Source organism: Semicossyphus pulcher, unplaced genomic scaffold (assembly GCF_022749685.1).
Source record: "Semicossyphus pulcher isolate SPU_LCO1_2020_fin unplaced genomic scaffold, fSemPul1.0.p SCAF_3, whole genome shotgun sequence".
Lineage (NCBI taxonomy): Eukaryota > Metazoa > Chordata > Actinopteri > Labriformes > Labridae > Semicossyphus > Semicossyphus pulcher.
This window is the reverse complement of record NW_027211704.1, coordinates 29,710,586-29,782,674: the sequence shown is the minus strand read 5'-3', so window position 1 is coordinate 29,782,674 and position 72,089 is coordinate 29,710,586. Positions and strand designations below refer to the sequence as shown.

The 72,089-nt window shown below is 40.7% G+C and overlaps 1 protein-coding gene across 1 annotated transcript; it reads left to right on the top strand.

Moving 5' to 3' along the window:
• The first annotated feature begins 25,403 nt into the window (after positions 1-25,403).
• cdk18 (cyclin dependent kinase 18) lies at positions 25,404-71,859 on the top strand. Its single transcript, XM_069677706.1, has 16 exons — positions 25,404-25,714; positions 46,290-46,425; positions 56,326-56,462; positions 58,851-58,982; positions 59,542-59,598; positions 61,403-61,517; positions 62,257-62,351; positions 62,444-62,506; positions 63,642-63,765; positions 64,407-64,527; positions 65,872-65,969; positions 66,054-66,159; positions 67,862-67,904; positions 68,002-68,092; positions 68,827-68,904; positions 71,410-71,859. Exons 2-16 carry the CDS (start codon positions 46,308-46,310, stop codon positions 71,442-71,444), a joined length of 1,413 nt encoding a protein of 470 aa, XP_069533807.1. The 5' UTR covers positions 25,404-25,714; positions 46,290-46,307; the 3' UTR covers positions 71,445-71,859.
• The last annotated feature ends 230 nt before the right edge of the window (positions 71,860-72,089 follow it).

Sequence of the window (72,089 nt, the reverse complement as noted above, 5' to 3'; positions counted from 1 at the left end):
CTAACACAAAGAGCCAAGATGAAAGTCCACACAGGAAACACGAGGAACAAGGTTACTGGACGAAGGACGACAGGTCACGGACAGAGACTCAATGAACTTGCACAGAAGGGTAGGAACACAGAGACTAAATACACACGGGGTAATCAGGGACAGGTGAGACTAATCAACACAGGTGAACACAATGAGGGCAGGGCACACAATCTAAAAGGTGGGAAACAGAAGAAAGGAAGGAAGTAAAACAAGACATGACATACAAGGGGCAAGAACTACAAAATAAAACAGGAAATACAAGAAACCAAACTCAGGACTGACAGGGCTACAAAGTAAAACAGGAAATTCTCCAAATGAAATGCACAACTAAACCAGACTAAATCCAGAGAGTAACACAATAAACACAAAACTAAACAATGACAACTTCAGTTCCTTGATCATTTTTAGTCATTAAAAAGCACAGTGAAATCATCAGTTGTTTCTCTGTGTTTTAATTATGTTCATGGAGAGAATGCTATAAACCAATGAATGTATTTAGTGTTGTTGTTACTCAACTACTCTTAAAAAAACACACCATGCAAGAGCATTCTGTTATTCATGTGTATAACAGTGGATTTTAACAAAAAGTCTTAAAACTGTTCCTTTTGCAAGATCGACTGAGGGCACTTCAATCATGTTTTATCATGTTTTTAGATTTTAATATGGATATCATAGCTCATCACAGCCTCTAATAGTTTTAGAATACTTAAATTTACCTCTTGAGTCCTGTAAGTCACAATCAGAAAAAAAAAAACATTTCTTAAAAAAAAAAGTAGTATATGAAGTAGTATATAAAAGAAAATATATATGATGTTAAAATAATCTGCTTATTGCTCAGTGATGGCGAAGAAAACCCGGTTCAGAACAGGGAAGCAGCTGTGGGCTGCTCTGTAACAGAGATGGAGTGGCTATATTTAGGAGAAAACAAAACAACTACTTAATATTTATTAATAAAGATTTTCATCTTGGATCAACCATAACTTAATAATCACTTAAGTAAACGACCTAAAAAAAGTTTACTGTTACTTTAACAAACAAAATATAGTATGTAGAGAGCAGAATAACAAATACACATTTCAAAGTGAAATATATAAATGATATAAACAAGTACATGAACACTTTGTACAATGTGTTCCCACTGTGACTGGACTGACAGCTGTTGTTAACACTGCCCTCTGCTGGACACATGCAGCATTGTGGACTACTGTACTAAACACTAAATGTGTTTATGTGAAACATGTGAAATATAAATATATTTTATAAATAAGAGTTGGCACAAGGGTGTAGTTTTCTCTTCCACATGGGTAGGGACACACAGAATGTGTGTGTGTGTTTGTGTGTGTCATTTTGTAGCCGAAGTGTCTATTGATATTTAACTGCAGTAACCTACAGTATACACAAATGAAATGACAGAGAGAACATTCGGTTCACTGCTTCACTCACCTTAACTCTATTCTCTCTGTCCCCTGAAGGAATTGTGAATTACCCAGCTAATAACTACAATGAAGTGACCAGACTGAGCTTAATATCTGGATAGTTGACTTGTACCTGTTTGTCTCTCTCTGCCTCAGAATGTGTTGTAGTAACAAAGTTTTTAAATTGTTTTTATCCGTTAACTTTCAATATGTTTTACTCCACAGTATGCTGTGTATATCTTGCCAGGTTTACAAGATATAGATAGTTGTTGCTGTTTGCATTCACCCTTGATCTCATGCCAGAGTTCTGTTGAGTTTGTTGTATCACTCTTACTTTCAAATAAAGGTTAAAGATAATGAGTTTAATTACTTTTCTCACAGTTCTTTTCACTCAACAAAGTAAGAAGAACTTGTTAAAGGTCAATATTGTTTTTGTTATTTTATATAAGGTAGTGACAAAGATTTGACAGTGATGTGTTTTTCCCTCCTCTTCTCCTTTCCCGCTCTCATTAAGAGAGACAAGTACTAGCAAGTGCGGATGAGTGGAGAGCTGGCAGGCGCTGAAGGTGGAGAGAGAGGTGAAAAACATATCCTCAACATGGTACTGTGGATGGAAGCTGGCTAAACTGTAGATACAGGGTTGCAGGAGCTTTAAAGACTAGCTCCAGTCATGTTTTAAGACACTTTGCTTTAAATTTCCTGCAAAATATGTTTATTACCTTGTAAAAATCCTCCCAAAGCATCTCCTCCTTCTCCCTCATTAATAAGTCCTGAATCTGCATAGTCCCCGCCCACTATGCACATTGCCAACCGCCCCATCCTTCATGAAAACAAAACACGTTTCTGCCATTGTTTAGTGGCAACTTGTTGAAACTTAGCTAGCTTGAAATGTACTAATTAGCAGTAGTAACGTTAATGTCAGTAGTCAGTAGTGAGTTTGATGAAGACATTTTGTCTTCATCTTCCATAAACTCTAACTGATTGCAATTATAACAGCATATTGCTTTCAAAGTGGCAGTACAAAAGTGTACTGGAGAAGAGCGGCGATATGAAGTGACAAATCAATACAGGCTCCGAAAGTGACAAAACAAGGGAGGATAAATGTGTTAGCACTAACAGCTACATAACACATTTTAGATATCTCTCCTGAAAGCCCTGATCCTCGTCCTCAGTCAGGGCCTGACAACTCGTTTTAACTATTGTTTGTGTGAAATGAAGTACATTAATAAGTAATTTACTTTTAAAATACAATCTCCTCCACAATTTTCACATTAAAAGTCTTTTCAGTTTTTATGTGAACAAAAAGGCAAAAAATTCAGGAAGTGTTGAGTGAAGTGAAGAGGTCCTTAACATTAAGTAGGAGTGATTGACTGTGTAAATATTGGACATAACCCATTGGTTTTCAACTGCCGTTTAGAACTCTTGAGTTTTGGCAGTTTGGGTAGCCTATTTTTGTTTTTTTAGCCAGAAGAGACCTCCTGGATTAGAGGGTGGCACTTGAGCTGAGCGAGGGGTTGGCAAAAAAGAAGTTAAATACAGTCTGTGCCCGTGGCTAAGATTAGCTGGTGAATTCCTGGTTTACTGTGTTTTCCACAGTGTGAGATCATAGTTGACTGGAATTGTTTATTATCAGACTTTAAGTTTTATATTTAAATAAATGTCTGTTAAGTCTTTATCTATTGCAGAATGAGGTGACACAATGGTGATTGAGCCTATTGCCCACTTATGAAAGCCTTTGCATTTGCAGTATTACAGACTGGGTGTCTGTGGTGATTTTAGCGTTAAAAATCACAAGCGGCGCCCAGTTAGTGACGGGTTTTCCATCAGCCAGCAATGGTTGGTCTGCCAGAGAGGGTAGGCGGAGCTAAGCGGCTTCTCTTCCGGTCTCTGCAAGTGTTGCGAGTAAACAGTAATCTACTATGGCTGAACAAACAAAGAAGAGAGCAATGACTACAGATACAACTTTAAAAATAAGTGAAAATCCAAAGAAAACGAAACAAATACGACGCTCAGATGAAGGCAAACAGTCTAAAAAGGAAGCCAATCGTAGACGTCACACATGCGACACTGTCTGGATATCTGGGAAGTGTGCTCCCACAATTACAAAATCTTCCAAATTACCACTTTAAGTGTCGTGTTACCTTTGTCTTACTTGTCATGTTTTACGTGTAGTATGTCAGTTTGTTTGTCCACACATTGAGAGTAATGTTTGCACACATACATGGCCCATAAAAGTGATTGAGGCAATGCCTCGCAGACAGCTGGCACTTTTCACTCAAAGCGGCCACGCTCCTAATAATGCACTTTAGGCCTTTCTATAATTTACACAGATGAGTTGAATAAAAATTCACCCAGCTAACATACTATATTTATTATTTGAGCTGTTTTAGTAGACTACATGTATCCTCAACCCAGTGAGGGTTTTCATTCTGCCTTTTTTACCAACCAGCCGTTTTTGGTAATGCTGGTTGACTATAATTAGGGATTTGGTTGTTAGCTGTAAACCAGCTTTTAGATGAAAGTTTACGTCAATCTTTTGTGGAAAACATTGACATCAATTTTTCACTCTTGGCCTTGGATGTAAAGGCCAGTGGTGTGTGAGCACATGCAGCACATGCTACATAAACCAGTCTGAATATGGTCCCGCTCTATAAGTTAGTTCTGCAGAACAATGAGATGCATGTCACAGTTTAATATGTTGATACTGTCAAATGGTATGGGGATTAATTATTAATATTAATAACACAGAGACTTGCGAAAAGTACACGTATTCTCAGTGGTGTCTAGTGAGATGGATGTGGTAATAAGGGTCAACTAATGATGAGTTCATACTTTTTACATGTTTGCTTCAGCCATTTCTCTCAACTTCCTGTTGTGTTTATGTCATGTAAACAACTTTTCCTCTCAGTCCTTCATCCTTCACTATAACTGCCTACCTGCAGGCAAACCGCTGTCTCCCCGGTGTCCTTCAGTTCTCCCTTTCCACCCACGTCTAACAGCAGGCACCTGTCCTTGGAAGGCCTGAGTTTAAAACCGCCTGCTACATGTCCAGAGAACTCCCCTTCCCTGTCAGTGGATGGTAGTAATTAGCATCAGCTAGCCTAATTAATGTCACTTCTCTTCAGGAAAACCACACAGCCTCAACTGCTGGATCGAACAACACACACACTTTAAGCGTTCTGTAGGAAGCAGCAGTTGATAAATATTCTGCTGTGAAACAAAATGTAAAAGAGGGTGCAAATTATAATCAACACATTGTTTCAAGATAGTTACATAACAGCAACACATAGCCAGCTTGTGTTTGCCGGGAGTGGTTATCTGAAAACTGTTAAGTCTCAAAGAGACAGCCTCCAGAGGTTTGTCTCTGTTCACATATTTTCAAATATGTAACCTCTATGTCCTACAATCACTTTCTCTTGAGCATGAACAAAGGAGGTTGATAATGTGTATTTGTGGAAAAAAAACTATAGTTAGCATTCTGCACAGAGTAAAAGAAGCTTCTTCAGACATTTCCGTTCCTTTTTTGTTCTAACATAGGATAAACATTGAGGTCATCTATACCCCTTTCCCACCTAAATTTAGCATGTTGACACAAGTTTTTCGGACCCGGGAAGACCCACTTATAAATGCCAATTGTCTCTGTTCCCATTGACAATGGAGTATACTCCTTTCGGCCTCTTTTCTGATGTGTCACCATCTGACATCACAAACGCGCCCGAAACAAGTTTAGTAAACAGTGAAGATGTTACGGTGGTTAGGTCTTTATCGTATCTATTACTCATTCAGTCTGTTAAACAAACTACGCTGGCAAATTTGAAACGATGTTCGAACGCTGCTCGGACGGAGACGGGCGGAATTTGTAGCTGAGATGACAAGAAGTTACCGACGGAGCATAGCATCGGGCTGGAAAGGGGGAGGAGATTAGCGGGTCAACACGGTTTTTGTGTTGCCATCAATGGTGATCAGAGCCAAGGCGATAATTACCCGGGTCTACTGCGGAGTCATTTGACCTGGGTCTGAATGCGGATTGTAACCTTTCCAATTAAGCAAAAAAGCCGGATGTTAGCATGTGTTAGCGGGTTTTTTGACCAGTCTGAAAGGGGTACTAGAGTCACACCAAAACTTCAGTGTGCTGTCCCAGTAGCACTTTGTAATGATGTAATGATGTGAAACAAACTAAAAGATGTAGTTATTGAACCTAACCCCATTGTATCTTTTGTGGTTTACCCTATCTGGATAAGGACAATAGTTCTTTAAAACAATCTAATATCTTGTATACTTCTGTTTTAGCATCCTTTACTATTAAATTTCCCAAATCTCTAAACATTCACATGTTAAACATAACCAACTCAATGAAGGAGCCAGTCAAATGACCATGGATAGTCCAGCCTCTACTACAGGAAAACAAAGAGGACTGAACAGCATCACCACAGACAACCACTAACATGTTAGCCAGCCTAAATCAGGGCAACAGAGGAAAAGCTGCCGTATGCTGGCCTTGCACCAAACAACTTTTTAAGCAGTTTTGTTGTCACAGACTAGATTCAAATGTGAGGTACAATGAGATAGTTGATCGTGCTATGAACCCTCTACATCCCACTTCTGCAGGACAAACACTAACCTTCCATCCTCGCTGCTCAGCTTCTGCTGCCAAATCTTCATATCTAAGCTTTCACCCTTCATACGCTTCCACCACCGAGTCCTCCCAGGGCACTGCCATTCTATAAAATAAACTCTCCTCTGACTTGCATACCATAACACTATGTCAGGCCTCAAGTTAGATCAAACAATTTCCTCTGGAATAACAAGTTTTCCTCCCAATCTACCTGCATCTCCCAATCATTAGCACCCTTAAGCTGGCCTGGCTCTTGCCTGCTTACACCCCTACCTCCTTTACATTTCTCCCCCTCACGGACAAATTGAATGGCGGAACTCTTTTCCTGATTGCATCCTGAATTCACCTGTCGTCTTCTACTTTCAATTCCTGCTGCTAAACTTTTCTAAAACCTGGTTATGGCGCCCGGTGTACCAACCTTGCGACAGACTCATCTTACAGCCTGACAGAATATGCCTCAGGTGGCTGTCTCTGAACACAATGGGCATGATGGGCCCCCCTCTACCCAACATTCAACAACATAAAATTAAGAAGGTAAAGTCTTGTGACATAGCTGTACGGGATTAATTAACATTTTAAACTTTCCACAAGCCACAGAAACCTTAACACCAGCTTTTAGAGGCTGCTTTAAACGAGCTGCTACAGGATGCTCCATGATCCCAGAGTAATTTAGTGTGTGTGTGCGTGTGTGTGTGTGTCTGTGCATGTGGGGTAGAGTTAATTATCTCCACATCATGTGACGGTGGCGAGGGAAACGTTCTATATTAAACTCACCTGCATCTGTAATTACAGAAGTTGTTCTGAGAGAGAAGCTCTGCTGCCTGACCGCCCTCACCCTGTCTCCCCTCGCTGTCTCTCTGCTTGACCACTGTAGCAGGACCCACCTGCTTGTACGTGTCTGCCCGTCTGTCAGACTTTCCAGCTGGCTTACCACCAACATGTCTGTCTGCTTCATGGAACTGACTGACAACATCCCTGCTGTCAAATTAAGACCCTCAAATAAGATTTTCTATGGCATATTATTATTCCATATAACAGTTTTTTAGCGTCACCATGTTTTAAGAGGTCATTAAACTACTTCAGAACCAAGTGAACACAGTACTTGAGTGCATGGCTGTCACAGGGAAAACACTGATTATCGGTGTTGTGTGCTGTTGTGTCTGCTGGCTGTTTGTCCGGCTTTGCAGCATTCTGTCTTTATCGAACCATCTGTCTTTCTTTCTGCTTATCTGTCAGTCTGTCTGGAATTCACTGAGGCAGACAGCTCTGAAACCAAACAGCTTGTTCGGTATCATCTGCTCACAAATCCCATGTAATGGGACTGTTAACATATTCATTCAGTGTGTACAGCAGTGAACCAAAGCCACTGGCCCTCTCTTAGCTATTTATTAACCGCTCTTTGTTCTTTCTCTCTGTGCAGCCGTCTGTCTGAGTCCCAGCACTCGGTGCTCAGGCCTCTTTCATCTCTGTGTCTTTAAAGCCAGGATTGCATTATTCATTATGAAAATTGACTTGGTATCATGGACGTGGGCTTTCACACACACACATACACACAAAACACACAAGCCCGATTACAAAGTGATTACATTTCCCTTTTAGTCGAAGGAACAAAAGCAAAATCTGAAATATAGAGGATGATGACATTTTGACCAACGGGATGATTCAGGGATTGCAAGACTTTTCAACATGAAGAAACACAATGATTAGTGAATACATATGGAAAAAAGCAGCAAAACTTTACATTTCCATTGTTAACATCTAGGACACCAGCACAAACTAGCGGGCAGTGGTGTAATGTAACAAAGTAACTGTACTGTACTTTGTTACAGTACTTAATTATGTTTCCCCGAAAAATCTCTGTTACTCGTTACTTCGTCAATTGGGAGACATTTGTTGGTCTAATGAGTGTGGATTTTTAACTGAAAAAATGGCTTTAAATGAACAGAAACTGAGAGGTTAAACACTGATGGTGGCAGTAATGCAACATCGTGGACACCAACTGTGCTACTTTTCCTCTGCTCCGCCCGGTGCAGCGTCACTTCACCTGCACTTTGATGATCTCTCTCTCTCGCTTAACCACTCGCTATGCAGCAGACACTACTAATGTATCTGAAAATGTTTGTGATTTTATGAAAACCCCTTTATAATATTACAATAAACTCATGGTAACATAAATGCATTTAACTTATTCTCCAACTGTAATCATGAAATGTTTAATAATAGCAGCTGTGCATCAAATGTGAGGTACACACCTCAAATTATTTTACATGATGAAGACATGTTCTGAATGTAAATAAGGGGCCCAGAGTGCATAAATAGCATCAAAATAGAGGTTGATTATCCAAAAAATGGGATGTTAACTTGTGAAGATCTTGTTTTTCTTCATGTGGATCCATTTTTGAAGGTTTACAGTAAAGAATAAAGTTAATAACTCGAGAAATTCTGACCACTTTATTTTTTATTAACATTATTTACTTGTACTTTTACTTTCAATACTTAAGTACAATTATGAGAAAAGTACATTTGATACTTAAGTACAAAAAAGATCACATACTTTCAGACTTTTACTCAAGTCATTTTCTGGTTTGATATCTCTACTCTTACTCAAGTATGGCTTTCAGGTACTTCATCCACCACTGCTGGGGGGTTCTCACTTTTGGCCTAACCCCTCCAGCTACCGAGCCCGGCCGGTCAAGCTTTAGGTTTATCTTCAAGCAGGAGGAGTTGAGACACTTTCCTAAACACAAATTAAAGAGGTTGTTTGTCAGATTTAATGATACTTCCAAAGACAAGAGATACAATCTAATTCGTTGACTCAGTGATCTACAGGTTATGTCAAAAAGCACTTCTTATGATGGACACATTCACAGCACAATGTAAAAATAGTCCAAGTTAAAATCCACAAGGATTTAAAGCTTTGGAAGGCAGCTTTGAAGTAGAAAAACAAAACCACTCCCCCAAAAGACGTGAGCACGCTCTGTCAAAGGAGAGACTGCTTAGGGGGATGAAGAACAGAGCCTCGTTGTTATTCGATAAATCTATCAAACTACCTTCATCTGCTTTTCTATGTCGGCACATCATCAATCTATACCACTTGTTTAGGGTGCAATTAACCAAATGACAATGTCTTTGAACTGTGGTAGGAAGCTTGAGTAACCGGAGTGGAACCCACACATGCAGTGAAAATATGCAAACTCCGTACAGAAAGGCCCCCTAAGTCCGAACAGGAACCTCCTAGCAGTGAGCTGATAGCGCTGCCGTCTGCACCACCATGCAGCCTTAAGTACACCATGATTCAAATACATTTTTAGAAAATATAACAAGTGCATCCAAAATACACTGATTACTTTAACACGTCAAGGCAATTAAAACAAATTGCCTAAAATGATTCATTAATTAAACAAATATGGCCGACATTAATGAGACACTGCAGTGGGTGAAACATTCCTTTTTAAGCCACATTTATGTCACATCAACTTAAACTCCACAGTGGTTAAAGCTACTATAGCTATGGATTGAGTAATATGTCTTTGTGCTCACCTGTGGTAACATCAGTCTGTCCTCCACAGTCTGCTCCAGGTTCAACTTCTTTGCTCGTTCATTCTTAAAGCAAATTACAGCAAATCCCCTCAGCCTCTCTTTTCTACCGAGCTCCTCAAAGTTTGCAAAGTGACAGTGTCAGAGATCATTTTATAACAGCCAAGAGTTGTCACACTCCTCACAGAAAGTAGTGAATGCAGAACATCCAGCATGAGCAATAATTCCAGAGATTCAGCTCACTGGAGAACGCTCCAACTTCAGACCTCCCTCCTGAAGCCTCAGTTCTGAATCCTGATGCCAAGCAGTAGTCTATAACATGAAGTAAGTAAACTGTACTTCATCTTTGCAGTACACCAAGATCTGTTGTAAACAAATTCTCTGAATCGTCACTTATTAGATCTTCAAGGTGTAAAATAAAAGTGTGTTGCTGTGCTTTAAGCTAGTGGGGGACACTGAAGCAAAGCAGCAGAGCCCCTTAAAAAGCCCCAAAGGATTTGAATTAGTGAAGCAGTGGACATCAGCTTGTACAGTACAGCCTGTGGTAGCTCATTAGCCGCCAGCATCTAGCTTTCCAACAAATGTCATTGTTAAAAAACTAACTTTACTTTCCTGCCTCTTTTCGTATTACTTCCTTTTTTTAAAAAAATATATACGAGTCATGAGCCTGGTGGTTTGACACAGCCTGCTATACATCTTTCAAAGTTGGGAAGACACTGCTTGTTTGGTTTAGCTTGAAACTAGATCCACAGATTTCAGGCTTTTAGTTTGAGCAGCTGTTTCTGAGGTGAAAATTCGCAGGAGCTCTGATGCTAACACCTCATTTATTGGCTGCAGTTATTTACATTACTGGCATTCTTAACAGAGGATCCCTGAAAGAGATGATTTGTTTTTTTATTAATCAATTAATGTAAACTATTAAACCAACTTTGTAATATGTGACACATTAATTATATCATTAATACAGTTTTAATGATCAGGTTAGCACACAATAATAATGGAACACTTAACTGTGTGATAGTAATACGTTTACACGAATTTGCTGTAATAACACGGTTTTGACAGCCACATTCAGGCAACTTCAGTTTGAAAATGTAATGTATCATAAAATTCAAAGGCAGCACACTCTTACCAGACAACATGACTATTACAGCAGTAACCTGACCAGCTGATACCTGCACTGTGCAGGAGAACAGCACATTTATTCTCAGACTGCAGCAGGAGAACGGTCCTCTGACAGTCCTTCACGCTGTACTTCAGATTATAAAACTGGTCACATAGGGAAGATGATCTCAAGCAGCAGATGTCACACTACACAATCCAACACATTTTCACGCCTAACATCTGTGACATCATGTATTTTGCGGCTGCTTGACCTTCTCAATAAGGTCCATTCATTTGAACAAATTCCCTCTCTATTAGCAACACATGCGGCTACCATGATTTAGCATAAATTCCTGTAGGATAAACTCATCTTACTGTCAGGCCTGATTTTAACTCCAGCTGACACACACTCACAGATAGAAGAAAGTCCCATATAAACACAAGGCTATCAGATAAACTCGACATAAAAGGAAGGCTGATGTGATTGCAAGTAACTGCTCCATTGAGTTTGGTAATATCAACAAGTGTAACCTATAACCCATATGACACCATAGGTTCTTTTTCCTACCCTCTAATACAACCCACAGGACAGTTTCCTGCATTAGTGCACCTGCCGATGTCGGGCAACATGTCTTCATACCCACACACAACGATACCTAAAATGTGCTTAAAGTCTGTTCAGGCCAAACTACATGCTTAAATTTAGACAAAAAGATCGAAGTTTTAGTTAAGATAAGAACACTTACTGTATTTAGTTAAATTATGTCGGTGGCTTTTGATACACAGGTAACATAAAGGATGTCCACTGATGTTAACTTTTGGTTTCAAACAGGACTTAAGAATTGCTATGCGTTGCTATGTGTTGCCAGGAAGGCCCAAACAGCAGTAGACAGTGTTTCTTGGTTGCCACACTGACTGACCTCTGACACAACTATCACTTTCAGACAGATGGCCAAACAGTGTTCATCACACTGACTATCTGCTCCGACTATCAGATATTGCAACAGAGAGTAAGTGTATTTATGGACGAACAGTTTTCAAGCCATAACTGTATAAATCACTGTTTTTGTTTAATGTAATTGTCAAAATGAGTTATTTCTTTTTCAATGCCGCAAAAATCATATATAGTTTTTGTGCTTTTTTTGTAGGTGATGACAGGTACCTTTCTGTGCACATTTTTCTCATTTGCTTTTTTCTCTTGTTGTACCTGTTGCAAAGCCATTTATCACCATGATCTTGTATTTGCACCTGTGAGCTCAATCGCCTCCTGCTCAGGTGTTTGCATTTATCTGGCATGTACTGAAGTGGCAGACTGTGAGCTGAAGGCTGCACCCTGAAGAAGGCTGCTTGTGCCGTTATGCATGTGTTGTTGCTCAGCTTGTTTTTTGCCTGTCGGCACCTGCGTCCAATCGGAGTTGAATGTGTTTGTTGACACTTACTGACATTGTTCTCTCCTGTCTAGATCTTCGCTTGTGCTGTATAACCTCGCTTTGGACAATAATCTGCTAAATGAAATTCTAACATTGTAGCTACGATGAATGGGTCGAATGATGCAAGATGTTCACCCGGGAAACCAGGAGTCCTGTCTGAAACAAAAAGTTATCACCCAAGGGTAACAGAGCCTTTGTATTCGACTACAGGGAGATGAGAACTTTTCAGACATTAATGAGATTGCACCAGAGAAACATGTCAAATTGCATAACCAACTTTATAAAGTGAGAATATGTCAATGTTGTGCTTACTGAATAATGTGCTGCCCCTAGTGGCCAAAAAAGCAAACAAAGGCGACCAGAGTGCAGTGGTTAGCACTGTTGCCTCACTTTCTCGCTGCGTCTGTGTGGGTTCCCTCCGGGTTCTCCGGCTTCCTCCAACAGTCCAAAGAGATGCTCGGTAGGTTCATTGGTCACACTAGAATTGCCTGTAGGTGTGAATGTGGGCATGAATTGTTGTCTGTCTCTATTTGTCAGCCCTGTCATTGACTGGCAACCTGTCCAGGGTGTACCCGGCCTCTCGCCCAGTGACAGCTGGGATAAGCTCCAGCCCCCCAGCGACCCTGATGATCACAACCATTGATGTAAACAACATCAACCTACTACCCAGCTCCGGTTCCAGCCGATCAATACAACTTGATGTAGACTACTGAGTGATGATGATTGTTAGACTACTCTACCAGCCTTACTGGCAGCACATAGGTGAGTTTTTACACATTAATGTGACTGATTTAGCTGTTTACTTTATGATACCTAAAAGGGTGTTTTGTAGTGATAGATCAATCAATACATGCGGTTGTACTTCTTTCCCCATTTTAGGTCTTATGAAAGATAATACCATCACTAAATAAGTATGTTGACTTGGCTGCTTGATGCAGCTTCTCTGCTTATGTTTCCTGAAGTTTATGTTTCATAGACGTGCAAAAGATTCATATGATGTTTTCAGAAACATTCTTAATGTTACAAGGTACAGTGCCTCCACTGGTGCAAGCATTCTGCCTACAATGTGTTATCATAGTGTTTGCTCAGTGTGCATGAAGCCTCAGCGCTGATGATCTGCTAGGTATGTATGCATAATTTCTTTAATCTCATCACAAGTCAACTGGAGCTCAGAAATCTATATCATGACCTCTCAGTGGTGGCAGGGTGTTTTTGAGTGGCAGCAGTAAATATAGAAGATGAATGCACAACTGTTCAAATAGTAACCACCTTTGCCATCGCAATTTCACTCTGAGCCAAAGCAAATACGAGAGATGCAAAGGAGAGCCTCTGTTACTGAAAATATCCGTGCTGTCTGTATGAGAGGAGGTGCAGCTGTTGAGAGAGAATAGCGGTCTCAGCAGGAGGAGGTGTATTTATCCTGCAGAGAGCAGAGCTATTCTGCAGCGCTTTATCTCTCACTGCGCCGCTCTATCCGAAGGGGAAACTCCCCCATCTGCTTCCCTGCAGGGAAACTAGCTGAATGAGAGGACTTCAGTGATCCTGTGAGCTTCATGTTATGATGGGTAGCATGTGCATGTCTGTCCATGTGTGTGCTCTCTCTGAAGCCACATAGAGGCGGACAGTTATGTAACCAGCTGCACTGACATCTACAAAATGTACATGAAAGGCGCAGACTGTGCAGTGGGCTGCAGAGAGGTGATGGAAACACTGTTGTACTCTGTTAATTATTGAAAAGCCCTCCGACATCAGCATTACCCCGTGTGTGTGTTTGTGTGTGTGCGTGTGCGTGTCGTGTGTGCGTGTGTGTATGTGTGTGTCTGTGTAAGTGTATGGGCTGTTAGCAGTGGCAAGTCCATAAAGCATACAGCATCTGATCATGATTCATAATCGTTAATCTGTTAAAGACCCCCTCCGGTGAATATTGAGAGTTTAACCTTGTTAACATCTCCATGTGGTGTTCTTCATGTGCTACAAGACATATCAGGGACAACATCAGCAGTCCTCTCCATGGCTGGGCCTGTCTGCTTTTAAACTGCAGTGTACCAAGGACAGGCTGAACAACACGTTTTCAGATTGGCAGGTTTGAGACGTCACAAACCTAAGGAGCCAATCATGTTAATGGACGGGGTGACGCTATGCATATTATTATGTGTAACCTATGGCAACCACTTCAGGGATGTGCGAGCCAGCTGTAACCGTCATCGTAATTTTTGCAAACTCACTACTCTTATTCTACTCATCACCACGAACACACTGTAGTTTATTTTGACTGAATTCTTCATAGAAAATGTGTAAAAACTTTGGCACAGAGTGAGCACCTTATGTGTTTATTAGAGGCAATAAAGGTACTACTCAGAGTTGTGTATACAGTTCATCCATATGATGATATATTGGCTTGATGTACTCTATTTACCAGCCTTTTACACTGTTTAAAACAGCAAGTGGTTGCTGCTTCATTCATCATCTTGTAATGTCACTGTTTTGTATTTTAAATGGATGGCAGATGGTGCAACTCTGCAACTCTACATCCACTCTTACAGCAAGCAGCACCATACACTACAGGCTGCTCATGCTGCTAAATAGAGAGAGTTGTATCTTAAAATAAAGGAAATAATTTTTAATTTGATGTGATTAATGTAGCATGTTTAGCTTCCCAGTGGAGCGATGCCTGCAAACAAATTCAAGCAGTCAACTCCAGCTGCACTGTTGTACACACGCGACCCGCTGTCATCTACACAACCTTCAGTTTGTCAGTCTGTTTAGGCTGCAGAAATATCCAACCTCTCTGTCTGACTTTGAAAGTCACTGCTGCCCTCAAGCAAAGGAGTTTAAGTATCTTCGGGTCTGGGGTAAAATGGATCGTGAGATTGACAGGCAGATCGGTGAAGCATCAGCAGTAATGCGGGTGTTGTACTGGACTGTCGTGTTGAAGAGGGAGCTGAGCCTGAAGGCAAAGCTTTTATTTACCAGTCAATCTACGTTCCAACCCTCACCTGTGGTCATGAGCTTTGGGTCGTGACCGAAGGAATGAGATCGCAGATACAAGCGGCCGAAATGAATTTACTCCGGAAGGTGTCTGGGCTCAGCCTTAGAGATAGGGTAAGGAGCTTGGAGATCAGGAGGGAGCTAGGAGTAGAGCCGCTACATCTTCACATCGAAAGGAGCCAGTTGAGGTGGTTCGGGCATCTGATTAGCATGCTTCCTGGGCGCCTCCCTTTGGAGGTTTTCAGGGCATGTCCAACTGGGAGGAGACCCCGGGGCAGACCCAGAGCTCGCTGGGGGGATTATATATCCCGTCTGGCCTGGGGACGCCTCAGAATCCCCCAGGAGGAACCGGAAAATGTTGCTGGGGAGAGGGATGCCTGGGTCACCTTGCTGAGCCTGCTGCCACCGCGACCTGGTCCCGGATAAGCGGAAGATAATGGATGGATGGATGCTGCTTGCATCAGTGTTGCTGCCTGGGCACACCACTACAGCATGTAAACATATCTTTAGATAGAGATATTAAGATAGATATAACTATAATCACCAGCTTTAATAATCATTTTCAATATGCGTTGTTTTATTAATATTATAAAGCTTGTTTATTTGCACAGAATAGTTTACACTTGCTGGATTTTTTATTTGCTCTTCTTTTTGGACTAAAGTACCGTATGGCCTCACAGCTGGTGAGACGCTGCCATCCTGCCAATGCTGACACCATCAGTCACTTGCTGTTGTATAAATGTACATATGTTTTGATCTTTACCAACACCTGATGGAACCCTGGGGCCTTACCTACGAAGTGAGTTCAACATACCCAGGGCTAACCCTAACCCAACTCGATAAGTCAACCCAGGGTTTCTATGAGTGCGTTCACATTAAAACACATATAATAATATCAGTGCTCAATCATTAGAGCATGTTTAATACGTTGCACAGATTATCTTTGTTGCGTTAATGACAGACTTCGACTTATTCTCTCAACCCAGCCGTATCAAACTATGAAGCAAATACTTATTAAACCACAAATTAGAGCAGTACAAAGACTTACTTTTACATCATATAAGTACAAAAGTACTTCAGGCTTCATTGTTTTTATCAGTCTCTGTTGTAGATGTACATCAGTAAAGCACGATGAATATCTTTCATGAATATATTTCATAAAATCAGACTCAGAATCAGTCTCTCTCTCCCTCTTCCCTTTCACGATCTGCTCACAGAGCTCCTAAATCAAGAGACCTGATTGGTCAGTAGGTGGGGCTTAGTTCAGATTGATCTCTTATCCCCAACATAACCTGCTCCGGAGCGGGTTAGGTGTTCAGTATAAGTTACCATGGTGATCATCCCCGGTAAGAAGTGAACCACCTTTGTAGTACTGAAAAATTGGAGTTAACCCTGAAGCTACCTCGATAACCGCAAATCCTGCTTCGTAGTATACACCCCCGGGCTTTCTTTTGTTGTGCCAGACAGGAAGTGGGGTTCAGTGAAATTATCTGCCTGCCGTGGTGAAAAAAGACCCTGATGAGAGTGGTGAGACTGAACCAAAATAGCAAAGTTGACGGTTCTACAGTGAGAAAAAAAATAAATAAATAATAATAATCCAAAGAAAAAATACAACAGTAAAAGGTGCCATGAGGAAACTAGGCGCAGGGTTGACGAAACAAACAGAAGGGAAGGAACACGGAGGCTGTGTTCAAAATGGCATGCTATATATCACTGTGTTTGGCTGTATAATGGACTGTAGTACAGAGCTGTTCAAATGTGTTTTTTGCAGTAAGCTATGCCAGTCGGCAGTTTCCGGTTTTGGAAAGCGGAAGTAAACAATAACCTTTCTTTAGCTATAGCACCCCCTTCTGCTCTTCAGGAATGCTGCTGCCATCTGCCATTTCAACTGCCGTTGTGACGTTCCAGCGCTTTGCATTGTGGGATACAGTAGGGGAGGTAGACTGATCCGTTGCACACTGGAGATTTTTTCCGAATCAGTACGACATCCGGGTATTTTTGGCAGAGTGCCCATTTTGTTTTTGTTCAGTACGTAACAAATCAAATCAGTATGTACTGCTAGTATACAGTATGTGATTTCAAACACAGCAAGAAACTACACACGGGGTAATCAGACACAGGTGAAAACACAAGGGTGAGGCATACAATTACAAAGGCAGGAAGTGAGCCACACGAAAGCAGTGAGTGACAAAATAAACAGGAAACAATATCTAAACAACAAAATAACTTAAATACAAAACTAAACAAGAATAACTGATGACAATTTTAACTTTCAGTAAATGAAGAAAAGACTTTCACTGCATGAACAGTAGAAAATAGCCTTATGTCAATTTCACAATATATCCAAAGCATGCAATCCTCCAATATTGTGATGTACCTGTTTTATCTCTCTCCATATGCTTCATATGAGTTGGATCTTGTGCAGAGAAGAGCATTTTTAGACCGAATACAGTAATAAACTGTCCCTGTGACACTAAAATGTGCACTCCATGTGTTGCATTTTAAAGATTTAGTTTGTCCTGTTCAGACAATTTGATAAAACAGAGATGATAGAGGATGTGATGTTTATTACCTCCACATCTACTACTGTGCGGGCTAAACCAGCCGTGGACAGAAGGAAAGGCAATTAGAGAAGTAAGGAGAGAGAGAGGGAGAGAGAAAGAGAGACAGAGAGAGAGAGCTCTCTGTTTGCTCACAAAATATGAAACGGCCTCCTCGGTGCCAGCAGCTCCCCGGGATAGATTTTAATTTTCTGTAATGCGTTGTGCGTGTCCACTACTTCCCTGTGCGTGCATGTGCGTGTTCGTGTGACAGAGAGAGAGAGATGTAGAGAGAGAGAGACTTGCCCTGTACTGAGGACAAGGGCAATCTAATCACACAGAAGAATGTTCCAGGCCAGGCTGCCGGCTGTTCTCTGTTCATTGTTGTGTGTTAAGTGGCCTGTGTACATATGCATGTCTGTGTGTTCTTGTACTTGAAGATACTATCATTTAGAGAAAAGCTAAAAACCAAAGTTGTGTAATTTCGAATTCTCCTATGAATACAATAAGTCACCGAACCACCTCAAAAGGTCAACTGAGGCGACCTCTGTAGCAGTTTGTCACAGCAGCACAGGGCAGGCTGAACACTGTGTCATCCTGATTAGATTTCATTAGAAGATTATATTATTTATGACAAATATAGTGCTTTCTATTTGTTTCATTCTCCAAGTAGTATTACTTACTATTTTTTTAGCCTAAGATCATCGTGACCTCCATAGAACATAAATAAGTCTCCAGCTCTGTGCAGCATGACTCTGATGTTAGTCATCAGATTAAAGACTGGGCTTTGATTTTTCCCTTGTAGGTGTGTGCAGGATAATGCAGCATGACGGGTCACCAGCACGGTCCAATGAGTGGCTTAGACGTCAGGCCATGCGACTTCTCGTTTACCCCATACAAATGCTTTGTAAAAAACAATGTAAGCAACGGCCAGGCAAACCTGTTAGGGCAAAGATTTGTTTCTGTTAAACCCCCCCACCATTAATCATTTTACCTCTCACCCTCTGTGCTTGGCCTTTTTCCACCCTTGATGTTACCAGCCAATTCTGAGCCCACCTTCCCTCATCGTCCTGCTGTATCCTTCAGGTTATTCCTGCCTTCCACCATCACTTGATGTCAACTTCCACCTGCGCTCCCATTTTACTCACAGACCATTCTGCCTGCTGTGTTTTTGAATCACTGCCTTCCTGACCTGCTCACTTCTGCCCTTCTCTTTCTTGTAACTACCCTCTGCACTGTTATTATAACCTATTAAACCTTGCTTTTTTACATGACTTGCTTTGCCTGTGAGCTATACACACTGAGATATCCAATGCTAGAGTGCTACAAAGCACACTTTTCCTGTGTGGAAGATAAGATGAGGACATGTCTTTGATGTTCTACTTCATATTTTAAGAACTTATAACAATGTATTACACAGTGAACCATGGGCTTTTTGGGCTGGTTAGCAGTACAGCCCAGCCAGATCTAATTTACATGCTGTCAAATAGCATGCTTGACGGTCTTTGCTTCTCATACAGATGGACAATAACCAATACCAGCATCTGCATGAGTACCTCAGGGCTCTGAATTGTAAACCCATACCTAGCTCAGAGTAATTATAAAGACTCATAAACTCTGCTTAGGTTAGTGGTAAGGGGTGAAGGTTGGGCCAAACAACAAAGGGCCTTCGCCCAGGAGACGGGGTTCAAGTTCAATGTGAATCCAAAATGAATTGTCATGTTATTGTTTTAACCTACACCATGATGTTTCCTCTAACTATAACCATGTATTTTTTTTGCCTAAACCTAACCAAACAGATGTTAACCACAAAGAAAACAGATGCTACCTTATGATTCTGTATTAAATGCACCAGAGTTATGACAAAGTGTGGGTATTTGACGACCTAAGATGAGAATGCATTGTCAAACCTATGACCTTCTTTAAACCTTCCTAAAGATCTAAGACAGCGCTTACTTCTTTAGATTGGTGCCAGCAGTAAACAGAACATTTACCTTAGTTAGGGGAGGACCTATTGCATGGCAGTTGTATTGTATACACCAATCAGCCATAATATTATGACCTATTATTATTTAGGACCCCCTTTTGCCATCAAAGATGTGCTGAAGGTATCTGGAATTAAGTCCTGTAAGTTGCGAGGTGGGGCCTCCATGGATCAGACTTGTTTGTCCAGCACATCCCACAGATGCTCGATTGGACTGAGATCTGGGGCATTTTGAAGCCAAGTCAACACCTTGAACTCGTTGTCGTGTTCCTCAAACCATTCCTGAACCATTTTTGCAGTGTGGCAGGACGCATTATCCTGCTGAAAGAGGAGACTGCTATTAGGGAATCCTGTTTCCATAAAGGGGTGTACTTGGTCTGCAACAATGTTTAGGTAGGTGGTACGTGTGAAAGTAACATCCACATGAATGGCAGAACCCAACATTTCCCAGCAGAACACTGCCCAAAGCAGCACAGTGCCGCACGTACCTGGCCATCCACATGATGTAAAAGAACACGTGATTCATCAGACCAGGCCGCCTTCTTCCATTGCTCCCTTGTCGAGTTCTGATGCTCACGTGTCCATTGTAAGTGCTTTGAGCGGTGTACAGGGGTCAGCATGGGCACCCTGACCAGTCTGAGGCCCCATACACAACAAACTGTGATGCTCTGTGTGTTCTGACTCCTTTCTATCAGAACCAGCGTTAACTTTTTCAGCAATTTGAGCTACAGTAGCTCTTCTGTTTGATCGACCGCACGGGCCAGCCTTCACTCCCCACATACATCATTGAGCCTTGGCTTGACCATGACCATGTCCCGGTTCACTGGTTTTCCTTCCTTGGACCACTTTTGGTAGATACTGACCACTGCAGACCGGGAACACCCCAATTTTGGAGATGCTCTGACCCAGTCCTCTAGCCATCACGCTTGCCTTTTTCCAGCTTCCAAAACATCAGCTTCAAGGACAAAATGTTCACTTGCTGCCTAACATATCCCACCCACTGACAGGGGCCATTGTAACGAGATAATCAATGTTTTTCACTTCACCTGTCACGCTATGGCTGGTTGGTGCCTGATCTGACATAATAAAACTGATGAGAAATGATAATAAAGTTTGTTTAGTCTTCTTTTTCATGTAATTGTTTTCTTGTTTGTTCTTACATAACAATGTGGGGCAACATATGCAAAGAACATATGTGTATTTACAGCAGATATAATCACATCAACAGATCTGGGTGATCATGAAATCTGGATTACCATAATTTCATGGTGATAGAGATTATGGGAGAACAAGATTAGGTAACTGTATTGAATGCAGGCCCGCAGCTAAGAGGGATTTTTGTTAAGTATTTAATTATGTAGCAACTTAATTAAACAGCTACAAATTCAGTGCTTCCTTGTTTCTATATTTCCTCCTTCCTGCTCTCATTTCTGGAAAAACACATGTGACCTTTGACCTCTTCATGTTTCACCACACAGCTCTTTTCAAATATTCGAGTCCCCCTGCTGGTTCAGTCGGTTCATGTAGAAAAGCTCACACATGGATCCTACAGAGAACAAACTATTTCTATTTTGAGTAAACTGGCAGTTGAACTGGCCTGATGGCTTTGATGAATAGATTGGCTTTAGACTGAGGTTTAGAATGAGCAGCACAGATTAACCTGGAAACTGATTTTGGGGTCACAGTAAAACAAGCAAACTTTAGAGAGTTGAGGTACAATACTTGTTTAAAGAGACAAAGTTTAAATTTACAAATTGTACTTAGTTTTTGACTTTTCTCTAAACTTTGCTTTCTTGAGCCTGATCTTATGGCTCCGTTCCTGTCCGAGAGCTGGCTCATTGTTCTTTTTTTTTTCAGGGGGCGGTTGTTACTTGGTGTATCTGTAAAATAATCACTAGGATAATGATAGGGTAAGATTTGGATTAGATTTGAGCTTAGACATCCCACCAATAGTAGCACTAAATTACCTGCATTGACCAGCAGGCAGTCAAACTATTAAAAGAACGGCTCTCATCTACGACTTGGTTCCCGTCGTTCGCACCAAAGAGCCGTTCAAAAGAATTGGATCATTTGCGTACATCACAACAGTACTTGATGATATGAAGAGCTAATTTTTTATACTAGTACTCATTTAAATGAACCCATCTGATCAGTTTAGAGGTACCCTCGGGCACACAGCTCATTGGGAGTCACAAGCCAAAAAAACAATGGTTTCACCTTTAACAAGGACATTTTTTATTTGAATCATAGAATTTATTTTCATGTAAATATTTATAGTAACTTTAGATGTCAGATAAATTACAAGTACCTAAAAACATTACATTAACTAATGTACTCTCCACCGTATGCATAAATGTAAACATCTTTTTCTTTATCTCCACCACTGGTTAAAAAGTGATCTTTGTTCTATTAATTTCATTATTATTTCTATATTTGGATGGGTATAGGACAGCACTTTATCCTAAGCTATCGTTTTCTAAAGCCTGTTCCTGCTGGCTCTGCTCAGCTCGGCCCATGTTAAATCATTATGAACCTTCCAAGATAACATCCACCTATGAACATCAGCTGTAGCCAGGCAAACTCACACAAGGAGACCTAAATCAGTGTCCATACACAACAGGTCGTGTGCCTGTATCACTGCTGGCACTAATCATCATAACTTTTGATCACCACTGAAGAGGTGTGAAGAAAGAGAGCTATAAAATCATAGGTCTGGAGGTTAGAGTCCCACTGAGGGAAGGTCTTTATGTGAAAGGTCGTTATGTGAATGAGCTCTTCAACTTTTCTAACAACTGCAGCGATCCTTTCTTATAAAGAGTAGTGTCAGTGTTACAGTTAACGGCTCAGTGTTATATAATAATTCAATTGGAATTATTATTATTATTATTTATTATTATTGAAGGATTGCAACCTGACAACTCTTATTTTATTAATAACACATGAAAGACATGAGATGACACTTGCTCTGACATCAATACAACACACAACTGAGTCCCACCACCACCCCTAAACCAATCCACTAATTCATATCATCTCCACCCCAATTTGCTCCTAAACAATATCAGCCAAACAATTAATCACTGTACATTTGTCTTACACACAGACATTGTGCAAAAGTACAATTGCACAAACAGAAAACCAACAAAAAAAGAAAAATCAGAATCAGAAAAAAACAAATCAGTAAATAATATAGGGAATGGTCATGGTGGTCAAAATTGTACTTAATACATTCCAACAGCTGATCAATATTTATATTACTTAACAAATGATACAACAATATCATTAATGAATCTGCCACAACTTAGATACCCTTTATACAGAATGAATGTCGTATCATAGGTTTTTTTTGTTTGTTTTTTCAGAGAAATAATTAAAACAAATCAGTAGGCCATGCTCTAACAAACAAAACAATCTGCAAATCAATCAATAATAATGATTCAATGAAGTCGAGCATAAATACACCTTTCCTGTTCCTTTTTATGGTCATTATCATCGGACATCACCGGTCAATTTTCTCTCAGCCATGACACTCAGGCTTTTCTGTCGTCTCACAGCAGTTCAAATCACCCAAACTGGCAAACTATCAAACAAAAACAAAAGGTGTGGACTGTACTCCAAGTTCAGGGCGAATAGTTCTTCAGCTGTGAGGTTGACAGCAGAGCTGTAGATCACACAGAGTCTGTCTGGGAGACGTTAGAGTGGGTGAGTTACAAAGACAGGTACATTGTTATACTCCTGCTGCAAAACTGTATATGTTAAAACAACTCTGACTGTACTGGAAATGCCGGATCATTGGAAGAACATAATGTTCATGTTCATGTCTAACGTCTGCTACTCACTTCCATGCTATCAGCAGTTGCTCTATTTGTTCTCTAACTGTCAGATTGTTGAACTTAATGCATGCTAATGGAATGACTAACAGGAACACTCATATCACACCAGGTATAAATACACAGCTGCTAAAGAAGGGCTGTACTGCTAATGAAGCAAAAACAAACACACACTAGGACTACAGGTGAATACACGCTTTCACACATACATCTCCAAACACACACACACTCAGTACCTGAATCACATATTATGTGTGCGGGTATGTGCACACAGACAAAATTACGCACACTCTTGCAGACACCAATACATCGCTTAAATGCACACACTCATAGTACATTGGCAAAGTCGCTCAAGCATATAAACATGTTTATATCCCTCTTTGGTTTTACTTTCTATGAAGCTCCATGTCTAATGCATTATGAACATACTTATGATACATTAAAATGGGCTTTTAGCACTGTAATTATAGTTGTACAAACTATTACATAACATTTTTAACATCTTATACAACAAATTACTCCCAAGGTAATGTATAATGCTTCATAATTGCTGGCCACTCACTGGCATTTATCATTTTCATAGTGCTAATACATTAGATGTATTTTATAATGACTTATAACATAGTTATAATGCATTATAATGTGATTAGAAGTTACTCTACGTGGTCATTAGTTGCAAAAAGTATAATGTAAAATAACAAAAAATCAATGTAAGAAAAAAAAGGTTGTTAAATTATTAATATTATTTTTCATCTGGTTGTTGAACAGCGTTAAACACTTACTAAGACAAGACCAAGACTTTTAGTGTCTGAGTCTGAGTCAAGACAAAGACCATTACATGTCCCACACTGCATCACACACCTACTTATACACTTACAATATGTGGAACATGCAAAGCATAAGGACTCCTCAGATTGATCTAAAATATCTACATTTCCATTCCACAATTTAAGATTCCTCTTCATTCATATTTGTAACAACTTAAATAATGGCCTATACAGTATGTGTACATGTAGACGTTTACATTAGATCTTGATAAAATAATCCAAAGGCATTGCAGAGCTGAATGTGTTTGTTTCGTTTTCTATGAGCAAAAATAATACAAACACCTTATACCTTAAAACCAACTTCATCTTTAATCAACACTCCTTTTCCATGTTTTACCATTGAACCACCAACTTGATCTATAAGATGGTTAAACTTCCACTAAAAGGTGCTTATGTGCAATTTTGTTTGAAGTAACACCCAGTGTGGGAAAGATTAAGTGATTGACCCTTTTCCAACATCATGTTTCGAGTGAGTTTCCACAAAAAAACTTTCAATTGACTTCAATAATAACAAGACTTCAATTCTGCTTAAACTATAGGTGCAGCTGATCACGTTATAAAGCATTTAAACAGTGACAATAACAGATCATAAAGTGATAATAACGCATTATAAAGTGATAATAATGTATCAGAACTATAAGGATCATAATACACTATGATCTTTGCACAAAAGTTAGTGTCCGTCAGTTATATAGTATGATACTTAACCTTACAAGTCATCATAAAATGTTTTATACTGTGTTATGATAGGGGTCATAAAGCGTTGTTTATATTTGTGGGAGCTCGTAAACACATACACGTATTATAACACATTATTAATAGTATTGACATGGACTTTTTATAAAGTGTAACCAAAGTCTTTCACACACACAAACATCACAAGGTTTCATAGCTTTCATTGGTGTGTGAAAGTCCTGTCACCACCAGAGGCAGGCTGAGGAGGAGGAGGAGACAGAGAGGAGGAGGCCTGTGTTGTGATGAGTGGTGATTGGCTGTTTCCATACCAACGAGGGCGGGCCAAAGTCAGAGACTGGTGGAGGAGGAGCCGCATGCTGGTTATAAAACACTTCTGTGCAGCAGTTTCTCCTCTCTGAGCTGTCTCCTCTGTATCTCTGTCTCTTTATTTAGTCCTTCTTGTTATCTTAGCAGTCAGGCAGCTCGCAGTGCTCTGCGCACAGAACGCAGGGAGGGTGGAAGGGCAAGCTGTCAGAGTGCCTCGTGGACTAGTAAGTCTATTTTCCCTGTCTTCCTGCAGAGCAGTCTGTCCATCACCGGGGAAGACCTGTCTGCATCTTGTGGATTTATCTCTCTGTGAGTGACACCTGGGGAGGTGAGGGAAACCTGAGCGGAGAGGCAGGAGTCTGCTCCCCCCTGCTCCGTCCTTCCTGTGCGCGTGGATGACCTGTGCTCTTCTGTAAGTAGCTCTGCTGCAGCCACATCCACTCACATCCTTCATTTAGACATATCGACCTTACTGCAAGGGTCAGGGGGTCAGGGAGGGCACAGACAGAGGTGCATGTGAAGAGGCTGAACTCGGGCTTTGAGGATGAAACATGCTCAGTTTGTTTAAAAGGATTCCTCATTAGTATGCTAGAGATCCCAGAAGTCCATCTTCCTTTATTCATTGGCCACATTAGTTGCTGTTACTTGCTTTTTGGTCTGAAGTTCTATCCTGAAGTTGAGCTTTACTGTGGGGTTCTGTATGTTATAAAATTCAGAGGTTAATTGCATTACAAAATTCCAAGAGGCTCCATACAAAACTAACAACAATATTTATAGTCCTGTGCCGAATATCTGCACAAATACACACTTCTTATTAATAATAACATTACACAAAAAACAGTATGTACACACGTGTGAGGATAGATGAGGCTGCCTTATCCTCTAGTTTTGTCTCATTTTGAAAAGTTTAAAGTGTCTCTAACTGTTGCTTCTGTTTAATGTCCACCACTGCAATAAGAGCATCTTATGACCACCTCCACCCACCCATCAACCCACTCACTCTCCCACCTCTGTCCTCTCTGATGAGCCCTCAGCATTACATGTAAGCCGCCACCGGATCAGTAGTAAGATAGGAAGGACCACTCAGATATACAGGAGTCTATCCATATAACCACTGTGCACACAGCACTGTTTGCCTAAGGTATAAAGGCCTTCGAGTGTAATAGGTTGTGTGGTGTATGTGTGTGTTTGCGTGTGCACAAAACTGGTTCCCTTTTCCATGTCATTATCATGTGTTGTTGAATCATGCAGAGTTCAGACTGCAGATCTATTACAAGAATATCTGAGTGCAGCATGGTCATAAGAAGTAAGATTAATGCTGGACATACACTGCGGTACAAGGACACTGTTTTATTTCATGTCTTGAACACGGATCAATAACTCCTGAGGACTTTTAGCAGGGGACATGCATTTTTAGCCTCAGTCTTTTAGCGCGACAGCATCTATGTAGCCATCAACAATCGGCAGGAGAACGTTTATTACCAACTGAGCTCACAAATGATCTAGCAACAGCTGACAAAAAATAAAATGCTGTTTTTGTTTCCTCTGTCCTAAAGCAAGAAGCCATGATGACGCTTATAAAGTGGTTGATATGCCACAGTTATTATTGTAAACTGCATATGTGCTCAGATGCAGCTTGACAAGTGGTGCAAGGCAGAAGGGGAAAACGAGGGTTTATCAGGTGAAATTGGATTTGATTAATGCTCGAAATCTGGAGTTAAATCGAATGAAATTAGACAAATAGGATTTTGCAGTAAATGTGTGAATGGTGGCATTGTGTGGTCAAATGTTCTATTACATCACTGAGGTTGCAAGTTTAATATAGATCAGTTAATTAGGCCTCCCTTGATGCCGACTTTAGGAAGCAGGGACATCGTGTTACTACATTTCATCCCTCTGTCCTTCTTTAGTTTTCTGTCCCCTCTGATAGTTTAGTAGTTTTTTTTAGTAGCAGAGTCCATGTAAACCGGCCTCACATGATACATCTTTGAGCACTTTTGTCAATCAGAACGGTTGTTACTGTAAATTTGTGTCCAGAGTAGCAATCACTTACTGTAGCATCCTGCAGCTGAGGCACAATGGCTATGTTTACATAAGCAGCTTATTACTGAGTCCCTGATTCATCACACAGCCCCAGGCCCACTCAGCCATGATAATGGGAAGATAGACCCTACCATATTCTACAACAATAGCCCTGGCACCAGTGCTAAACACCGCTCACAGATGAACAAACACATTCAAACATTTGGTCAAACACAACAAAAAGGAGACAGTTTGCTTTGGAAACAGCGCTAAGACCACTGGCTGCTGTGAGGAAACATTGACAGGTTAAATACTCGAGGAGGCAGGCATCTTTTCAAGAATAAATCCCCTCCAAAGAACCTTACTCTAAGTTATAGTACCATGTACTCTTGTTGTGAAGCTTGTTTCACAAACAACAGTAAGAACTCCCACGTTAGAAACGTTGGCTCAGTCAGTGTTTTAGTGTTTCTGTGTTAACTGTCTGTGTTGGCAAATGTGACCGTTCTATTTGCAGGCTGCTAATTTTACTGAATTTGTAGGCAAAGCTGTTTTCCTCACATTGTTGTCATTTGGATGCCAACATATAAAAATTACACTTGCAACACGGAGCATTGTGTTTCAGTTTGTTACTGTTGCTTTCCCTCCTCTTCTGTTTAACTACAAACAAAATGCACATCTAGCTTTACCATCATATTGCTCTATTTTCCTTGGACAGTACTTTTCATAGGTCAGTGCACAGTTAAATTAACTGGAATAAACCTAAAGTAAAGCAACAGTTAGCAGAGTGCACACTTAGAAAGGAGAAACCAGTGTGATGTTTACATCACACACCAAAACTCTCTTTTCTTTCTTATTAAACATGTGAGCTGATCTTTAATGTTGCAGTAGCATTCATACAATCATGCACATATCTTTGCATAATATTGTAATAAATGTATCGTCACCTCAAGGTCCATTTACCAGCTTTCCCAGCTTTTAAGAGCAGCTTCAGTCATGTTTTAAGACATAAAATGATCTGCTTGAAATAATAAATTGTGTCTGTTTTTTCTGCAAAATACGTTTAATTAACTCGTAAAAATCCTCCCTTCTTTCTCATTAAAAATCTGCATAGTCCCCACCCACTATGCAAATATCCCCCTCCGTTGCATAAAACAAAACACGTCTGCCACTGTTTAGTGGAAACTTGTTGAAACGTAGCTAGCTTGAAATGTAGTAATTAGTAGTCGTAACATTAACTTCAGCAGTGATTGCAATAATTATGGTGACGGTTACAGCTGGCTTACACATCACCGAAGTGGTTGCCATGGGTTGCACATAATGATATGCATAGCGTCATCCCATCCATTAACTGGATTTGCTCCTTAGGTTTGTGACGTCTCAAACCTGCCAATCTGAAAACGTGTTGTTGATTTTCACTGGAGGGGGTCTTTAAGCATCCTAAGAAATCACAACTTGTTGATTAAACAAATTGTTTGACATGGCTGAGTTTCAGCTTCAGCACCAGCCTGGTCATTGTGTGCATGGCCAGCAGCCTCATACCACCCAATGCCACTGCTGCTGCTGCCAGGGTCGCATTAAACTACTAAAAAAAGACCTTAAGGACCTTAAGTGTTGCTGGGCATGCTTCCCTCATGAGCGCCCAATAAGCTTCAAAAGCTGTTCACAGGTGGGCGGGTGGTGATATTCACAACTAAGCTATCCAGCTCATTTAAAATTATCCACCCTATCTGAGGCTGCCAATGCTTTATATAGAATTATGTTGTTTTCAGGGAACACAGGACAGACGAGAATGTGGTGACAGGCTCTGTCTGGAGGAGAGAAGATGTCTGATGATAGGTCAGACAACCTGAAGTCCAGGAATTGCTTCAGCGGACAGAAGAGTAGCCAGTGTGTTCATTTTTAACCGTCATGCTCAGCGGTGTGCTTAGGTGCTTTACATAATTGCAGGCCTCTTTCTCCCAAGTTGCTAGGCTAGTGCTGCAGCTGTGATGGCTTATTAGAGGTTGGTTTGCACACTGACACAGACAGGAGCCAAGGGAAATGTATAATGTGTTGTGTGCGAGTGGTGTGAGGTAGGCTCTGAGTCACAGAGCCGCTCCTGTCAGAAGCAGGCCCATAAGCTAAAACCCAAAGGAAAAGGCCCAACAAGCAACACATCAGAATAATCACACACGTATTGTGACGTAACGCAATCTGACAGCTGCAAAGGTCTAAACCCTGCTGCATGTTTCTGACATTAAAGTTAAAAAAAAAATCTATTCTGTCTGCACCTTTAATTCAAGTGTAAATAATTGAATGGTCAGGGTTTGTTTTCTCTGAATGGGAAAATAATTGACAGCTACTTTCTGGATATTCTTCTTTAAAGTAAATAAGAAAGACCAAATTGAACCTAAATGGTATTGGAAAATAGAGACATAATGTATGGGTGGCCGAACAAGCCAGTAATAGTGAAAAGTAATTCACTCTTTAAAGTCAAGGACACAAAATGGTGCAATGCAGTGGAGTATTATCATGTAATAAAAGGAAGGGAGAAAGGAAGAACCAACGCATCGATAGACTGCCACCGATCCAAATCATATTGTGTGATTTTTCTTGGATTAAAAGTGGGTTTTCTGCTTGTTAGATCTGTCCCCTAATCGCGCAACTCTTTCAAGCCACCCACCTACTAAAAATATTCCCACATAGTGTTGTGACGCTCGCGAACGATCCGACTCTTTTGAATGGTTCTTTGGTGCAAACGACGGGAACCGAATCGCAGGTGAAAGGCTCTCGGAAAGGAACATAATTCCCTTCAAAGAGCCGTAATTACCAACCCGATTTCCACACTGAAAGAAATAACCCCCTCTACTATGTGTATTGTTTTCACAGTTTGACAAATAAACCCATAACTTGCTCGTTAAAGAAGCCGAGGTGCTCATTTAAGGTAAAAGTAACCCAGGTCAATAATAGGATATTATGACAGACAGGTATTGTATAAAAGTACTTAGTATATTTATATCAAGATTTTTCAAGATGGTACTGCATATATTTAATATATATGTGTTTTATGACGGCAATCTTTAACCGGTCTGTGGTCTAGCGATCCAAGTCTCGCGTTGTAGCTTAAAGTCTCGCGCTGTGGCGGGCGGCCAATCAGAGAGACTGCTGAGTGCTTCATCAGGAAGTAGCTACACATAAGAGCAGCTAAACGCAGGTATCGTTTGTTGCTGCTGTAGAGATCTCACTGAACCACTGAAAACTACTTTTGAAGTCAAGGAATGTTAGTCAAAATAATTTGCTGTGTTGTTGATGAAGCAGCCGACGATGTGCTAAGTTGTTGTGCTGTATGAACGCCGAATCGGCCAGGTTTTTTTTTATCCCTTTCTTGGAAAGAGAAGAGTGATGGCGAGCTGGAAGAACCGATAAGCTGGGAGCCGCATTCCAACAAACCTCAAGGGAGAGGACAGCAACAATCATCAGCTTAAAGAAGTCGTCCTAAACAGATCAACAACAACTCATCCAACTCTTACCAGTGCGGTAGGAAAGAACTCACAGACTCTTTTTGTAGTTTTTGGGACTTTACACCTGAAATGGATTTTGATTGAAAGGACAATTATAACTGAACTTTTGAAAAGAAAATTGAGTGTATTTTGAGTTGGGAATATTTTGCGAATGTTTTGAACTGTCTGGTCGACAAAAGAAAATTTGATTTGTGCATTGTTATATATATATATATATTTTTCATAAGGTATTTTGCTTAAACCCACGTCAAGTCTCCTGAGTTTTTATTAAATATTGACATCAGTTTCATTTTCCTCCACTTTTCGAGTTTAAAATCTTCTGGTTTAATTTCTCTAGTCCGAAACTTAATGTTTAGCAATCATATTATCATGATAACAGATAAATTATAGTAAATATATTAATGAATATGCTACATAAAGGCAGGAGCAATCAATCCAGGGAAAGAATGGCCAGTGCAACTTCCAAAGCCCAAACACTTGAAGACAATAGCTGAACAATTGAGCTATTTTATTTACAGGGACATGCAACTATGTAGTGCGTTGAAAGTACAACGATGCACCAATGTAGTTGTTTCTATTCATGTAAGTGGAGGAGTGAATTAGCAGGCAGTGATATGTGAGATGTATACACATGTTCTGACTGCAAGCCATGGGCGAATGGGAAAACAAGGCTGTAATAAAGGACGGATACTTGCAGGTTTTTTTAAGACGCAGCTCAATAAGCTGAACTGGCTGAACTGAATATTTCTTCCTGTCAGCAGGAAGTTCCCCAATCTAATTTTACAGAGTGCCCTTTCAGCCTCCCTCCAGTTATTTCATGCTTTCAGTCACAACAAACATCGTCCATTAGAAAGAGTCTGAGGACAACAACAGTTTGTGTTGCTGCTTTCTCACCCAAAAAAAAACTTCCTCCCACTCTCTTTGTTTTATCTCCTGACTCTTCTTCTCTCTATACTTTTCTTCTTTTTCATTTACCCCTGTCAATTCTCTCTCTCTCTCTCTTCTCATTCCCAGGAGCACATTTAGTTATTTATCTCTGCACAGCTTACTCGTTAGCAGAGCCATTTTTGAAATTGAGTCGTGCCTGGCATTGCATGGTAACAGTATCTCACCTCTTGCATCCTGACTCTCCTCTGATGTCACTCTGAGATCCTGTATGTATGTCTGTGTATTTAGGTTGCTTCCGTGAGTTGACGGTCTATAGAGACAGCAGGAGCCAAGTCAGTATGTCCTCACCAAAGCCACAACAGTTTGTAGTAGACAGCTCAGTTTCAAGCTTCATCCTGGTGCTTTGATATATGCAGGTGCTTCTCTGTTGATTCTCTGCATCTTTAAGACAGCTTCAGATGCCACCAAAAAACTTGAGGTCAAGGCTGAGATGACATGAAGTGTCAGGCTACACAGCAACGTGCAAGATTCTATTTACTCTTCATCTTTGGTGTTAAGTTATTATGGTTGCAGTATTTTTCACTGCACTTAGCATCAGCCTTTCTGATTTCTCTCTTTCTGACCTGTACTACCAGGTCTGTTTTCACTGACAGCATCTGTGGACAAAGCCAAGGCCTGGAGAGCGTAAACTCTGGTAGCAGCAGCAGTTTTCATCCCCTAGGTGAACTCTCATTTAGAGCTCTGAATTTCTTTCCATAATGAAAATAAATTGTTAACATGATTGTGATCATTCCGGTGGGTGCAGACCTCTTTCATCTCCTCTCCCCTAGCACCCCGAAAGGTTCAAGTTGTGTTAATGTGATTTTTGCAAATACAGGTTGTTCTAGTTGTACTTATGAATTAGCTATATCGGACCATGTTGACATGCTGACTCTGCAGTAGTGATTTTCAAATGAAAACATCGATGTGAACATGATGGAAGCAATGGAGGATAAACACTAGTTATGATGTCAACAAATAATGCAAGCAGAACCATCTCTGCTTCCACCTCTGTGAAAGGAGTGCCATTATTTGGGGTAGAGCTCAGTCTGTAGGGACTTGGCTTGGGAACCAGAGGGTGCACCAAGCATGGCTGGAAGCTGGAGAGGTGCCAGTTCCTTTTTTGGGCACTGTCGAGGCGTCATGAAGCAAGGCACCGCATCACCTGACTGCTTGGGGTGCATGTCCATGTGCAGCGCTCTCACTCTGACATCTCTCCATTAATGCATGCCCATAGGGTCCTGTTAGTGCATGTGTGTATTCCGGGCCTTTGTGTGAGTAGCATGTGTGTGAAAACATAGAATTTGCCCTCAGGGATTAATAACGTATTTCTTTTTCTTCATCTTCAGTAAACACTTGTTGCAGTCCCTATCAGCCAAGCATCTTGCCCCCCTACAAGCGTTGGGATGGCCTCTGTGCCAGCGTGGTTTTCAGATTATGTATAATGTCAAATTGTATCACTAGGGCTCGGCATGGGTTACAGGAACTATGTGCCTGAGAGATGGGAGCTGTGATGTTCTTTCTCCAAAACTTGGCTTAGCCTGGAGTGCCAGAGGGTGTTTTCAACTGAATGAAGAAGTAGGAGGTTACTGCACGGCCCTGCAGAGATTTTCACTGTTCACAGAAAGGTTTCCTGATGCTGCACTCACTGTTGTTTGAGCATAAATTGGAGGAACTGAGGAGACTAGTTTGTTTATATGTGACAATGATATTGATTTCTTGATTGATTTATGAGGAAAGAAAGGTGAAGTTGAAGAAAGGTGATTGGTGATGTGATTCGATCTGCTCAGAGAAGAAAGAGTGCAAGGAGTGCACCATGCTCTTTTTTTACCTCTCCATGAAGCATTCCCCAAGCACTCACATGCTTGGCAATTGCCTACGCAAACTATAGCCCTGATCGCCACAGGCTGTACAGGATAACATCAGTGTTTTTTGCAGACGATGTGGTTCTGCTAGCTTCCTCAGATTGCAATCTCCGGATCTCTGGCTGTCTATACCCAAGTATGAAGAAGTGTATTTCAAGTTCATTGGAATTTCAGGTATCTTGTTCCAGATCAAAAGTGAGCATGAGGTCAAACTGGGGCTTGTCAGTAGTCATGTGTACACTTTGACAAACTGTCATGGTGAACAGAGAGCTGAGCATAAAGGTCACCTCTTATTAAAGGTCATGAGCTATGGCAGTGTGACAGAGTGGCAGAGATTGCCAATGAAAAGACCAATGGTTTTCTTTGGTGAGTTGCCCGGCTCATACTTAGAGACAGGATGAGGATTCTGTGTGCGTGTGTGTGTGTGTGTGTGTGTGTGTGTGTGTGTGTGTGTGTGTGTGTGTGTGTGTGTGTGTGTGTGATGGTTTTTTGGCATCTTCTTAATGCCTCATTGCCAAGGTATCCCAGGCACATTAAACCAGGAGGAGATCCAAGCTCTTACACAGACAATGCTGGAGGAATTGCATGGGAAGAACTGTATGACATGGCTATGGAGAAAGTATCTGCATTGATGTGGCAAATGATTGAAGCGTCACCTAGCAAAAATGTTGAACCTTTCAGGAAATCTACACAGGCAACGTATTTGAAGCGTATTGTCGGCACGCGCGTGCCAGGACAGAACCGCTCAAATCTTATTCAACGCTGCAATCTCCACCAGCCGCGTATGCTGCATGGGAGGCGGGCGTAACACACAAGGTAATTTCTGCTGCTCCGTTAGTTTTACGCGTCAAGTCTATTTTACCCCGCTGCTGCTTTCAGTGAAGCGTAAAAAGCCATTGACTGCTATGTAAACACACACCCACAGCCAAGGAATCCATTTTAATCCATGTTTTGTCAACCACTGATGGATGTTTCTGTGGGAAGAAGAGTGTATTCAGGACAAGAGATTCTTTCGTTGAAACGGAGCGAATCTGGGGGATACCAACCAGCTGAGATGAAGAGGTGTTTTCGTGGTTGCCGTGCTGGAAATGGAGATAAAAGCCCTTTCTACCATCAGTCATCATGAGAGATGTCAACTCTCTGCCCAACAAAGGAGATATTGGTGAAGACTCAGAAAGTATACCGCATCTGCTGAAGTTCCATGTGAAGTTCTCCATGAAATAGTTGCCAGGATACAGACTAAACATCCTGAGGCATATGTTGCATTCTGCTGGGGTAAGGATGCAAGGCGACTGGACAGACTGGTGAAAAAACACACTGAAGAAGGTTGAGGCCATTCTAAACAACACGGATCATCCACTTCATAACACCTTGATTGACCAAAGAAACAACGGTGGTGGACGGCTACTCTCTCTTCGCTGCAGGACCGAGAGATAGAGAAGATCTTTGGTACCCACAGCCATCAGACTTTTCAATTCTTCAGTAAATGGTAGATGAGATGCCAGACAACTGAATTTCCCTTTGGGAATCAATAAAGTTATTGTTATTGTTATTGATATTGTTAAACAATGTGATCTCTTCAGTTTCCTATTGAAGTTATTGATTGGCTGGATGAGCCGGCAAGATTAATCTGAAAGAGCAATGAATATGTACACCTCCTCAACATCTGGGGAAACCAGTCCTATTCATTCATTCTCATTTGACTTCTACATTCACAGAAATACAGAATTTATGCACAATTAAGAAATAAGTCTATACATCATTTTGTACTGACAAAAGTTTGCCAAGCATCCTGATTGAAACAGAATTTGAACCAACAGTGAATAATAATTCCTCAATGCCATCAGAAGTATCCTGTTTTAATTCATTCACATAAATACACTCGGCCCATTTAGACTCATATTTGCTGTAGTCGAAGCCGGTGTAGATGATGCTTACGTGATGCTTACGTGATGCTTACGTGATGCTTACGTGTTGCGCACGTTTGTCTGACGCTACAGTGTGGGTGTAGATTCCAAGTTACTCAACATTTGCTTCAACATGACAGATCATCCAGCATCTTAGTGGGTGACCAATCACATGTGCAAACTCACATTCCTGGTAAGTTACTTCTTGGTGAAATCCATGTGTCTACCCCAAGATCATTGCAACAAAGGAAAAAAGTGATTTTCTCTGTGACCTTCCAAAGCAGCAAAATACTTCATCACAATTATATAAATCAAAATGATGTGTTTTGTTGTCTGCGGAGCATTTTATTCACATCTGTGACTCTTTTTCATTAGCACACCAGTGTCTAAAACACCTCCTCATCAACCCTGTGCTTTGTATTTTTTAATGAAGAGCTGTTCTCTGTCTGAATGCCCACAGTCTGCTGCCTCCATCCGGACCGGATAAGTAGCAGGAAACAGATGAAGCAACAGACGATTAGAATTTATTATGTGTCAACTACACGTGAGAACTTCTAGATAAATATATGTATGATAAACAACCAACACGTCATGTGTGGCCTGTTGCACAAACCATGGTGGTCTGTCATACAACAGGCCAGTCAGATGTTGACCCCTACACTGTTGTTATTCACTCACAGCCCACTGGACACAGAAGGCCTACTGTTCACATCGGGGCAGGGGGTGACATGTAGACAGACACAGAGAGACACACACAGGGAGTTATTGTTGCTGTCAACACTGTTGCCAATTTTGCTGCGAGTGACAGCTTCATTATTAGCGCTTCTCTAAAGTGATCTGTGAAAAATTCGGAGGAGAAGTGCGTTGCCTGAGGAGCTAAGGACAATCAGAGTTAAACAAAGAGACAAGAAGATTGTGATGTCAGGCAGACATTGGCTCAAGCACAAGCTCAACTTTTTTTCATTGCACAGAGAGATTTGTGTCAGAAATTATTGTTATTGTGGGGTTAGGCAGAGAAAACCTTTGTTTCTTCCATATCTTCTATCAAGCTTTACCCTGAAAGAAAAGCTCCAGGAAAGCTTGTGTTGACTGGGATTAAACGCAGAAACTGGCTTTAGTCATTTCCAACGTCTTTTTCAGCCAGACAGTGTTGTGTAAGTCAACAATGAGACTGCAGAGAGGAGAGTCTCTCCTCAAGCTTTGTTTGAGTTCCTGAGAATATAATCGGACCCTGTTACATAAAACTCTGAGTATTATGGAGTAAACAAAGATATGATCATCCACAAACTGTGCAGGCCTTGTGTTTATTTAGTTTTTATGACCTTCCCTGAACCATGAATCAGTCTAGTGATAAAAAAAGATTGCTTCCACATGACTGGGGTAGATTACTTACAAAAAAGGTGTTGCTTGTAGTTACAATTAACACCCAGCCGAGTTTCCTTCAGCTACAGACCCTTTTAGCTTCTTTGAAGATAATTGTTTCGTTTCCCAGCTCAACGATTCGGCTTTGATCAACCTTGATCCGAGCAGCAGCAGGAGGCTGTTTGCAGACGAACAGCTCTAATGAACTCACAACCCACCTAGCATCAAAGACCTGACATAGTTAGCAACTAGCCAGTGAACACAGTAGAACATTTAGCAACTAAATGACAGATATTTTTGTGTTTACCAGGCTGAACGCTGGACTTAAACTCATAAAGTGGCCTGAAACAAGAAGCCAGCCGTACAATGTTGTGAGAACAGACTGTTAATGTTGTGTTTTCAGCTGGTGGCCAAAATCCTCAAGTAATAAAACATCACATTTTGTCATGTTATTTTAAATAAAGGCAAAACTTAAAGTTCAGATGAAACAGCTATGGAGTGCTATTTTTCCTAGGCGGCGTACACACTTAGATGGAAATGACAGCTAACGAAGATGAGGCAGAAGTGGCAGAGGTGCTTTTAGCAGGTCAAATGTGTTTTGAAGGAAAAAGTTCCAGGAACTAATAAGAGAATAAGATTAACTGATGAGTTAACTTAGACGTTTCTAACACTGCTGTATAAGTCTGGGACTATTAATACTTCATGATATTCACAACTTTCTTGTTGAGGAACTACGGTAAATTATAATTGATGAGTTATAATTAAAGAGAAAGGAGACTTAGTCTTAACCATTTGCTGTTGCTATGTTACCAGTCATGATCTTATATAAATGTATATAGATAAATGATTTTAAAGTGTTATTTTTGTCATATTTCTTGTGATGCTCTTAATGTTCTTTATGCTCTGTTTGTAACTGTGTAAAGCACTTTGAATTGCTCTATGTATGAATGGTGCTTTAATAATAAACTTGCCTTGCCTAACCCTGAAGGCAGATTGAGTCATTGGCTTTTTTTATGCTTTCCAGAAAATTAAATACTCAATGACTTCTTTGTCATTCTCGGTACAGATACAAAAGATAAAACAGCTCAACAGCTCAGAAGTTTACTTTAGTTACAAGTTCAGCCAGTGGGAACTGTTTCTGTTGATTGTGTATTGATACAGAGCTTAAAACTGCAGAGTGTTGATGTTGTTACTATTGTAGCGTTGCGGGGTAGTTAGATGGATGGAGAAGGAGCGAGGATGAGGCGATGTGCGTTGCTAGCTCAACAGAGCCCAGATTTATTTCCTGGCTGCAGCAACAGCTAACCTGAGGTTGAGGTATCCCCGGAAAAGCAACAAGTTGGCTAACTGCTTTTCTCACTTTGCTCTCGCTCAACATGCGTCTTCCCCTCCCCAGAATGCCCAACTCCCCTTAAAAGTAGCTTTATCACAATAACTCCCTCTTCCCTCCCCCGGACATACTTCTCAGCCAACTGAAAAACAACAGCAAACAAAACAGGTACTTATACCGTTATACTATTTTAAACAAATAACTCAATGAGTTCCTAGCCAATAAATGTAAAGCTATAGACAGCAAGCTTTTAGTTTAGCATAACTGGAAGCAGTGAGTGACAGCTAGTCTGGCTCTGTCCAAACGTCTGCCCAGCAGCACCGGGAAAGTTCACTCATGAATATAAACAAACCAGATGTAACAAATCTGGAGCTTTGTTAGTTAGTTACAGTTAAACTGTGTTTAGATCGTGATGTAATATGTAGACCCTGATAGGCAGTTAGAATTGTTGTAAAAACTAAGGCAAATTGCAGTCAGCCTTGTATTTTATGACAGAAACAGCCATTGTACTTGATTTGATTTCACCACAGAGACAGCTGGATGGCAGCTCCAGCTGACCACCTGCTGACATAATGTGAAAATACTGTATGAATTGAAGCCTGTAAATGGAAGTTCCTTCACTGTTACAAAGACGTATCATTATCTCGGTTAAACAAACATGTGCATTGTTGCTTGAATGTGACGGGATAATGGCAGCTGAGGTTGAATTAGCTTCATTAGAGACGAAAAACACCAGCTGTTAAACAGTGATTCCCTCTTACCACTCTGCTTTCTGTGAAACAGCACTGTCACCACCATTCATCTCCTTTAGGGGAAGTGTGTGTGTGTGTGTGTGTGTGTGTGTGTGTGTGTGTATGTGTGTGTGTGTGTGTGTGTGTGTGTGTGTGTGTGTGTGTGTGTGTGTATTTTTAGTCCATATAAACTACTGGAGCACACAGTAATGCAACCTCAGGCCCAAGGTCAGATTTAGAGCATAGGACCCAACACACACATACACAGATGACACAGACAGATGTGTGCATGTGCTTCTCTCTGTCTTCCTCTTTCTCTCTCTCCCTCACACACACATAAAAACACTCTGTCTCACAGTGCTCAGAAAGAAGCACAGTATGAGGGGAATGAAAGAGTAGAGCAATAAAAAGCCATGGAGGATCCTTTTTTTAACGTAAATTTGCTTTGCAATCATTTTTCAGCAACATAATTAAAGCTCTTTAATCTCTGTCAAGTGTCTGTTGTGGAGGCTCTTTCTCTAGGCCTGTATGTAAGCAGATATTTGTTCTTAATATGCACATAACACAGCAGTATGGATATTTCAATAACCATTTAGATTAAATTACCTTCTCAATTAGTCTCTCTGCATACAGTATGGCCTGTACCTACCTGTTGTGCAACTGCTAGTCTGTGTTACTGTGAAAGGGGTGGCTGCTGTGCCACACTTTTGTTGCAAAGAAATGTTCTTTAAGTGGTGTCCCATTTTCTTTTTATCACCAACATAAGTGGTTTCTATTAATGGGGGTTTGAAAGCAAGAGCACTAAGAAGATAAGAGGGGATTTCAGAATTAGAGAAATGAAGTCCTTTTTTCCCTCAGTTCTTTTATTATCTTTTCTTGAAAGTTCGGATTTTTCATTTGATTCAGTTGCCCTCCACATCTCTGTCATTGCCCCCTCCCTCTCCGCCCTCCCAGAGATCACAGCTTGTGCTGGCAGCCCGTCCGACTGTCGGGAACAGGAAGCTGCCATGCCAGGTTTCACTGGACAAAAGCAGTGGTGGTCTCACCGTTTGAGGGCTAATGGTCTGACCTGACACTGTGCCAGAGCTTCTTGCTTAACTGGCCTCTCAGGGTCAGTCATTAATTCGCTTTCAACAAACTGGACAGAGGAAGAAAATGAAAGAGAGACAAAAATATCTGCCTGGAGGTTTGAATGTGAGTACATGTGTACTCGTCACCCAGCATGAGTCACAGTTGTGTATCTCCATGAATGAGCTGTATGCCTTATACGAAGATATATTGTTGACTCTGTGTCGTATTCTCTGATGACTATGCCCACTGACCTGTATAAAACCATGAAGCCACTCTAAACAATCAGCTGGCCTCATTCTAAATGAGTACACATGAGAGGAGTTGTGTATATTCATTTAACCGGAGCTGACATGGGTCGTTGGACCACAGACATATGGCTTTTTGCTGATTCAAACACACCCCTCCTCGACCCCCCAGAGGCAACAAACACTGAGTGGCTCCTGCTGATTTTGTCCAAAAGCACAATATTTGGTTTGCAATGAGCAGCTCATGTTTTCACTCATTCCTCCCACTGCAGAGGCTCTGCAAGGTGATGACATTGTTTACATGGACTTATGTAACTAGATTACTGTTGGGTTTCTGCAGTATAGTAAAAGGACTGCTCTAATGTAGCGCTTTCTTAGTCTTCAGACCACTCAAAGCGCTTTTACACTACATGTCACACATCCTTTTACACACACATTCTGATGACAGAGGCTGCTATGCAAAGTGTCATTCTGCCCACCAGGAACTAACTAACAATAATGCACATTCCAATGGCTTTGCCAGTATCTTGCCCAAGGATACTCCGACGTGTAGACTGCAGCCAGGATCAAACCACCAAATAAATAAATACCTTATATTCCTGTCTAGATTTGTCCTGGAGAAAACCGATGTCTTTGCCTACTTGGCAACCTGGTTTCTTGTGCACTTTAAAAAAGGCCCTTCCCTAAGTCCTGCCCCCCTTGACTACTGTTTTTATGTCCATCAAGATTTTAGCTCTCGCCGATAAATAGAGCTGTTTACAATGATGACTTGGCAGACTTACCATCTACAGTCCTTGATCTCAGACACAGGTACATTGATGCAGGCTTCTCATTTCTAACTAAACCAACTAAACTAACCAATTTTACAAACTGAAAAGACAAAAGATGTTGGTGGCAGAGTCCTGTAAAGCCCAGTTCAGATCAATGATTCGCAACAAAACAGTTTTAGAATGTTGCAGAGAAAATTGCAGCAGTGTGAACTGGTTAGTTGCAGAACGTCTCAAGCCGTTGCGTGGAGTTGCAGACGATTTTACTTGTCAAATCTCCAAATGCAGTTTTAGAGCTGAATGATGTACCTATTTCACTTAAGCCAATCAGGAAACAGCATAAATTGGCGAAGGCACCCTGGCCTTAAGAGTCTGAAATATGTCCTTGACGGCTATTTGCATGATATGGACTGAGGCTAAAGCTGCATGCCCCTGGCAAAGAAACAAGCATTCTCAACCCTTGATGATACAGAAAACATGAACACAAAAATCTGTGTTGATATTACAGTCTAGAACTATAATTGTCCTACTATTCTTAGGATAAGGAAAAATATAAGATCAGGCTATCTTATATATTTCCTTATCCTAATGATATGCTGTTTGGCTGCTTAGCTTCTACCTGTTCACTTTTAATGCTACCAAACAAGGCAGGGAAAATTAAGATGATATTTTACATATTTATGTTTTGCAAACAAATGGCTATCCTTAATGACATTTTATGTTTATGGAATAACACTGAAGACCAGAGCTTTCAATGTGAGCCAATGCTACAAATATACATCCAAGATCGTCTTTCACCCAGCGGAGACTGTAAGAGACTGTAAGAACATCGAGTTACAAGTGGTGAATGGGCCTTTTATGGAATAACACTTTAACCCCACAAATTAAAGCAGAAACATTTATTTAATGATGTGCTTGTTCTCTGCAATGTTTGCTTACTGTAACTAAGCTAGTTAGCCACCATGCTAATAATTGCATTTGTTTAATTGATGTTTTATCAATTCCTTTAACTGTTTCAACGTTTTTTGTTGTGTAAAGGTTAAGCAAACATCTTTGCAGAGTATCTCTATTGCCCCACACTCACCACTTCACCCTGTGGAGAAACGTAAAGCTTGTCCAACCTTCCATGCCTTATTATGCTAAGCTTATGGTTGGACAACTGCTGTTGGGGAGCGGGGTTAAGAAAAAGCTCAGTTTATGGGACTGTAGCCCACATGTACTGAAAAACCTATTGCCACAATATCTCATATCTGGCAATGCTTTACCATCTCTCTACTACTGGTATGTGTCTAAATGACAAGACTTATGCGACAAAGACAACCTCGGGCAAACATTAGACACGCAGCAGGGCCGTTACTAAGATTCTGGAAATACCAAGATTATGAGTCCAAGTGCCCCCATTTCATCTCAGATCCCCTTGAAATTTAGCCTGGAGCAAAAAGCTTTAAAATTTTAAAAGTGTGTCTCCGAACTTTGCTGCAATAATGGATCTAGCACTTAAAGAAACCCCACGTCTTACAAGAGCATATCCTAATCCCAGAAACAACCGACTTATTTGACTGAAAGCGCAGAATAGAAAGTGCAATAAAGCATCATTGAATTCCACCTCATGACACATAAAACCCACCAAGATTACAAAAAACAAACTAGTAAAAGGTTGTGACACAAAGAGGTCTTTGTTGAGTTGTTTTGCGATGCTCTACACGTCCACTTTAGAGCACAGTGTCAGCTCAGTGTACTTTTGTTCATTTGGACTACAGTATGAAGTGCCCTGGAGGTATTCCTTACTCTGCCCCGCTGAGACACTCAGGAAGTCTGCCTTCATAAAAGCTGCCTCACAAACCCAAAGGGAGAAACATCAGGCACAAACACACTGGGGCTTCAGCCAGCATAGTGGTATTGATTTCCCTCTGCAGAGTAAGCCTCTTTCCTCCTCCATTCTTAACCCCTTAATCAGCTTTATGTCCCATCACTTTTCATTACAGCTTCCAGTTTCCTCAACATATAGGCTTCTCTATAATTATTTGGCATAATTTTGACATCTACCAATAAATACCTATTAACTGCCAGCTTTTTTTGTTTTTGAATCGCCGTCAGATGATACAGTACATTATTGTTGCATAGATAACTGCAGGCATGTGAAAAAGATGTTCAGCGCACCTTCACTGTCATGATGAATGAAATCACGCAGCCCTGAGCCAAGAGCACTTTCCAGCTCTAGAGATATAAAGCTTCGGCCTGTGCTGCTGCTTCTGTTTCTCAGTGGCCATGATTGTATGTTAGCAACACTATAAAAGAGGTTTTAGCTGATGTGGCGAACACTTTGCTCTTCTGTGCAACCATGACGGTTTGTCTGTATTTGATTGATTTCAATAGGCCTCAAATTATTGGATTTAGAACTCCCTAGTTTAGTTAAATTTATAGCTGCTACTAGACTGTATAAAAAGATAGACGACATGACAGCTCCCTAATAGTGAAGCCAAAACATTTCAGGCGCCCCCTGCTGGCTGGCTGCAGTATAGGTCATAAAGCCCGCCTCCTCCATGTTAACAGTTGGGTCATAGTTCAAACTAAAAACTCTAAATACACGGCAAATCTCAAACATGATTTCTGTCATTATAGTTAGTTCTTATCATGCTGATTTACGTCCAAGTGTTCATTTTTCTGACAAGTTTATTTTTAATTAGTTATTTTATGCTGTCAAAATGATGATTGACAGCTCTGTTTACAAATCCGGCTCCTGCAGCCGATCAGTTCCAGATTAGCAGAGTGGAGGACGAATGGCGAGAGGAAATGTAACAAAAACAATCACTACAGTCATTTAAGTTTCCATACCTGTGAACGTTAACCTCAGACCTACTGAGCTGAATGCTTAGCCACCTAAGGTTCCAGCCTTGGTCATCTCAGATAACACAAACACCTGCCCACACAAGGACTGCTGTGGTCAAAAGCTGCTTCTGCTCCATCATTCGTTGTTGTTCTTGTTAATTCCCACCAGACATTAAGACAGACTTATTTTAAGCCTAAAAAGTAGCCACTCATCCCTTAATCAGAGACACCTGCTGATCTGAGACTCTAAATCACCAAAGAGGAAAACGTGGCTCTTAATGTGGCATGGTATTAAAGTAGTGAAGTGAGTAATGAGAAGGGAAAACAAGTTAAGAGAACGAAGTGGCGCCTTGGGAAATATAAAGCAATGAGGACACTGTCAATCATTTCTGTTTACCCAAGGAAAGAGGTCCTGTCTTCAGTGCAAATGTTGGATTATTACTTTTACTGGTGGTTTTACTTCTTTAATTTTTTTTTCTGTCTGGGACTGCCATATTCTTTATTTTGAAATTTATTTTGAAAAGCATTCTTTTAGCCAGAATTCATTGTTACAATGTTTCCATCCGTCAAGTCGGTGGATAGATTTAGACATTATTTAGACCACCAGTGGGATTTTCTTCTTGGGAAATTCAACATTTTTCACCCATTACTTTTCACAGTCTTGCAGTCTATGGCACCAAAATAACTTGTATTCATTTCCCCTTAAACTCCTTTGTTCTGGTTCCACTGTGTGCATGCACGTCTAACAATGGAATAATACAGTTTTACACCATTAGAGATAAACTGTATATCAAAATCCCATTACTCGACTCTGTTGAATTGTGACTCTGTTCTATTATGCTGTAGGTTAGAAAGTCACATCTGCTGGCTGTTATTGAATACAATAAGATAGTTGGAGGATTATCACTAGCATAAAGACGTACCAGAGCATTTTATATGTATTTTGTATTAAGTTAGTGTGAATGTTACAATGTTACATTTCATTTAGCAGACACTTTGGTCCAAAGCGTTGTACATCTGAGAGTTAAAGCAACACAAGAAACGATCAAGACAGGAGGGAACGAAGTCAGTAAGAGCCAACAAACGTGTAATCGGACACTGGTGCCAACAGGCAGTGAGCAGGGCGTTTTTTGTTTTGTTTTGTTTTTTTTGTTTGTTTTTTGTAATGATCGTAATCAGCAACATCAACAAGGTCAATATAGTTAGTCATCATCATCATCATGAGAATCCTAATCAACATAAACTACATCCTTGATGTCATCATCATCAATAGCATCAGTATCATTAAGGTCAGAGGTGTTCATAAAGAGCTGGGTCTTAAGCTTCTTAAAGGTGAAAGGGACTCTGCAGACCGAATGGAGTTTGGTAACTCATTCCACCACCTGGTGACGACTGAGGAGAAGAGTCTAGTTTGAGACTTAGGGTCCTGTTGTGATGGGAGTACCAGTCGCCTTTCATTGGCAGAGCGTAGTGGGCAGGAGACAGCGTAGACCTGGATGAGGGTGTTCAGTTAGGCAGGAACCGTTTCTGTTGCTGTTTTGTAAGCGAGCGACAGGGTTTTTAATTTGATGCGAGCGGCAACTGGGAGCCAGTGGAGTGACATGTGCCATTTTAGGTTGATTGTAGACCAGTCGTGCATGAATAGTGTATGCGTAAAGGACATGTTCCTGATTGTATTCAGGCAGCCATCTGACCTGTCCTCTGCAGGTCCTGCAGCAGTCTGACAATAAGCAGGGTTCGCTCAAAGAAAGTAATATCCTGATGGGTTATTGAGGCATAAAACTAACAGTAGGGAATGTGGAGCCTTGCAGTAATTTAACCCACCATTCATATCTTTTGCAATAATGAGCAGTAACACACACACACACACACACACACACACACACACACACAACCTTTTTAGTGAAGGAATCATGGCGACCCCATGACACCCGTCTCTGCAGCACACAGAGCAGGGAAAAAGAAGAGAACAAAAAGATGGATGGGAAAAAGTGCACAAGAGTAATAACTAACTAGTAGGTTTGGCTGTGGTTGTGTAACCCCCTGAAAGAGAGTATCAGATTCTCCCCTGCTGCTTTCTCCCTCATTATCAGATGACATGTTTTTGGTCAGCATGCACATAAAGATCCATCGCAGCTGCACATCACGCTCTGCAACTGGTGCCATTTAGCCATCTAGCCTTATGGTGAACTTTATCTTCTGTACATTGAAGAAACTTTTCAAATTATTTTATTTGTCTTCTTTGCATTCAGAAAAATCTTCATTTCTGTCTGGAGTTGTATTACATGGCTATACATGACAAATATTTCACATTTACCTCTTTTTTATCTTTGAAAAGAGCATCAAATTATGTGTTCTGTGTGCATTGATGGATTTGAGGGTTGATTGTACATCTAAAGGTGAATGTCACTCTCTTTCTCTATCTCCTCAGAGTCTGCTCCTCAACACCATGAACAAGATGAAGAACTTTAAGAGGCGCTTCTCTCTCTCTGTTCCCCGTACTGAGACCATCGAGGAGAACGAGTTCACTGAGCAGATCAACCAGCTCAACATACGGCATACTCAGGGTAAGAACTACTGTAAGAACCACTATTTCCCTTTTCAGCAAGGGGAAACCTGTTCATAAAGATGTACTCTGTAATTTCAATTAGGAGAGACCAGTAAATGAAGTAAGGAAGAACATTTATTTTACAATGACGATGTGGAAAGGAATCATGGTCACAAGTCTTTGGCGCTTGGACTCTATGGGGAGATATGTCATCGAAGGGCGTCGGCCCTGAGCATATCCCCCCATGGAGTCTGGACACTGGTGTTGGAGGTGTTGGCTGATGATGTCATCAAAAGGGTTGCAGAGAGTAGCCATATTTAAAAAGACAGCAACAATATGAGTATATGCTGTAGTGCTATTTGACAGATGTGACCAGGTGATGAGAACAGCTGATGTATGCAGGAAATAAGAGCATGTGTGAGGGGAGTGTGAGCAGCATGGCATGAGATATGAACAATAGAACCAGCATGCACAATATAGTCATCCTGACTGAACTTAGGCTAGAAGTGGCAGAAGTGGATAATTGGATAAAGTGGAGAATGTTTCAAAACCCCAATAACATTCAACCATGATCGGTCGAACATACACCCCCAGCTTTTTAAAGCTGTGAGTAGTCCTTTAAAGTCTGAGCATGGTTAGTACAACTGCATTGAACGGCACTTTGTCGTTTCCATAATATTGTATTTTCTTTTGTTTGTTGTCTCTTCTACAAACCGCAGACACAAACCGACACCGTACACTGCAGGTGTAGTAACACGTATGTGTTGCGGTCCACACAAAGTAGTGCCAAATAAAGAGGCTTTCTTACTGAAAAGTGAAACACAAAGTGGAATTGACTCTATCTGCAGCAGCATATAGCCTAGTTTCCGTGCCGGCACTCTGGACAGTTTCTAAACACGGGGGCCGTGCTGACAGACAGGATCTTATGTTTATTAAAGTTCTGTGTGCTGACCATCAAAGAAAGGTCAGCTTTAAATGTTTATTTACTTACTTACTAGTTTATGCTGCTGGATCACATGGCTGTATTCTTGTGCGTAATGGAGACTGGACAGTGTATTAATATCTGTGGGCACAAATGTCTGTGGGCACAATTGTCAGTGCCACAGGGAGTTATGTTTGAGTATGGTAATAAATTTACCCCCTAGTTATGTGTGTCTCAGGAATCTTCCTGAGGTGAAGCAGGTGTGTGTGGAGGCAGCGGTGAGCTTGTCCACGTCTTCCTGCACTTCGTCAGCAGATCGGTAATAAACCGAAAGCAGCATCATGATTTAAGGAGACGAAGGAAACCAAAGCTTGCAGCCTGTCCCTTAAACTATGTTTTTTCACAGTATCTGCAAACACACTGCTTTTTCCTTATGAGTAGAAGTGCTGCTGTGATTCCCCGTGTGAGCGACAAGCAGACTTGTGTTGTATGTTGCCAATGTATGTCCATAATGCACCCTTTAAATAGCAAACACAGATTGCGCCATAGACTTTAGACTTTAGACAAGGTTTATGTTGGTCTAAGGCGGAGTCACTTTTGTCATCCTCTAGATAGCAACGCGCCACCTGTTTGCCTGACCGCACCTCATATCAAAACCAACACGCCCATGGGTGCTAACGGTGGCACAAGATCACATGCTATTTACGCAACATGGGCGCTTGGCGTGAAAATGACAACTGCGCCAGGTGGACGATAGGGCCCTAAGAATTATTTTTGGAATTCCTCTTCTATCTGAGGGTTTCAGTTTTTGGCAGGGTCACCACAGTGGCTTACATTTTATAACTAATATTACAATTGCTTAATTAGCCATGTTTAAAGTCCTAAACGCTGAGCTCTACTTCCTTGTGTCTTTTGGACCCTGCGTGAATGAACAGCTTATGTCTAATAATAGAGCACAAACTGCAATCTCGTTTGGGGTTTTAAGACCAAATATAAAAGCCTGCCTTCCCTCTGGGTCTGTAGCAAACTGTCACAGATTAACTGGGGTTTTTCCGGCTACAACTGGTACCACCACCGATGCCGAGCAACAGGGGATCAGCAGGTTTCAAAGGAAATGAGGGTTATGCAGGGATAAGTAGGGCCAGATAATGCAAACGAACAGAATGAATTCAGAACTAGGTTTTCAAGTATCTCTGCTTTATTATGTAGGGATTGACTGTGGTGGTGGTATAAAGAGATGCGATAACAATGAGTTAGCTGAGAACATAGTATGTGCCTTTAGATCAAAGTGCTTTCATTGTTTACAGCTATTTGCTTTAGGGTGGGAAATAAGGCTTTGATTTAAGGCTGTATTTTGAAATTCAATGGGAAAAAAAGCCACAAACAACAACAGAAAGAGAGAATCTGATTATGTGGGAGGCAAGGTCTCTCAAGGGTTACTGAAATTGTTGCAAAGTCAAGTGCACAAGCACAGCAATGTAAACATGATGTACTGTAATAAAGTGGTTTCATACGAGCCACTTGTATCAGATTTAATTTAACAAATCAATCGAGGAAACTAAAGCTTCTGCCTTTTTCGTGGATGTAAAGCTCAGTTAGTGAGGCTGTTGTTCCGCTACCTGAAAGAGAGAAGCAGCTGGACGTGTCGTTTAACACCCCAGAGTATATCTGTGTGCAACACTGTCTCCTCCTGAAGGTCAGGACAGCTGTACCCAGACAGAGACAGAGAGAGGGAGGACAAAGAAACCGAGACAAAAACAATTGAGTGAAGAAAAAAAGAGACACGAAGAGAGTATGTGACCCAAACCCAGCGGCCGTCCAATGTTTACACTTCTCTCAAGGCTTTCCTTTTTCATCTCTCTTTTCTGTCTCACTCTTCTTTCTCCGATGTGAGGAGTATCCACAGCCTCAACTGCAGTTTAGATGGGAAAAATTATCTGACTGTTTTGCAAGGATACAAACATCACATGCCCATATGTAACACAACAGATTTCACAAACAGTTGCAACCCTTCATAAGAGACACTTATTTATTGTAACCAATTGTTTAGGGAGTTGTTCACACTGTACACCCACAACGACAACCCCCCACAGGGAGAGAACACTGTTGTTAGGTTTGCAGATGGCAACGTCGCACCGCATTTCAGACACCAATGAGAATTCATGTCAGGAGGACATCAACAATCTTTCAGAGTGCTGCAGAGAGAACAATTTGTTCAACACTGTCTACAAAACCAGGGGCAAATTGATTTTACTAGAAAGGAGACAAAAACACACCACCCGTCTACATCTGTGGAGCTGAGGTGGAGAAGGGGGGACAGGACATAAAAAGCAACTTGACAGTAGCATTTAAGTATGGGCTATACACTGCAAAGAACATGAGGGCTCTGCAGCAAGGGGTTAAAATCTACATAACATCATTGGTACCCATCTACTGTCAGCAGATGGCTGAGTTGAGGTGAGACAGTATCCTCCCAAGCAACAGCCAGTTCACCCTGCTGCGTGTGAAGAACAACACAGGAGCATCCGTACCATCAGTCTGAAGAGCAGCTTCTTTCTCAGGCTGTGACACTCCAAACTTATGCTTTGTGCCTCATATATGTTTGTTTTTTGTGTGTATTATAAACAGGCTTTAATATGCACTTTGTTGTACATCCATGGGCTGTAAAATGGTAAATAAATTACATTTGAACATGTATTGAAAAACAAACATTCCTTTGATAGGGGATTTTTACCATAATGCCAGCTAACAGTGATTGCCTTAAATAAATGAGACTGTGTGCAAATGTCTAACTGTAAAAACAAATCATGTTAAATATACACACTCATCCACTGAAAAAGATTCCCTGATATAATTTCTAACATTTAAAAACAGGAGCAGCTGGATCACACTATCAAACACAAGGATCGTCCGTCAGTCTCGGATCACTGAGCACCATGAACTAATTAGTGTCCCCTAAGGACGCATATATACACAAATACACACACAGAAGCATTCAGACACAGTTTCCTCACCGCTTTAGTCACATTTTTTCTGTCTATTAAAAAACATAGGCATGTGTATGTTTTCAATTGTACGTTTAAGGGTGTGCGTGCGTGTTTAAGTCAGTGTCCTCAGGGGTAGCCAGGACTTACTTCCTGACTAAGCATTAATATTTCACATTAGGCAGAATCCCCTTGTTCACTTTCCATATAAGTCCATTTAAAGCTGTTTAAAGCTGAGCTCCATACAAACGTGCTAATGTTATATTGAGAGTAATCACATAAGCCGCCATGGCACATCAGGGCTCTGATGAGAGCTTCTTCATGATCACAGTTGCGCAATTATTGTCTCTTCAGATAACGTGCGGCAAGAAATGAATCCTGGCTGAAAGAATAACAAACAATTTGCTCAAGTCAGTTGATTAAAATCTGAAATTAATGACAGTGACAATTTTCAAACTCTCTGGTATGAACATGCACAGCCACTCTTCCTCTTACTTAACCTGCTTGACCACATGATATTTCTTTCCTCCAGTTCAGAGTTTTCTTTGCAAATACACAAAGGTTTTACTTTCAGTAATGAGTTAGATGGTAAGATGCAACTTCTGACAGTTTCATGAAAAAAGGTGAAAAGGCAAGCGGCAACATTTTTTCTCCATCCATTATGCTGCAGTGATCTGATAACCTTACAGCTTAACTGTTGCATAAAAGTTATTTTAAACCTTGAACTCAGTCGGTATACTCATGTTTGAAATGTTCATTTCAGCTGCAGGACATCCATGCTCTGATCTCATCCCTCCCTGCAGACATGTTTAAAAGAGATGATGTGTTTGGCATGATGATTGTGGAGAATGAGTCATGTGTGTAGCAGTGTAGCTTGAGTTGAACTAGCTCGGAGGCATCGCTCCTTTCATGGCAGCTTCAATGGTCCACTCATTAAACATTGACATCGCATGCAACTGCATCCCATCAGATTATCTAAAAGCGCTCTGCTGACTGTCCCTGTTTGGATTTATGCCTCCACTGTTTTTTATTTGTTTGCATGTGCAATTACATTTACTGTTTTATGCTGCAGTCTGCTGGGGAGGCAGTATAAGACACAAGGAGATGTGGTGGAGAGATGCACACTGTAGAAGGTTGAGGCCATTCTAAACAACACGGATCACCCACTTCATAACACCTTGATGGACCAAAGAAACAACGGTGATGGACAGCTCCTCTCTCTTCGCTGCAGGATGGAGAGACATGAGATGAGATGCCAGACAAATTAATTTTCCTTTGGGGATCAATAAAGTTATTGTTCTTGTTAGAGATGCTGCTACAGTCTCACAAACCAAACCGTTACAGCATATAAAAGCTGCTGTATGACCAGCCTGACAACAATACCTGCAATATAGACCCGAGCATTCTCAGTTTAAGCTAGATGGCAGGTAGCTGTGGTCCAGCATCACACAAGCAATATTCTGAAATGAACAGGATGCAGAGTCGAGAGTCGAGAGCTGACATAACAGGGTTGTTGTGTCGTCCACCTGCTATATAACAAGTTGACGAATTGATCACTCTAACACCAGCTCTTACCAGAAGCCCTGATGGAATTAAAGAGGATCTCCAAATGGTCACGGCAATTTGAGGTTCCATTAAAAGAAAAGAGAAAACCCAGAACAAAAACACAACAGCACCATAACTGATTCGTAAAAATAACTTATAGAAATGTTAGCAAACTTGGTGACGTATACGAATGTGATTGTCCAGCCCCCCCATTCTACAGCCTTTCTGACTTTTGATAGTTTGTTACATTAAGCTTATCTTATCATATCTTAAAATACGTGAACACAGTAGCACAGACAAATACATGCTGCAGGTTAATTAGATTTAATGGCCCATCTGGTTTCCAGGCAACGTGATACCATGATGGTGTGTCCCATTCCTCATTTTTATGCAGTTCTCAAACCCTCACCAACTTACGCACTCACACACTGCACGCCTGACGCCATTAAAGTCTGTGAGTGGTCAGTGCTTAGGCTTAAGGGTGGAGATTGGGATTGGGCCTAAATCTGTGTCTTCCCCAGTGCCAGTTCGTCAGTCTCTGTCCTTTGTTCCAGCATTCCCTCTCGTAAGTCCCTGTGTTCCACGTGTGTATTGACCATACCAAAAAGATGGACGACATGACAGTTCCCTAAAAGTGAAGCTGGCTGGCTGCAGTATAGGTCATAAAGCCCACTTCCTCCATGTTAACAGATGAGACATGAGTCAAACTATAAAATCAAAATACACGTCAAATACATTTTTCATTATAGTTAGTTCTTATCATGCTGATTTACGACCAAGTGTTCATTTCTCTGACAAGTTTATTTATAATTCGTTATTTGATGCTGTCAAAATGATGATTGACAGCTCTGTTGGCAAATAGGGCTCCTTCAGCTGATCTGTTCCAGATTAGCAGAGTGGAGGATGAACGGCACGAGGAGACGTAACAAAAAAAATCACTACAGTCATTGAAGTTTCCATACCTGTGAACGTTAACCTCAGACCAACACAAAGAAGCTGTTCTGCTGTTAAAACATTTTGAGACCCTTCTCTTGTGGTTCATATGTGACACGGGCATGCGATGACAAATATGTTCCCAAATTATATTTTGTTGTGGACAAGAAGCCATATAGCTCTATGTAGCTGATAAAAAGATTAGATTAAAGTAAGCTAATGTGGGCTCCGACATAATGCGTTGGTCTGCCTTTGACTTTACTCTCTCTTGCCCTGTGTTGGTCTCGACTCAGCTTCAATCCCTCAATCTCTGGGTCTGACTAGGTCTCAGTTTAAGGCTTGACTCCAACCCTTAAGGTTAGTCTAATCCAGTCACAGTCATTTAATATTTTGTTGGCTTAAGAGCATTTTTATTTATTGTGATTGATCGAATTCAACACTTCTGTAGCAGTCAAATATTGTGAAATAACTTTGCCATGCTACATACAGTACATGTTATATCCTGTCTGGTTTTTGCTTTTGTTATGGGAGCATGAAAGGAGCACAAAAGCTGTTTCAGGTGGCTAGAAAGACCGAAGCGCTGGAGCCAATATGGTGGCTGCTGAATTGCATGTCACAAATTGAAAGTGGTATCTTTTGCTGCCATACTATACTAGCAGTTCGTACTGATTTGGCCAAAATGTAGTATGTTGTATGCAATACGCAAACAAAAGCAAAATTTGCAGTGTGCCAAAAATACCCGGATGTCGTACTGATTTGGAAGAAAACTCCATTATGCATTGTACCAGTCTATCTCGCCTACTATATCCCACAATGCAAAGCACTGGACCATCACAGCGGCAGTTGAAATAACGGATAGCAGCAGCATTCCAGCAGAAGGGAGCGCTTTAACTAAAGAAGCAGCGGTTATTGTTTACTTCTGCCTGGCGTAGCATACTGCAAAATAAATTTGAAAATACTACGTACTACCACCGAACGCAGTGTGCAGTATATAGCATACAGCATGTAGCATGTAGTATATAGTACAGCATTTCAAGCACAGCCTTATTGTTCATAGCTATGGTAATTCTGAGAGCATGTAGCTCAAAGCTCCACTGTGCCTCAGAACAGCCTCAAAGAGCTCTTAGCGTGGCTGTTGGTGCCTAGCCTTTTTAGGGTTCACAGTGTTTCATCAAAGGCTCTGAAGATGATTAAATTTAGTTTAAAAGTGTTTGGAATACGTGTCTGAAGGACTAAAACCTGAAGCTGATTGACACCTCTATTGACCAGCTTGTAGGTTTTTAATTGATCTATGTGTGAGTGTTCTCAGACAAAGCCTGGAGGTTAAATCTTCCATTATTTGTGCAGTTTATTCTCCAAAAACCTTCCACTGTCATTTCTTTTCTGACTCCACTCAGACTCTCTCCATAATTCATTTCAATCCAAGGGCTTGTTTGTCTCACAATTTGGCCAAAGCATGGAAGAACAAAATGATCAATGTTTGTACAAAAACATTTAAATAGCACGTCGTTCTCCCTCTCACTGTAACCACAGTTTCAGATGGAAACACTACAAAAGCATCATGCGGCGCACCATATTGGATTGTCCTCTTTCTAACAGGATGTCTAGCAGGCATTTATCCATATCTCACAGCAATCAGGCCTCGTGTGTGTGTGCCTTTGTGTGGGTGTGTGTGTCTGTGTGTGCATGTGTGTGCTCATATCAGTGTCGCCTTTACTGACCCCAATTAACATCTCCAGATCAAAGGAGCGGTGTAGCTGTGATATTCAAATGACTAGCAGACAGGTTGTCATTTCATCCCCCGAGCCCATTTAAACTGTCGATCAATCTGACACAAAGTGGTCTGTGAGAAAAATCATTGCTCAAAGCTCACTGTTTAACTCACTCCGACATTTTAACACCTGAGATCCACCTTTGCCTCTATCTGTCTGTCTTATTTATCTTTTTATTGTCATACACTAGCAGCCGGTGCAGTGTGTGTGTATGTTAGTCATAAGTCAGACCGGTACATAAACATTTGTGTGTATTCATATAAATGGTTGTTTGTCGAAAGGCAGGCATTAAAAATATATATCAGACGTCCTTTTAACACTGAGACCTGCGTCCGTCATTATTCATTGTCCCCATGGAAACAAGGAGTGCTATGTGTTTCATTCGCCCCATAAGGTAACAGTTGTAACACACACATATACACACTATGGGGGCTGCCGATACAAATGGACGCACATGTCCACTTCAGATGCCTCGCTTTACACCGGTAATGCAACCAACACGCGCCATTGAAATGTGAGATCAAACTGTTGCTGAAACAACACAGCAGGTATTCAAAAGACACCGACCAGGCATCAAACACACACCATGTTGTACTTTGAGGATCAAAGTCCATTCTTCCAACCTCACGGGCCGGATAGCTGTCTCTCTGCAATGCTTGTGAGCTCAGTATATAATCTTCTGACACATTGGTTTCAGCTGCCTGAACTGTGATCTCCTCTGTAGTTTTGTTGAGAATCAAAACTGAGAGTCAATGTCGTCTTCGTGTGCAGATATCAATGTTTTTCTTTGTTATGTGCATAAATAGGATGTTCTTTCTTAAAGTTGTAACCCCAAAGATTTCAGTTCCGTTCTCTTTGGCAGCACCTATGGCGATAAACGGTCGTTACTCTTGATTTTCCTCTCTGACGGTCGCTTTCCTTTTTAAACTGTTTGCCTTCATCTGAGCGTCAAATTTGTTTCTTTTTCTTTGGATTTTTACTTATTTTATCTTCAAGTCATATCTGTAGTCATCCATCTTTTCTTTGTTTGCTCAGCCATAGTAGATAACTGTTTACTCACAACACTTGCAGAGACCGGAAAAGCAGCCGCTTAGATCCGCCTACCCTCTCTGGCAGACCAACCACTGCTGGCTGATGGAAAACGAAATAAGCAAAAATATAATCAAGGAAAGAGCTAGTCTGGCTCTGAATGAAGATAACTAAATTCACCAACCAGCCCCCCTAAAGCTCACCGTTTAACAAGATGTATGTATGGTTCATGTAACCATGAAACATACATGAAAGATGGACGTTGCTCAGAGGAGGAAAAAGATATAGGTCATTTTTGAAAACTGTTTCATTGCGACAGTCTTTTCATCTTCACAGGGACGTCAGGGTGAGGTATACAGCTTTGAAGCTAGATATTTAATGACTACACCATAGATGGATGTTTGCCTTGGATGTTTAAACCTCAGCCCTAGTTTTCTGATTTAAAAAAACATTCTCTAAAGCAACTAACTGCGGGAACATAATAAATAAATGGAGGAACATAACGGATGCAGATGCTTCCAGACACAGCACAAGGTGCCTCTGACTGAGTACAAAAATAACATGGATCATACATGGCCTTCATAATGAACCAGTTCTGAACCCAGCTGAACACAGAATCTGTGCCATTTATGATCGATGCAGCTCCAAAGCTTATAACAACCCAACAGGCTTTTTCCTTGGTCACCCATCTGTGCCTCTGAAAATGATGATTGATTGTGTTATCCCTCTGTCAGGCCTGACTCCAGACAGGCTGGGTCCTCCATCTCAGGATGCCAGTCCTGTGACCCCTGAGCCAACAACACCGGGAGCTCAGTCTCCGTCCCACCTCCAGTACCACAGCAAGGCCCAGCACAGACGTTTCTCCATGGAGGTAAGTAGCAGAGGTTGTACTTTATGAGGACACGGGTTAATGAGGTAGGTGAGGGGTTAACAGACAGTAAGTTTTATTTGTTGTCATGCTGTTGTGACATGACGCCAACCTCTTCTTCCACAGTAATTAACGTGTTGCAGATAAAGCACTGATGGAAAACAGTCTTGGTTCAGGTCAGGATGACATCCGTATCAACAATGCACATGCAGTTCACTCTCCTGCTTTAACTCTTTCCGCAGGAGTCGTGTCTCTATTCTCACTATGGCAGCTCAATGGGATGAGTCACCTCCAAAGCTTTTAAACCCCCACAACCCCCAGCCCACCCCACCCCTAAAGCACGAGACTTTTTTATTGGCGATGTGAGAGAGTTCGCAGTTCCACCTTTTTTGAAAAAGTCACCCTGGAGCGGGAGTGATTCACTCCGAACCTTTCTCGTACTCATACCAGACAGTCAAGTGAAGCTATACCTGAGGGGAGCGAGTGCAGGATGTGGTGCTATCACGACAAAAATAATGGTGTGACAATGAGAGAGGCTGGGAGCTTAGGCAATCTGGATAGCTTCTTTCAATTAGCAAAAAAGATGTACCTCTTTCTGATAAACTAACACAACCAATGGTTGTATGGTTCACTATGGTTTTATAGATCAGTAACCTCTAATTAGGATGTGAAAAACCTCTGTCTTGTGTATATTGTTGTCTGTTTAGCTAGCTAGTCAGCTGCTTCCCTTTCAACACCTGAGCTCCAAAATGTATTAACTCATGATTTATCACAACCTTAGATATGACTTATTATAGTAATGAATGAGTCATTCATTAATCAATCTTAATTGACATTTAAAGGCCCTGACCACCCATAGTACAGCATACAGGTGATTTTGGGTGCACAGACTAAAATGTGTCATTGTTAGCATTAGCCTTACCCACCTTCAACCTAATCAAACATCCAATCAATGTCTTATCAAGTGAGAATGTCATGACACCTTATTAATTCACTCACTTTATGAGCCATGCTGTGGGAGCACACATTTTTTTTAATTTAACATGAGGATACAAAATGAGACACTGTGAGGTTTGTCGAGCAGTTAGCTTATTGCTACACAACGCTGATTACATGTTATCAATTGGCCATGCACAGTACTTAGATGTACCTGCAGCTACTGTGTTAAGAAAATAGGCTACAACATGCAAGAATATGGCTCTCGTGACAAGCTAAGTAGCCTATTTAGTGAACATTAAGCTAACAATAGACAAAGCAAACATTTACAGAGATAGCACACTGCTAATGTAAATTTGCAGGCTAGATATCTTAATAGCTGCTTAGCTGAAACACATAAAACATTCTTCACAAGTTATTTGTTCACTTCATAAGATGTTGGTGTGATCCATAGACACACGTTGACTGCTGAGAGTCATTGTAATGATGCAAGAAAGGCGAGCCGACTATTGCACATGTTTATGGAGGCAGGAGGTTACACATTTAAAATTATCACTGGCAGCATATTCAGCCATTGGCTGTTCAGTTTGTTACAGATGACATACATGTTTGATGTAACAGGAAACCTGATATAAGAATCAAAATGATATTCAAATATCCTACGTTATTAGTTTCTCAGTATATTTTTTCTTTTTGCATTGTGAGAAGGCTGCTATAATATCATTTTGTTGATGCATGAAATAAATGAAAACTTGACAAAGAAAAAAGAAAAGAAAAACAATTAAAATGAAGCAATTAAAAACATTTCTGTAAGACCAAACAATTGACCATTTCAATAGAAACAAATTACATAATAATAAGTTAATTTTAAGCCATACAATTAGAGAAGAAATGTTTTATGTAGCTGTGCATTTATACAACATGGTTAGGAATATATCCTAAGGGGTTATAGAAATATATAAAAAATGTCTTTCTTTGTAGTTCACTGCTGTCTCCTGTCATGCAGACCCATGCTCGCACATGTTGACACTTACTTTGCACACAACACTAACAATACTCTGTCTGCCCTTAACATGTACAGGCTACAGGTTACACAGCGAATGTGTCACTCTCTCTCTTGTCCTCTATAGTGTGACAGTGACACTCTGGCAGCCTGACATCTGCTGTCAAACCCAGACACTGATATGCACCTACAGTGGACTAAAAAGAAAAGAACAAGTGTTTCAGATATTTCACCAACTTGATCTTTTTTCTTCCAACATGAAAATATGTTGACAGCTGCGCAAACTAAAGTAGAGCTTCGCTGACAGATGCCAATTCGACAATTAGGCTGAGCCTTAATAATGTTTATGTTTTTAAGATTTATAGTCTTAAATGTTAAAGTCTGAATGTACAGCAGACAGATAAACAGATAGGAGTCTGTTGTAAACTTCTGTGTCTGTTGATTTCCCGCAGGACGTCAGTAAGCGCATGTCTCTGCCCATGGACATCCGCCTACCTCCAGAGTTTCTCAAGAAACTGCAGCTGGAGAGTGAAAACTCACCGCCCTGCAAACCTCTCAGTCGCATGTCTCGCCGTGCTTCACTGGTAAGTTACCGATATCAGTACATACGTGTATATATAGTGACTTGCATTGCCTTGGATTACAACCAGGAAATAAGCCTATTTTGATTTCCACCAAATGAAAAGCAGACATCTTTTGGATTCACAAGTATTCACAAGTGCCAAATCTAGGTACTCTAAGCTCATAACCAAGCTTATTTATATACAATATACACTTTTCAGTATTCCATCTTATATTTATTGCTTTGGAGCTGATTGTTCATCCAACCTCCATAAAGATCCCATTACAGAAACCATATCAGCGTGTTTGTTTTATCCACCTGATAGATTAGTCTTGAACAAGAACATGTAACAGCTCATATTACACAGCATATTTCCTCTCTGCAAATGATTAGTCTGCTTATCTTCCCTTCCTTTGATTAAATTTGTTCTTGCTGTATTAATATATCCAATTAGAGGCATTTACTCTCCTGCCAGGTTGATGGAGTAAACAACATTTTGTTCATAATTAACTAAGAAAACATTAACTAATGTAAGAGAATATGAATACTAGAAAATGTATGTCTTTTTTTTTTTACCCCAGTCTGACATAGGCTTTGGGAAACTGGAGACATACGTGAAGCTTGGCAAACTGGGTGAGGTACGTCACTGCCATTACTCAAACATTCACCTTTTAATTATTCAGACACTTGAAGGACACACAGCCCAGAGAGAGATGAGCGTACAGCTGCTACACTCACAGCAGCCACTGAGCTACACAAATGAAAGTTTGTTACAGATAAATGCTGTAGTTCTGTAGTGTACAATGTAAACAGCATTGCCCACACGTTGAGTCTTTATTCAACTTACAGTGTCAGGCTTGCTGTGAGTCAAACTACTAAGGGGGGACAAACCTGTCAAAACAGGAACAACATATAGTTATTATATATATTGTTTGATCAAATGGTCTGAGATGTTTGAGAATTTTATTAGTATTATTTTTTGCATCACCATTAATTGCTGCCCCTTTGATATGCACCGTGGCCGCAGTAAAGAAGCCGCCTACCTCTATGTCTATATATATTTATATAGACGAGAGAAAGGAGGAGGCAGGTAATGGCAGGTGAATGGTTAGACGGGAGACGGAGAAGTCTTTTGACCGCAAGCTCTTTTGTTATCTTTTTGACTAAAGAAGTTTTTGGTAATCCTTATGTTTGTGTGCTGCAAGTCCTATAATTAATAAATATGATTTTGATGCAACATACCGAACTCCGGGTTTACTTTGAAACATCAGAGTGAGTCAGAAACCGCAGCTCCCCGACAATGAACAGTGGCTATATTTTTGTTTAAAAGTCACTACAGTATACAAATGGTAAATGGACTGCACTTATATAGCACTCAAAGCGCTTTTACACTACGTCACATTCATACACTGATGGCAGAGGCTGCTACATAAGGTGCCCAACTGTCTCCACCAGGAGCAATGTGGGGTTCAGTGTCTTGCCCAAGGACACTTCGACATGTGGACTGCAGCAGTCAGGGATCGAACCGCCAACCTTCTGACTGAAAAACAGCCCTAAACAAGACAAACTACGGTGCCCCCATGCGTCCATTTTCTCGCCTGGCTGACGTAGTTTAACAAGAATAGAAACAGTCGTACATTTGCATTCACACTGTGTGCTCACTCAAACGTTACACTTTGTAGCAACACACTGCAGGGTCGTGCTGTGAATGAGGAGTGCTTTAACATTGCACGACACAGCCACTTAAATATCTCAGCCTTTATCTGAGAACAGTTATTGCCTTAAGGAGTAGGGAGTGATTAGTGACAGAAGCTGCCTGCATTAGACTCAGTCACAAGGCTCAGCAGCAGATAACAGCAGTGTGAGGGACCTCAAAGAGCTGCTTTTGTAGTCAGAATGTGCTTCACAAAGGTTCGGTTTATAAGCAGTGCAACACAGTGATGTTGACATGGAGTCTTAAAAAGGTTCCTCATTTACTTCTATCATCCTTTTCTCAATAACGCTGCTCTCTCTTCAGCCTGCAGAAGATGATCCACAGTTATTAAAACACCTACAGAATGATAAATCCAGGATAATGAATGGTAATCGTGACTGGGGAAGATCGAGCTGTGATACTCAGCTATCATAAATCCTATTAATCAGATTAAAGAAATATAAATATGCATTTAATTAATGGATTAAACTGCAGCCTGCTTGAAAATCTTACATTGTGTTCTTTTGTTCTGACGCTGCTCGTGGATGAGCACTTTAAACTTCTTATTCAGTCAGTCAGAATTAATTATGTTTATGCTAGAGACAGTGAGGAGAAAGTGAACAAAAACTAATTAACTTCCTCATTCTTTTGTTGGTAATAAAAAAAAGAGACATACCTACCAACGTTTTGTGTATATAGTTATCAAGAGGTGTGTGTGTGTGTGTGTGTGTGTGTCTTTGTTCTCACAGGGGACTTATGCCACAGTCTTCAAAGGGCGAAGCAAACTAACAGAGAACCTGGTGGCATTAAAGGAGATTCGGCTGGAGCACGAGGAGGGAGCGCCCTGCACAGCTATCAGAGAAGGTACAAAATCATCAGACACACACACACACACACGCACACATTTCCCTGTCCAGGGGTGTTGCCCAGGGTGGATTATAATTCTATTTTAGGGCGAGCTCCATGCCGCTCAGGTGATACAAAAGAAGGTCACATAATCATGCTGAATGTTCACGTGATGGTCATAAAGGTCTTTGGTTTATGTTTTCTGATTTCCCCACTTCAATTTTCTTTCTGCTGAGGAAATCAATCAGAAATACTGATATCGGTTATAGGGTGTTTGTTTTATCGATTATGAACTAATGTATTTTTGATTATCATAAGAACGTACATAAGAAAGACTCCCATTTTGCTATCACCATTCATCCATTTTTTAGTGATCACTTTTGGAAAGGGGGTGGAGCTAAAGAGGAGGGAGGGGTTTGCCAACCCTAGTTAACTAAAGCTAGCTGTGTTAGCAAGGTGGATCTGTAGTTCACTTTAACTGTGATTTTATTAGGGATGCTTACTTTGACTAGTGAGGGTCTTTTGGTAAACCGAACAAGTAATTTTCAGGTCATCTAAACCGTACTCAGTTTTATCGTCTACTTTACTTCAAATAGGACCGTCATTTAGAAAAAGCTTTATTTAAAGAGGCTTTAAACTAGCAACAGAGACCAGGAAGTCGTTCTGAAAATTATACTTAAGATATTGTCTGGAAAAGTTTGTACTTAGGCACCTTTTGGGGGACAGCAACTCACCTGTCCTTCCTCTGTCCAACCAGTGTCTCTACTGAAGAACCTGAAACATGCCAACATCGTCACGCTGCATGACATCATCCATACCGAACGCTGCCTCACTCTGGTGTTTGAGTATCTTGTGAGTACTTCTGCAGTGCAACATTCAGGTGTTGATCCCAAGCACACTAGTGCAATATGGGCAGATCTGACTGAAGCTGTCATGTCTTCCAGGACAGTGACCTTAAACAGTACTTGGACAACTGTGGGAATCTCATGAGCATGCAAAATGTCAAGGTAAGCTGTAAGCATGAAAATGACTCATCAGCAGTAGCATCACATATCAAACCCTTCTCTCTAATAGAAAAGACAGTATCAACCCAGATCATACATATGTTGAATTTTATTTAAATTCCAATTTAGTTTCTTATTTGATAGAAAAATGAATCACAACTTTAAAAGTGGGTTGACAGTCTTGTTTAACGTGCTGCAGAGAGGCATGTTTTTCATACACATGTTAGAAAGTGTCTTGAAGGATTTGTTAAGTACTTACTAGATACTAGATACCTCCTGTGTTTTACACATTTCATACATTTTTAGCTAACAGGATTATTGTTCACTGTTTTATTCTATGATTCTGTTTGATTTCTGATCTTATTCACATTCCTCTTTTTGACAGTGATTACATTTTATTGTAGCAGTCCCAGGCCTTCATGAGGGAGGATGAGGTCAGAGTAGTGAGGGGAGATTTGAAGAGGAGCATAGAAATTCTGGGGATTAGTTAATTCAGCAATATCACACTCGAGGTCGTGATGTTGTACTGAATATCATCACGGCTGTGATTCGGTCGTAGGCACAAGGCCGCAGATAATCACAGCTTTTATACAACAGTTAAACAAGTGGCAAATAGTAGTAAACAGTAACAATCAACAACAGATTATTTTTTGTTCCACCAACTGAACGTGTTCTACAACGTAACTGAAACTGAACTTTTGTTGCCAAACAACCCAAACATTCTCCTGCTCTCTGTGTCTACAGGTTACCACAGATCAGCTGTTTTTTATCATGTAGGCCTACATTTATCTGTATGTTTTAATTTATCATCAACCAGTTAAATAAGAGTCTTCTGTGTGATTCAGAGGTACCAACTTAATCATTGTAGACATACACGATCTGCTCGAATGTTAATTAACAGTATTTAGAACACCTGGCAGAGGCGGAGTGATACACACAGTGAAAAGTTCCAGTGATGGAACTCATGGAATGCCTCTTGTCCAATCAGATTACTTGGTCGGAACTAACTGTTATATAATGGTTGATAAAGGTCATAGGTTAGAGGTCAATGCCAATTAAGGTACCTGCTGTAGTCCTTACTCTGTTATAATCAGATTTGTAATTTTTGATCTTCATAGTCTTTGTTTTTCTCCTGCAGATCTTCATGTTCCAGCTGATGCGTGGCCTGTCCTACTGTCACAAAAGGAAAATCCTCCACAGAGACCTGAAGCCTCAGAACCTGCTCATCAACGACAAGGGCGAGCTCAAACTGGCCGACTTTGGTATGAAAAGCATCACGCTCACATGGAATATGTACATGAACCTCATACATGAACCTCATCAAATGCAAATGTGTTCATAAAGACACAAGACACTTGGGAGTGAGATTGCACATTTCCTGCCACCATCGCTTTCCAATTATATTTTACTGCCATTCTGAGATCCTATGTGCTGATTACTTTAGCACCCTTATTTCCTGTATCCTAGCAACTGTGCCCCTCTCTCTGACTTTTTTCAGTTTTGTGCTGGAGGTGGGTAAATAAGCACACCAGTGCTCCCTCACTTTTTTGCAACAGTTTTAAAACTAAAACACAGCAGATGAGCTTATAGAGAGACTATTCATACTTTTTTCTTTGATCTGTCTGACATATCATGACAGCTCTGTGTTCATGCAAGGGCTAAGATGCTATGAGGGGTTGCTGATCACATTTTAAAAGTGCCCAATGCTCTCAAAAGGTTTAACCCCACTATATGAGACTTAATGCACTATAGTGTATCATACTTGTGAGTTTTGGTAAGGTAGCGAAATAAAAGAGGTTGAATATTTCTTTTCAAGCAGGCTTGCTTAATAGCCTTTCAAAAGTTATTTTACCGTTACTTGGGGTCTCACTTCTTTAAACCCCGATCATGTTGTGTTGTCCAGGTCTGGCGAGGGCCAAGTCCGTCCCCACTAAGACTTACTCCAATGAGGTGGTAACTCTATGGTATCGGCCCCCTGACGTGCTGCTGGGCTCTACGGAATACTCCACGCCCATCGACATGTGGTGAGAAGGACAATATGGATATTTCAACAACAGGTTCTACAGTGCCACAGGAACATCTGCACATTTTGGTGTACTCGACCTACAGCACTACAAAATGTCCCTAATGTAATATGTAAAAAGAGTGTTATCTCAAATGTTAGAACTGAGGCCTTGCTGGCACACATTTGAGAGACCTCAAAGGGGCCTTAGTGCATGCAGTTTGGACAGTTAAAGAGAGAGTGCAAGTGCTGGGGAGTTTTTTCTTCTTTTTAATAAATAGAAAAATTGCCATTTGATTACCACGATCATGCCCTCTGCCCTCCCGACCTCCCTCTTGGTTTTGTACCAAGCTTTTCTATGGTAAAAGAATGCATGGATGCGAAACTATATGCACATGCACGCATAGGCACCCAACAGTCACTCAGTGTGACAAGTCACTTTGAGGAACATGTCAGGTATTTTGCTAAAGAATGAATAAATACTGTTTTTTCATATTGATGGATGGAAGTGAGGATGTCAGTCAGTGGGCTGGGTGAGAACCTGTCAGCTAACAAGAGAAGAACTGGAGAGAGGAAAATAATGTACTGTAAAACAATGTTTGCATGAATCATAAAGCAGTGTTTGAACCAACATTTTAATAACCCTTTAACAGGATGGCATAGCCTGTTGATTACAGGCATTCTTTTATATTTGCAAAAATTGCCTTTTACGCCTGCCGATATAACATCCTCAGCATCCCTGAGGCCGAGTAGGGACTTAGCTTAAATTCAATAACTAAAACACATCAGTTTTCTCTTAGACTGCCTCATTCTTCTCTAAACTGACTGCACAGACTGTCTCAACCTGGATCCACATCTAGACAAAGCTGAGCTCTTTCAGGGAACCCCTAAACACTGCAGCCCTGTTGCTGAGCTTTGCTCTTTACTTGGCAATTGGATGAATGTCTAACAAACGAAGGATCGTCCAGGATTTTCATGAATCATGCATATCTATTCAGCTCTCCCAGGTTATTAGCTGAGATGAGTCACTAGTCACACAATGGAGTGTAATTTATCTGCATGCTTTCCTTTTGTGTTTTTGTTCATTAGCAGTTCGCCGTGGTGAGAAAAGCTGTACAGCTGTGGTAAACCTCTGAAGACTAAATGTTGCTCTTTAGCAACAATCCATTCTTTAATGAGCTCACCGAGCTACACATCCTCTCATCAAACAGGCTGCACTGTGCCCACTCACAACACAAGGGTCTGCACTTGTGATCAGCACTCTTTGAAGTGTGTGTTTTTGTTGAACACGGCCTCACATAGACTTCTCTAATGTTAGACGGCCCTTTGTTGTTTGTACATCTCCATCTCCTCCCTCCTCTCCCAGGGGCGTGGGCTGTATCCTGTATGAGATGGCAACAGGTCGTCCCATGTTTCCCGGTGCCACAGTGAAGGAGGAGCTACACTTAATTTTTAGGCTCATGGGTAAGTTGGCTGCATATGATAATATTCTACAAGCCAGGATTAAACAATTAAACAACCACATTTCTTTCTGTCTTTGTCTTCCAGGTACTCCGACAGAGGAGAGTTGGCCGGGTATTAGCAGCAATGAGGAGTTTAAGACTTATCTCTTTCCCCAATACAGACCTCAAGCTCTCCTCAACCATGTGCCCAGGTAACACTTAGGTCTGTTCAGGTTTCTGATGGATAACACAAGACGAAGAGTTAAATGTCACTCTTGCAGCTCAGTTACAGTTCATACTACCATGGGGGACAAAATTGGTGCCACAACATGCAGCCAAGTGCTGAAATCCAAAAAAGTCTGTCTTTGGAAAAAGCTAAAGATATCAGCAGCTCAAAAGATTTTCAAGCGCACTATGTCTACTACAGAGGCAAATGTACATTTACAAATTCAACATTGTCTGCCTGGCTCAGTGTCCGTTCTCCTTACCTTGTTTTTTCTGGTCGACATGATCTCACTGAATGGCTAGAAGCTTAATACTTACTTATTGATATTTATTCGTCAAATCACCAGGGTCATCATTTAACCTAACAAAGATCACAACCAAACCTTACACACCTTAGCTTCAACCTCTAGAGTTTGTTTGAGTGTCAACCCCCATCTTCACATTCTTCCTGCTGATGCCCCACGTCTTATTGCCGTTTTTTCATTTTGGTCCTTTTAAAGGCTTTAAGATCTTCTGGTCAGATTCTTGTAAAAATTTTGTTCTAGATTAATTTCTCTGTTCATGCAGCCCACCACACAGAAGCTTTTGTGCAAATTATTGTTGCTGCTAGCAGACAAAGGTGAGGACGCACCTTCATGACTTGTTTTTCACTCTGGTGTGGCTGCGACTTGATTGCACTCTGCTTCTGTGAGGTTTTCATTTTGGTCAAGAGGTGCTTTGAGCAAATGCTAACATAACGATGTAAGAGTTACCATGTTCACCATCTTAAGCTAGTTCACATGCAAACAATTTGTAATTACCACTTAATGCTAAGTACAAAAGTCAGTCTTGTCAATTAACGTTTTGACTTGATGATGGTGCCAGGTTCAAATGATTACTATTCAAGATATATATGCTTTAACCAAACCAAAGTGCAAAGTTTTTGTTTGTTTGTAAGTGTATTTGGCCTGAACACAAACTTGTTTCAAAAGTAGGCATTTGAAGATTAATGGTGCTAGGACTGAATAAATTAATATTCATGCCAAGCAGGATTTCATACCAGACTGTTAGAAGTATCTTGGTGCTGTGCTGCCAAATCAGCTTTTCTAAAAATACCAACAATATTTGTGTTGATGTTTTATTCTTCTCAGAATACTGAGGAGCTTTCAAGAGAGTTATTCAATCTTTTAATTTACTTAAGATTGAAGCTGTACACTCGACAAACTGTTTGGTAACCTGAAGTGCAGGTTTAGCTGTAGCTGGTAACAATAATTTACACGGTAACATTATAATTAAAACATTTGTATGATCACCCTGATAGACAGTCCTCAGTTTGTATTTCCTTATATGGAGAATCTGAGCTCTGGGTGGCATTTTAAATTTCTTTCAGCAACCAAAAACACATTATTATTTGTATTTTTTATATTGTTTAGAGTTCTATACTTAATATGTGTATTATTTGTTACATGTTCTAATGTATGTGTGTAAATTCATTCTGCTGGATACAGCTATTAAATTCTACTAGAGCGAAGAAGTATGTTGTTGTCTCTGTTTTGATATATAACTGAATATTGCTGTTAATCAAAAACTTAAAGGTTGTTTAAAAAGAGACATGAAGAAAATGAAAATCCTCTGAATAACTTTCATTAGCAGAGTGTCTTTTCTGAATAATCACAACATAAACTGAACTTTTTTCTTTTCCTCCTTCAGGTTGGACTTAGATGGGATTGACCTGCTGTCTGCTCTGCTGCAGGTATGAGACAAAAGACCTTTACTCACCTGAATGTGAAAAACACTCTACTGTGATTCCAGTGATGGTCTAATCAGCTGCTTATGTGTCCTGATTGCAGTACGACACTCGGGGCAGAACCACTTCTGAGGCCGCTCTACAACATCCCTACTTCCTGAGTCTGGGGAATAACATACACAACTTGGCAGACAGTAAGATACACACACACCTACACACACACACACACACACACACACACACACACACGCGTAAAGACATTCTCCACAGCTCTTAGCGGTTCTGTCTGTGAACATCAGTTTGCACTTCTACTATTAAATGTGCTACTTTGCCGCCTCAGCTGTGACCTGCTAACAACATAAAAGGTCTGCAATGGTCACTGTGATCGTGCTTAATATTGATCCAGCTGAAACAGTCTTCGTTAATCTTAAATGAGGCCTTTAATTTTTTTGTGTACTCTGCCCTTGACTAGCATGTTGCCTGTTAGCTCAGCTGCCCATCTTTGTTTAAACGCATTAACTACCCATCTGTGTAGTATCAATATAAAATACGAACAATACTGGAAGAGAGTTCACATGTCATAGCAGTGAAAGTCCCGTTTAATTTATTGACAATAACAACGGCTGGCTGATCCATATAGGTGTACCAGTAAGTCCTTTCAGTGTTTCTTATATTACAGCTTTGCAAAGGTATTGAGTAGCCATATTGGTAGAATGCTAGCTAACAGACATGCAACAAAGCAGATCTTTGGTTTCAAATTTTTACTGTAGGTTTGTGTAATGACATGTATCATATACTGTAGTACAGTTACAGTGCATACATGACCAAAAAACGTTCTAAGTAAAAGAATTGTATAAAGTGTTAGATGTGTTAGTTGTGTCTTTTTTTCTGTGTTCCTGAGTCCTTCTCTCTCTCCTCTTTGTTTTAGCTGCTTCAGTGTTTTCTCTCAGAGAAGTGCAGCTCCAGAAAGACCCCGGCCACCGCAGCTCAGTGTTCCAGCCTTTAAGTAAGTTTCCATCATGTATGCTGTGCATTCACATTTGTTTCCTTATACATGTCTATAGTTTGATATACTATACTACATACTAATGACAAATTAGAAAAATCTAGAAAAATATTAATAATTAATTACTATTTGAGGGTATAATAAGTAGGATCTTTCCTTGCATTTTGTCAACAACACATTCAAACTGGGCCCCTCCTCCTGGGCTCATCACCAGAAGCTCACTCTCACTCTCTCGTGTGAGAACATGCCCACCCCGTCGAGCTAACACCGACAGCATCACGGTTAACTTTGCGCCAGCATGCTAACCGCTGGTTAGCTTGTCCTACCCGGTTTGAGGCACCTACCTGTCCAACAGAAAGAAGGCCAACTCTGCATCGCTCTTTCGCCATGTTCGCCGTTCGGAATGGGCCCAGTTGCTAATTTGAACCACTCCCAAACTCACCTGTATGCTGTGATGGGCTCAGGGAACCACAACAGCGCCCCTCCTCAAAATGTCCTGTGCGAAGCAAAACAACAGAATAGATGCAGTAGGAAGGGTCTCACAAGGGTCTGCACACACACTAACCAACACACATGTATAGAGGCCCATAAGTGATGATGTATATTATATTATATTTATATTTATTAAATCTAAAGTGTCTGAACACTTTAGATTTAAGTGCTGTGTGTTTTGTTTTGGACCACAAAAGACAAAAAGTAAATCTAATTAGCGCTGCAAAAAGCCAGCATGCTGACTTTGTTTACTCCTAATGAAAAATACCACAGAGGGTCTCAGAGGAAAATAAAATAAACAAAGTGTTGTCTACTCATTAAATACATATTACTGTCACCCATTTACTCTAATAAGCTCTTCATATACTTAATAAGTCTCACTGTGACTTTATTTTCCACTGTTTAGACTTATATAAAGCTTTCAGACCTAAAACTACACAATGATATAATTACAGTGTGCTTAGTATGCTCCAACTAAAGAGTTTGGGGGAAAGTGTTTTAAAGTAAAAGCATGAGTCACTGCTTCACTAAAAGTTTCCTGTATTACCTGTTTCAATTGATTATTGTTACACTTACACTAAATATTAATAGTGATGTGAAGTAGACACTTAAGTTGTACTCAAGATCAGTCACCACCACTTTTATAAGTTCTTGGTTGTCTTGGGTACAGCTTCATTTTACCTTGTCTTGGTCTCGAACAACGACAAGCTGTCTTTAAAGGATTTTATTTCAAGACAGCTTAAATCTCCAACTGCAGGGAAATCACTGAATTTGTTTAATAGTCTTTTTTGTATCAGCATTACCGTGATTGGATGCAAAACCTCCTGCTTCAAATAAAACCAATAATGTTACAATGTAACATTGTTACAATTTCATTTAGCAGACGCTTTTGTCCAAAGCGACGTACATCTGAGAGTTAATACAACACAAGCAAGAATCAAGACAGGAGGGAACAAAGTCAGTAAGTGCATGTGAACGGACACAGGTGTCGACAGGCAGTGCACAGAGGCATTTTTATTTTATCATCAACAATGCCGTCAATATCATCATCATCATGAGTATCCTAATCAACATCAACAACATCCTCATATTATCATCATCATTATCCTCATCATCAATAGCATTAATATCATAAATATCACAGAGGTGTTTATGAAAGAGCTGAGTCTTTAGCTTTTGCTTAAAGGTGGAAAGGGACTGAATGGAGCAATAGAGGGTGTGACCCGCGTCAGTTGACCTCACCTATTGGTGCTCAGAGAGTGAAACTCAATTGCTCAGCCCTAACAAAGCCTGAGAACGACCCAATACCAATCTCTACTCAAAGCAGGTTTTTACTGCTGCAATAACTGTCTTGTGATATGAAACAATAAGACAGGCCAAAAAAATCCAATCAGCTTTTGTGTATCAAATTAAATAACACAATGTTGGATAATGTGGGCTCCAACAAAAACGTTAAATGCCCCACTGTGAGAGCTACTGATGTGACAGAACAGAGGACAGAACAAGCAATGCACCTCCAGATACATATTAAGTAGGCTGGCACACGGCACGTTGCTCTGAGAGTGCTAATATTGATTTTGAATATACAGTTACACATCAAATATACACAAGATTATAAAACTTTTAATAGGTCAAAGTCTTGTTCTTGAGTGTTTTCAGGGACATGAGCTTCTCTCTCTTTCTCTGGCTCTCATCACCCAATCTTTCTCTCACTGGGTGTTCAATACCTGAAGGACAAGTACAAACATCACAAAATGGTCTGCTTTTTTATGGCAGGCAATTTTGTGAGTGTGTGTGTGTTGTCATGCTAAAAGCTTACACATTTAGCATGTTAAAACTCCATTGATGAGTCTGTTCAGCTTCACCTTGGTCACATTTACTACTGAAAGGTGAGGGGCTTACTGAATGAAAGGTTCTAAGGGTGGAAGGTCCTACTAGTTTCTGAGTTCTCACAAAGCAGAGCAGTTTGCTCAAAAATGTTCAACTGTCCAATCTCAATTTGTCTCTTTTCAGGTCGAGGAAAGAACCGACGACAAAGCATCTTCTAGAGGTCACAGAGGAGGAAGGGAGACGCACAGAGAGGAGGAGCTGCCTTTTCAGACCACAGCACAAAGGCCAACACCGCTCAGCACATTCAGAAGCATGCTCAAAGACGTGCACACACCTGCATGCACACGCAAACTCATGAGCACCCACTCATTTCCAAGGCAGCTGACCGCGGAGAAACACAGGCTTTCTGGAAATAAACCTGTAGTGCACTTGAAATGATTGAGCTGAGAGACACTCTCCACATACGTACAGTACCTATTTGACTTTATATTAAGGTTCTTCTTATTAGGTATATAGGTCATTTTAATTGTTAATATATAAGACTATATAAGCATTTATTGTAGCATCTTAAACAAGTTTATTGTTAGATTGTAAGACATTTATATACCTTTACTAGCTTTTTTTGTTGTCTTATTAAGATTAATACATACATGCATTATAAAGTATGTATAAATATTACAACAAACAGCTAAAAAGCTTATTAAAGGTGAGTTACATACACTGAATACATGTGTAATGCTATTTTAAACAATTATATTACTAATAATGTTTGAATAACATTCTTAAACAGATTTAAAAAAATTTTATAATTTTTTATAATCTAACAACATGTTTATGATGCTATTATTATGCTTGTGTAGTCC

Bases quoted from the DNA above. Each gene is read 5' to 3' on its own strand.
- cdk18 (XM_069677706.1), top strand. From the start codon at position 46,308: ATGAACAAGATGAAGAACTTTAAGAGGCGCTTCTCTCTCTCTGTTCCC. The intron at 62,352-62,443 runs GTGAGTACTTCT...CATGTCTTCCAG, and splicing joins CTCTGGTGTTTGAGTATCTT to GACAGTGACCTTAAACAGTA. The intron at 62,507-63,641 runs GTAAGCTGTAAG...TTTCTCCTGCAG, and splicing joins TGAGCATGCAAAATGTCAAG to ATCTTCATGTTCCAGCTGAT.